Source organism: Aquarana catesbeiana, linkage group LG05, assembly GCF_042186555.1.
Source record: "Aquarana catesbeiana isolate 2022-GZ linkage group LG05, ASM4218655v1, whole genome shotgun sequence".
NCBI lineage: Eukaryota > Metazoa > Chordata > Amphibia > Anura > Ranidae > Aquarana > Aquarana catesbeiana.
The window spans coordinates 490,130,203-490,202,291 of record NC_133328.1 but is presented as its reverse complement, the minus strand read 5'-3'; the positions used below and the strand labels follow the sequence as shown (position 1 = coordinate 490,202,291).

The window sequence follows — 72,089 nt, the reverse complement described above, 5'->3', positions numbered from 1 at the left end:
ACTTTTACATTGAAGGTTAATTTGGCCAGGGGGACAGAAACAAAAGTACCGAACGGTTCTGATTTGGTCCAAAACATTTGGCGCCCAACGTGGGGCTCGAGATTGGCCCAAAAGGAAGCCGAACTAAGAGGACACTGAAAGAGGACCAAAATACGGTCGGACCAGAGCCTGATCAACTCTGGAGAAAACGGTAAGACATTTTCCTTAATAGGTTGTCTGCTGTTTGATCCGCATCCGTATTTGGTTAATTTCTGTCTCCGTATCGGCTTCCCGCGGTCCACAAAGATGGGTATATATCTTGTCTCGAGCCTATTTATATAGTACGAACCTGCAATTCTTTCTGACCCGCCTGTATTTGGAGTGTTTTGTTTTGTTGATCGATCTTGTGTTTTGTGACGGCCATTTTGAATGAGGCATTGATTATATAGTCACGGATGGAATAATTGACGTGGTTAAACTTTCCTGAGGATTTAAGTCAGGAGAGGGCGTCGGGATGCGGTAAACTCGTCCTGGGGGAAATAATTGTCGGTGCAGTGAAGCACGGGTTACCAGGAGGGGGCGTCAGTAATACGCCCAGCGGTGGCGTGGGAATCCCATGAGGATCTGATTAATCCCATATTTCATTTCAATTGTCACATTAATTGTTGTTGGTAATGTCATGTCCTAAGTGTGTTTGTGGTCTGTTATTTGGGATACATGAAGAGGGTTGGGGGTTGATTGAAGTGGTAGAGCCAGGATATAGGGCTGAGTCTCTTGGTTACAAACCCCTACTGCCACATACTGCGCATTTATTGGTGTTTAGATTGAATGTGTGTAGTGTAAATATCAGCTGCTGGTGTTTCATGTCTGCTCATAAAGTGTTTTATTACAGATCTTCTCAGTTCCTCATCTCCACATCATTGTGTATTTCTATTCAGTTCTCTATTTTTCTCTCGCTCTCTCTCCAGTGTCTTATTAGAGATCTTCTCAGTTCCTCATCTCCAAATTACTACTGCGTATTCCTACTCAGCTGTGTCTCTGTTTCTCTCTCTCTCTCTCTCTCTCTCTCTCTCTCTCTCCTGTGTCTCATTCTTGTTCAAACCTAAGAATTGTGACATGGGACACAATTTAGCGAAGCCAAAAAAGGGCAGTTTGGCCTGTGATTTGGTATTAGAACGGGAGGGAGAGGATGCTGTAAAAAAGGGAAAGAAATTAGCAAAAGTGTGTGGGATTGATATGCATTTGGGTGAGAGTTTACAAGTTGATGAATGGCGTACTGTTTTTTGAAACGTAAATAAGGTCTGTTGTCAGATTATGGGTTGCTATGAGCAGCAGATGCTTGGTTTAAAGTTGCAAACGCTATTCATGAAGAAGAGGGTGGATGGAACAGGAAACAAACCAAAATGGTTGCATTGTGTACGTGTACAAGAAAACTAGAAAAGATCAACAAAGATTTGTTAACTACACCGGAGATGCACTCCAAGGTTTATCCGAACAGTTAGAAGCAACTTCGCACATGACTTTCCAAAACCGTATGGTCTTAGACATGCTCCTAGCTGAAAAGGGGGGTGTATGTAAGATGATCCCTGAGACAAGTACATGCTGCACTTACATCCCAGACAACACTGGCCCAAATGGTAAAGTGACTTTAGCCATCCAGAAACTAGAGGACCTGTCCAAAGAATTAAAACAGAATTCAGGGCTCACCAACCCCTGGGATCAGTACTTTATCTGGATAAAGGGAGGATGGCAGGAATTGTTGACCCAGATAGGAATAGCTATCTTGGTAATGGCTGCCATAATCTGCTGTGTTCTCCCCTGTATTAGGAAGTGTGTAGAAAAAGCTGTTGATCAAACTACCCCTACGTTCATGAACCAAGAGATACCAGATGATGATGACGATGTCTATGTAAGGCTTGATGAAAATTATGATGATAATGATGTGTTACACTCCGTTACAGTCATAGCATTTGGCGGCACTCCCCCAGCTGTATCGAGGGGGGTAGTGAACTAGTCGCTGCCCCTTCTCTACATACAGCTTAAAAGAGTTGCAGAGGGGGATGGGCTGGGTGGTGTAGGCCTTTCAGTGTGAGGGACATTTTTGTGAAATAAGCATTTCAAAGGGGGAACTGTAATGGATGTGATTATGAGTGTTATGGTGAAATGCCTATTTCAAATATAACCATATAGATATAAGTGCTTATCTCTCTCTCTCAGCTATCAGCCATAACCATATTCAATTAGATGTCTGTCAGCTTACCCCCCCCCCCCTTCATGTGGAACAGAATTGCAAGAGTTAAGAACAAGTTAAAAGAAGATTGCACCTGTTTTCAAGAACTGGAAACAAGACACTCTATTTAGCTATGATAGTCTGCGAGTCCCTTATATAGATATAACCCAGCTAAAAGCTTATACTTTGTCACAATAATGAATATGTATATCTTGTGGTCTGCATACGCTTGTCTTATTTGATATTTGATTTGATAACAAAATATCTGGTTCACAGTATATTAGCCGGGGTCCAGGAAGTAATAAAAGCAGAAGTATCAATCTACTGAACTCGTGTATGTGTCAGTAATTTGCTTCAAGTGTGCACACTTTTACATTGAAGGTTAATTTGGCCAGGGGGACAGAAACAAAAGTACCGAACGGTTCTGGTTTGGTCCAAAACACCTCATCCCCCTGTACTTGTCTATGGAACTTGACATGAATTCTGGGTCCTTAAAGTGATTCATCTTTGCTGTAAGACAATACACAAGACAAAAACATTAATGTCAGCCTAAACTCTCATAATCTTATCCCAATATAGGCCTCAATCTTAAAGCAGTATAGGCCACTGATGGGCCAAGTTCAAATTTTACCTTAGTTTAGGATGCTCACAACTTGCGTTCCTCCTTCCTCCGCACACAGAACGTACGTATGACACATGCGTGTTAGCTTGATATACACTGCGCATGCGTGAAACTTCGTCTGCGTCACCCGCCCCTGATGTTCTTTCTAGTCTATTCCCCGCCCCTTCTCTTTAGGTGCGCAGTAGGAGCGACATGGCGCAGAAAGAGCAGGTGTGTGGTAATTATAATAATGAGGAGGAGGAAAGCCCGGAGCCCGAAATGACCCAAACCCGGAGGAGAAGATTTAAGACCTCAAATATGGCCGTTATAGAGATGGTGGACATATTGAGGAGGCACGACTATGATGGGAAGCATGGACCGTACACCAACCCTAATGAGAGAAAGGCCAAGATCGTGACTAAAGTTGTGAAGAGTCTGCACAGAAATTTTGGGGTACGACAATCCAAGGAGCAATTGAGGAAACACTGCTCAGACGTGAAACTGAGGGAGCAGGATCAGTAGAGAAGAATCAAGAGAGTGCTTCTAAAAAGTAAGTACTTGTCCTGTGTTCCTATTATTATTATTATTACTTGCATGCTGCGCCATGTGAATTTCTTAGCTGTTGTAAAGTTTAAAATGGCGACTTTCATGTGCATGGGCGCAGTAATCAGTCGTCGGAAACATTGTTCGCTCATTAAATACGATTTTTTGGGCAGATACAGGTTAAATACATTTGGTCATGCCTATTTGTATAAAAATAAGTTTTGTACATTGCTGTCTAGATGTGTTTGTAACTAGAATGAAATGCAAGCTTGATTCAGTGTAATGTAAGGAGAAGACACTCAGCAGCTGTTTACACATCTGAACTCAGGAGCACTAGTGTGTGACACAAGAACAAACTTTTTAAGGTGTCTCACACAGGTGCTCCAGTGGATATTTGGGGTGTCTCCATGTGTGAAAATTGTCACAAAAAGGTAAGTATTCCAGCTCTGGTAATGTAAAAAATCATGTCTTCAGCTTGGAACTCTGCCCAAAACAGACAATTGTACCCCACTTCCCAGCAATGTTTCATATTCCTATTTCTGGACTCAAATATCTGTGTGCTAAGTATACCTTTTGTTTCATTCTTATAGGGGAGAAAAGACTCGGAGGACAACACTCAGAGGACACCAGGAACCCCCCACCTCAGAAACAAGGGGAACTCAGAACAAGAACACACCCCAAGGATCTGGAGGAAGGAGAGGTGGAGGAAGTCGGTGATATTGTCACCACAACAGGTGAGTGTCTGACACCCCAGCTTCAGGTAATATATGTACGCCTTCATATTTATAATACATGTTTTTACTCTAATTTTTTGATGTGCTGGTTGTTGAAGAGCAAGCTGAACATTTCACAAGCGACAGTGCACAAAGGCTAATACAAGACATTATGGTGTGGAATGGTGAACTTGACATCATAAGGAAGAAACTCAATGTTATGGAACAACAAATGAAGAACATGATTGATGCGTTGGGGAGAATCTGAATTTTTTCAAAATGCCACCATTTTACCATTTTTGGTAATAAACAAAAACTTTTTTTTTACATTTTAAAAGCCAAATTTTGAAGATGCACACAGTGTGTCAACATGTGCTATCTGCCATTAGGGGATAATAATGTACGCGTTTTGTGGGTGCAACCCCTTCCTCGTAACTCTAGTAGGTGAGAGGAAAGGGTTGCACCCCCAAAACACGTCCATTGATCCCCCATGATGGGAGCTAACACATGTTGACATTAGGCATGGGATCAAGAAGGAAATACCCATTTTGACTCCCAAATTGTGTGAATCTTCAAAATTTTGCTTTTGCAGGGGTGACATCACCCCATCTGATCCAGACATTTTTGACACTATAATGTCTGATATTGCCTTCAGTTTTTCTATGTTGAACTTTGTAAGTTCCAGAGTTGGGTATGTTATGTTTAGAAACATGTGTGTTAAGACAAAAAAAATTGGAAAAAACTTGAGAAAAAACAAAAAATTTTTTACAGCAAAATTTTATAACGCACACGTGAATGTGCAGAGAGTAAAAAGTTTGATAATCAACAATGTGTGGCTTCTTCTTTCAACGCTCAGTAATTTTGTGTTTACAGTGACAATGGGGCTTATTTACTAAAGGAAAATCCACTTGGCACTACAAGTGCACTAGTGTTTTGGACCGAACCAGAACTGTCCGGTACTTTGTTTCTGTCCCCCTGGCCAAATTAACCTTCAATGTAATAGTGTGCACACTTGAAGTAAATTACTGAGACATACACGAGTTCAGTAGATTAATACTTCTGCTTTATTACTTCCTGGACTCCGGCTAATATACCGTGAGCCGGATATTTTGTTATCAAATCAAATATCAAATAAGACAAGCGTATGCGGACCTCAAGATATACATATTCATTATTGTGACAAAGTATAAGCTTTTAGCTGGGTTATATCTATATAAGGGAATAGCAAACTATCATAGCTAAATAGGGTGTCTTGTTTCCAGTTCTTGAAAACAGGCGCAATCTTCTTTAACTTGTTCTTAACTCTTGCAGTTCTGTTCCACATGAAGGGGGAAGGTAAGCTGGCAGACATTTAATTGAATATGGTTAAGGCTGATACCTGAGGCTGAAGTAAGCACTTACATCTATATGGTTATATTGGAAATAGGCATTCACCATAACACTCATAGTCACATCCATTACAGTTCCCCCCTTGAAATGCTTATTTCACAAAATTGTCTCTCACACTGAGAGACCTACACCCAGCCCATTCCCCTCTGCAACTCTTTTAAGCCGTATGTAGAGAAAGAGCAGTGACTAGTTCACTACCCCCCTCGATACAGCTGGAGTAGTGCGGCCAGGTGCTATCTGTCCCTATAGCCCTACAGTGTTGCATCTCGGGGGAGGGTGACTGTAATGGAGTGTAACACATAATTTTCATCATAATTTTCATCAAGGCCTTACATAGACATCGTCATCATCATCTGATATCTCTTGGTTCATGAACATGGGGGTAGTTTGGTCAACAGCCTTTTCCACACACTTCCTGATGCAGGGGAGAACACAGAAGATTATAGCCGCAATTACCAGGATAGCTATTCCTATTTGGGTCAAAAATCCCTGCCATCCTCCCTTTATCCAGGTAAAATACTGATCCCAGGGGTTAGTGAGCCCTGAATTCTGTTTTAGTTATTTGGACAAGTCCTCAAGTTTCTGGGTGGCTAAAGTCACTTTACCATTTGGGCCTGTGTTATCTGGGATATAAGTACAGCATGTACTCGTTTCAGGTAACATCTTACACACACCCCCCTTTTCAGCTGGGACCATGTCATATGTCAGTCTTCACGAGTGAATCGGGGGGCTTCAGTAACCAAAACTGCAGTGTTTATCCTCATGACACAACACAGGAAGCACCTTCATGGTTAACAGAGGACGGAATTAAAATTAGACTTGAGAAACTTAACATTAATAAATCACCGGGACCAGATGGCTTGCATCCGAGGGTACTTAGGGAACTCAGTCAGGTGATTGCCAGACCGTTGTTCCTAATTTTTACAGACAGTCTATTGACTGGAATGGTACCAGCTGATTGGAGAAAAGCCAATGTAGCACCAATATTTAAAAAGGGCCCAAAAAACATCCCTGGGAATTACAGACCAGTTAGCCTAACATCGATAGTATGTAAACTCTTGGAGGGAATGATAAGGGACTATATACAAGATTTTAGTAATAAGAACGATATCATTAGCAGTAATCAGCATGAATTCATGAAGAATCGTTCTTGCCAAACCAATCTATTAACCTTCTATGAGGAGGTGAGTTGCCATCTAGATAAAGGAAGGCCCGTAGATGTGGTGTATCTTAATTTTGCAAAAGCATTTGACACAGTTCCCCATAAACGTTTACTGTACAAAATAAGGTCCGTTGGCATGGACCATAGGGTGAGTACATGGATTGAAAACTGGCTACAAGGGCGTGTTCAGAGGGTGGTGATAAATGGGGAGTACTCAGAATGGTCAGGGGTGGGTAGTGGGGTTCCCCAGGGTTCTGTGCTGGGACCAATCCTATTTAATTTGTTTATAAATGACCTGGAGGATGGGATAAACAGTTCAATCTCTGTATTTTCAGACGATACAAAGCTAAGCAGGGCAATAACTTCTCCGCAGGATGTGGAAACCTTGCAAAAAACCTGAACAAATTAATGGGGTGGGCGACTACATGGCAAATGAGGTTCAATGTAGAAAAATGTAAAATAATGCATTTGGGTGGTAAAAATATGAATGCAATCTATACACTGGGGGGAGAACCTCTGGAGAAATCTAGGATGGAAAAGGACCTGGGGGTCCTAGTAGATGATAGGCTCAGCAATGGCATGCAATGCCAAGCTGCTGCTAATAAAGCAAACAGAATATTGGCATGCATGAAAAGGGGGATCAACTCCAGAGATAAAACGATAATTCTCCCGCTCTACAAGACTCTGGTCCGGCCGCACCTGGAGTATGGTGTCCAGTTCTGGGCACCAGTCCTCAGGAAGGATGTACTGGAAATGGAGAGAGTACAAAGAAGGGCAACAAAGCTAATAAAGGGTCTGGAGGAGCTTAGTTATGAGGAAAGGTTGCGAGCGCTGAACTTATTCTCTCTGGAGAAGAGACGCTTGAGAGGGGATATGATTTCAATTTACAAATACTGTACTGGTGACCCCACAATAGGGATAAAACTTTTTCGCAGAAGAGAGTTTAATAAGACTCGTGGCCACTCATTACAAATAGAAGAAAAGAGGTTTAACCTTAAACTATGTAGAGGGTTCTTTACTGTAAGAGCGGCAAGGATGTGGAATTCCCTTCCACAGGCGGTGGTCTCAGCGGGGAGCATTGATAGCTTCAAGAAACTATTAGATAATCACCTGAATGACCGCAACATACAGGGATATGTAATGTAATACTGACACATAATCACACACATAGGTTGGACTTGATGGACGTGTGTCTTTTTTCAACCTCACCTACTATGTAACTATATGGTTTTGGAAGGTCATATGTGAAGTGGCTTCTAGTTGTTCAGCTAAACCTCTGAGTGCATCTCTGGTGTAATTAACAAACCTTTGTTGGCTGTAGTAGATGTAATTTATCCAGTCTACATTCTTGTTTACAGTGATGATGGGGATCAGGGACTCAAATCCTGCTGCTACTTGGTCTCTTGCTTTGAACTCATCTGGGACCCCTCTAGGGATCCCTACGGCATCTATGTATACATGAGGGCCAAAGCTTCCTGCTGGGGCACTCTTACGCCTCCTGTTAGGTCAGGGTGTGTTGTTTGTTGATTGTCATTCTATCTAATGCCCCGTACACACGGTCGGACTTTGTTCGGACATTCCGACAACAAAATCCTAGGATTTTTTCCGACGGATGTTGGCTCAAACTTGTCTTGCATACACACGGTCACACAAAGTTGTCGGAAAATCTGATCGTTCTAAACGCGGTGACGTAAAACATGTAAGTCGGGACTATAAACGGGGCAGTGGCCAATAGCTTTCATCTCTTTATTTATTCTGAGCATGCGTGGCACTTTGTCTGTCGAATTTGTGTACACACGATCGGAATTTCCGACAACGGATTTTGTTGTCGGAAAATTTTATATCCTGCTCTCAAACTTTGTGTGTCGGAAAATCCGATGGAAAATGTGCGATGGAGCCTACACACGGTCGGAATTTCCGACAACAAGGTCCTATCACACATTTTCTGTCGGAAAATCCGACCGTGTGTACGGGGCATAAGAGTGACTTTTCATTTTTGTCTTTTCTATTTTGGGCGTTTCAGGCTTGTACCCACATTTTTCATCCCAGTGTTCCAACCCACTGCTTCCCAATAATCACAGTTGTTGCCCCAGTAGGTGTCAGTGACACATACATGCACAGTCATGGGACCTATTGCTCTCTCATTGGACCGGACACTGTAATCAGTACCTGGAAGTATCTTATTATAAGGGGATATGAAAGTGGCAACGTGTATTGGATGAGTTATACCAGAATTGAGTTATACCATCTTTCTGTTTGATGGCCACCTCCTGGGCCTGAGCAAAAAATCACAACAAAAAGGATAAACAGGATCATGGCTTGGTCTCCTCAGCCTCTTATTCAGGCACAGGAACTTTCTTGCAGTGAGAGGCATGTATCCACGAATTCCTTCCGGCCACTTTTACTGATGTGGTAGTTGTCAGAAGGACTTGGAAAGGACCATCATGTCTGGGTTCAAGGGTGTGTTTCCTCACAAACTTCTTTACCAGGACCCAGTCACCAGGAACCAGCTTGTGCGTTCCTGTATCTAGCTCAGGATCTGGAATAGAAGAAAACACTTCCGAATGGATACAGGTTAATTCTCGAGATAAAACAGTCACATAATCAGTTAGTACATCAGATTGGAGCTGCAACTGTTGTGGGAAATAACAACCTAGACTGAGGGCTGAACCAAACGATATCCCATAAGATGACAGACCATGGTTTCCCCTTGGAGTGTACCTAACACTGAATAAGGCAATGGGTAGGCTGTCTGGCCAACTCATTCCCGTTTCCTGAGACATTTTTAGCATTCTAGATTTTATTGTGCCATTCAATCTTTCCAACTTCCCACTGCTCTGAGGACAGCATGGGGTGTGGAAAGCTAGTGTGACCCCTACCTAAAGCTGTCTATATCTCCTTGGTTACTGAGGCCGTGAAAGCCGGCCCCTGATCGCCCTCTATGACCTCTGGGACACCATATCTGCACACTATTTCTGTTAAAAGTCTTTTAGCTGTCGTCTTTGCCGTCATGTTGGTAACGGAATAGGCTTCCAGCCTACGTGGCAGACAGTCTCTTGTTTAATTCCATGATTCCTTCAACTTCTGTGGCTCCTTTTTTGATCCACACTTCTTTTTCTTCTTTGTCAGCTGTCTCTTGTTGCTCCTTGAGGTGGGTCCTGTTTACAGGAGGGTTTTGTAGAATCATAGTGGTTTCTACGGTATCATCCAGGATAGATGCATTCACTCTACTGACCACTTCTCGCGTTCAATCTGCAGCTTTTTTCGCAGTGGTATCTGCCAGGTGATTGCCTCATGCTTCTTGGGAAACCAGCTTGCCGTGCGTCTTTACCTTAAGCCTCTGGTTTTCCAGATGATCCCAAAATGCCCTTCTGCCAATTTGCATGCCATAGTTAGGGCCTGGAGTTCTGCTTCCTGGGCAGACATGGAGGGGGGTAATGCTGAAGCTTGAAGAACTGTATCTTTGGTGGTGACTGCGTACCTGTGTGGTACCGTCCAGTACTGTCTGCATACCTGGAACCATCCACAAAAATTGTCAAGTCAGGATTCTCAAGGGCTGTCATCACTTCAAAGCAGTTAAAAACAGTGAGATGAGGATTATTCTCCAAAGAGGTTCCCCCTTGAGAAGCAGAAGCAGAGTGGATGGGTTAAGGGTATCACATGGGAGGACGGTGATGTTATCGGGGAGAAGCAAGGCACACTGGAGTCTGAGGAGGTGTCTTGCTGGGGACAGGGCTGTACTTGATACTCTCTGAGACAAACAGTTTGAAAGTCTTTTAGTCTAGGAGGCCTAAAGGGCTGTTGAGAGGATCTCCTTCAGAGTTTCAAAATTGTCCACAGCTTCTTGTGAAAGCAGGAAAGGGTCAGATTTCAGGGCATCATAAAGGGATTGCATTGAAAGGGAGGCTTCTGGAACTGGGATCCAAGAACGGCAGTAGGAGATTAATCCTAGAAAGGCGTGAAGGGGCTTTTGACCTTGAGGCAAGGGGATGCCCTTGATTGCAGCAACTCTTTCTTCAGTGAGATGTCAGGTGCCTTGGGAGATGCAGTTCTGGACATCTTGTGGCATAACAGTCCAGGGGTAGCTGGCAGGTGATACAGGCTTGCCTGAATCCTTGTGGAGAAGGTCCATGTGATCCGGAGAGGTGGGCGAGGTGGGGTGTCATGTCCCTGCTACTGGGTGCTTTCATGTGGACCACGGTTGGGGCTTGGTTGACTGTGGGTGAATTTCCATGGGCTTCGGTATTCCCTTCTGGAGTGGCCGGGTCTTCAGCAGTTGTAGCAGGCACGTGGAGTTGGTACTGGTGGGTGCAGATAGGGTGTGTCAGAGGCCATCATGAGAGGAGCTACTCTCTACTGCTCTGTGAGGATTCTGGACCTAATAACTACTAATAACAACATCTCAAGCTCTATTACTCTATACTCAGACCCTTTCGGATTGACTCTTTAAGACCTGAAATAAATGTGGCAGCTAACATGTGTCTATGCACTCTGTTCAACGTGCTAAAACCCAAATCAGTAAACTTCTTGTGCTATTTCTCAACAGATTCGCCTTTTCTTGTGTGAACTCTTGTACACATATTGACTTCAGGCATTTTAGAGTGGAGATGTGAACCATCTCCATACAGAATAATTGTTTTTTTTTTTTTTTTTCAGAACACAAAACGCTCAGATGTGAATGTGGCCTAAATCTAGCACATAGATTTAAGCAAGGAAAGCACTTCCTCTTTCGCTCTTCTGGCCCAGAATACATAAACTTCCTCTTTATTTATAATACTGTTAAATATTGAAATTGAACATTTTAAACTCCCAAATTGTTGCTAATACAGCTTATACACAATTAAAACTATTTGCATAAATATAGCACAATTGCTACATTTACTGTTATTAGAAAAGAAACACCTTTTAGCTTCAATAATGCAAGGGTAAGACTCTGACTGAAATATTCAGAAATATTCAAGACATCCTATACATAAATTATTTATTTAATTAAAATGCTACATTGATTGCTACTATGTTCCATCACTGGAAACATGTGGGTGGGTTTCGGTGCAGGCGGTTTAGGGGCAGTGGCATAGGGCATGTTGCCACAGGGGGAGGTGTCACTTAGAACAGAGGTGTGGTAGACGAAGGGCATTGTCTACCTCCTGGGGACCAGACGCCATTATAGGGCGGTGGCCGACTACTTAGCTTCCTCTTTTCTAGTTTTCTATACACATATACAATACGACCATTTCGATTATTTTGATTAATTTCATGTTCTGTCCACCCCCTTCTTCATGAATAGCGTTTGCAACCTTAAACCAGGAGTCTGCTCTATGCAGTAGGCCATGGTCTGATGGCAAACCCCTTTTTCTCTTCAAGAGAGTGCGCAATTTCTCTACTTGTAATCTCCCACCCAAATGCATATCAATCGGACACACTATGGCCAATTTCTTTCCCCTTTTCACAGAGAGAGAGAGAGAGAGAGAGAGAGAGAGAGAGAGAGAGAAAGAGAGAGAGAGAAAGAAAACTGAATAGAAATACACAGTAGTGATGTGGAGATGAGGAACTGAGAAGATCTCCAATAAAACACTTAACGAGCAGACATGGAACACCAGCAGTTGATATTCAATAATGCACCACTTCAAATGTTATTTACATGTTCCAACTCAAAGCCCAAACTTCTCACTCTGTCTTTTTCCCTTTCTTCTAACCCTTCCAGGTTGTTCAGGTTGCAAGAGGCACCTTTCAGCTGCCTGTCCTGTTATTTTAGCCTGAGCCTCGATGACCCCCAATGACTTGCCAACAACAATTTTCACTGGATAATGCACATTCAATCTGAATACCATTACCTGTGGGGCCTCCAGTATCAGAGGTTTGTAACCAAGAATGGATCTCCTATAACCTGGTTCTACTGATTTGACCAGACCCCAACCTTCTTCATTAATGGCAAACAACAGTCCACAAATACACCTAGGACATGACATTACCGACAACAATGAATATGACGGCTGGAATGAAATACGGGACTGTTCGGATTCTCACAGGATCCCCACGCCACTGCTGGGCGTATATGACGCCCCCTCCTGGTCTTCCCGTACTTCACAGTACAATTATTTATTTTCCCCCAGGAGGAGTTTGACCACGTCACTAATCTCCGTCCGTGATTATATAATCAATCCCTTTTTCCCAACAGCCGTCACAAGACAGACTCCAACATAACAAAACACTTCAAATACAGGCGGGTCAGAAACAAATGCAGGTTCGTACTATATAAATTGGCTTAAGACAAGATATATACCTGCCTTTGTGGACCGTGGGAAGCCGATGCAGAGACAGAAATTAACCAAATACGGATGCGGATCAAACAGCAGACAAATTATTAAGGAGAATGTCTTATGCCCTGTACACACGGTCGGATTTTCCGATGGAAAATGTCCGATCGGAGCGTGTTGTCGACATTCCGACCGTGTGTGGGCTCCATCGGACATTTTCCATTGGATTTTCCGACACACAAAGTTTGAGAGCAGGCTATAAAATTTTCCGACAACAAAATCCGATCTCGTCAATTCCAACCGTGTGTGGCCTGTTCCGACACACAAAGTGCCACGCACGCTCAGAAGAAATTCCGAGACGGAACAGCTCAGTCAGGTAAAATTAGTGTTCGCAATGGATACAACACTTTCGTCACGGTGCAATGTTAAAAATGGTTTAATACAGCGCACTCTCTTCTTCTTTATAATGTGAGAAGAATGAAGTAGTTTTGCTGCTCATATTAACACAGACTTCTCACAAACTTATTTCTTTATTAGTTATCGGGATTCCCTTAATATATTTTGATTTGTCACATCTGACAAAAATATTTTTATTATTTTTTATTTTTTTTAAGGCAGTTTTTTTTTATATTTTAGGTTTGTATTTTTTCAAAGGCTGATCTTTGTTTTATTTTATTTTTAGTTTTACTCCAGACTATTTTTGTGTGTGTTTTGTGTGTCAAGTTACCACAACACCATTATTATCTTGTATTATTTAATCTCAAGGAGATTGCTTGGTGTTGGTGTCCCTTGTTAATTTCACATAGTATTTTTGAAATGTACCTGAATCCTCACAAACAAACTGTCCTTTTTGAAGGAAAAAACACATAGGCAAGTATAATTGAAACCAAAAATCCTTTATTAAGGGCTCAGAACCAAACAAAGAGGGAGGCAACGCTGGATAAACAGCAGAAATTACCGAAGCCTTGGACCCCCAGGGCAGACATCAATTCTTGAACATCAAAATTGGTGGCCTGAGGAGTCCTTATCTAAGGGAGTGCAGTCTGGTCCAGAAGTCCCAGAGATCCGGAAAGCACCAGATGACGTCTGTGTCCCCAGGCTGTGGTACCACAAGAGGATGCATCTTTTGCCAGACCAGACTGGATCCAGGGTCATCACTTTCTGGTCTTCCTTCCACGCTTCATTCCTGACTGTGGCTCTGCTGTTGGAGATGTGGCAGGAGGAGGAGTAGGACCTGGAGGAGGAGGAGGACTAGTAGGACCTGGAGGAGGAGGAGGAGGAGGAGGAGAAGTAGAAGGACCTGGAGGAGGAGGAGGAGGACCATGTGTGAGGTCACAAATGTGGGTATCAGATGTTATTTGGCCCCTCAACCCCTTATTGAGAGCTTCCAAAATTAATGACTCACACATGAGTTGTTGGTCCTCCTCCATCCGCTGCATTTTACACGCAATTATGCCAGCAAAGTCCTCCTCCACAGTGTGTGGTGCTCCCAGGGCCTCTGTAGCCTTCCAAAAGAGGCCTATGGCAGCCTCCTCTAGGGTACTCCTCTTCCTGCCACTTTGTCTTTGCAGGTGTAGGGGACGGACCTGCATATCAGGCAGCCTGCTCGGCCCGGCCACCTCCTGGCTGCGACTTCCCTGTGTATGAAAAAGGGACATGGTTATAGTTTTTGCATCATCAATCACAATCATAAATTAGTACTCCAAACTAACATCTAGTTAACATAATTGATTGGACAGCCTGAACTATTTAGAGGAATGCTATACCTGGCTCAAGCTGGGCTCCTCCACATGTTGCTGCCTGGAAGGCCCAGGTTGGACGTCAGAAGCCTCAGCTGGGGGGAAGGAAGCGTGGAAGGAAGACTGGAGAGTGATGACCTGGGTTCAGTCTGGCCTGCCAGAAAATGCAGCCTGTCATAGTACCACATTCTGGGGACATAGATGTCATCTGCTGCTCCAGATCTCTGCGAATCCTGGACTTTCTTGCGCTCCCTTAGATATGTACTCCTCAGGCCACCAATTAGGATCTTCAAATAGGTCATGTCTGCCGTGGGGATCACCTGCTTCACAATTTCAAACAATTGATCCAGTGCTGCCTTCCTCTTTGTTTGGTTCTTATAATGTGGGTGGTTGATCTCCCACAGACAAGGCAGCTCCCTGAACATGTCAATGAAGATTGCCATAAAGTCGGTATCGTTCAAGATATCCATTTTCACTGCAAGACACAACACAAGACAAACCCTAATGTCAGGCAAAACTCTCCTAATCTAGTTACAATCTAGAAGCAGTATAGGCCCAAGTTTGGCTCTTACCTTCGTTATTATGATTGGCGTCTCCGATACTCCTTCGTCCGCTCACAGATCATTACGTACTACGCACGCGTGTTGCGCTTTATACACACTGCGCATGCGTGTAACTCCGCCCACCCCTGACGTTCTTTCTAGTCTATTCCCCGCAGTGGGTGAAGAGCACATGGCGGAGTCAGAGCAGGTGCGTGCTAATTATAGCAACGAGGAGGAGGAAAGCCCGGATCCGGAAACGTCCCGATCCAGAAGGAGACGATTTAAGGCCTCAAATATGTCCTTTGGGGAGATGTTGGAGATGGTCGACATCCTGAAGAAGGCCAACTATGACGGGAAGTATGGACCTTACCCCAACCCCAATATCAGAAAGGCCAAGATCATGGCGAAAGTAGTCAAGAGTCTGCACCGGAATTTCGGGGTACGACGATCGAAAGATCAGCTCAGGAAGCGGTGGTCGGACCTGAAATTAAGAGAGCCCAAGCAGTACAGAAAGATCCAGAGAGTGCTGCAAAAAAGTAAGCAGTTGTGCTGTGTTCCTATTCTTTTTGTCTTTATTACGCTCGTGCTGCTCCATATACTTTTCTTAAGTGTTGTACAGTTTAAAATGGCAACTTTAATGTTCATGGGCCCATTATTCGTTCGTATCAAACATTTTTCTTTCGGCCTATAAAACACCATTGTTTAGGCCATATGCATTTGCCAACATTTTTTAGGGCCTACTTGTATGAAAAATATTTGGTTGTGTAGATGGGTTTGTTTTACTAGAATGAAATGCAAACTCAATTCTGTGTAAGGAGAGGACACTCAGCAGCTTTTTTCACATCTGGATGCTGGAGCACTAGTGTGGGACCCAAGAACACCCTTTTTATTAGGGGGCCCACACAGGTGCTCCAGTGTATACTATAGGGGGGTCACCATCTGTGAAGCTTGTACAAAACAGGTAAAGTCTTGAAGCTTGACAACGGACAATAAAAATGCTACATCTTGGAACTCTGCCAAAATAGACAATTGTACCCCACTTCCAAACAATGTTTCATCTTTATATTTTGGCCATCAAATATCTGTGTGCTAATTATACCATTTTTGTTTTACATAGGGGAGAAAAGACTCGGAGGACACCCCTCATCTGAGGAGACCACAGACCCCCCACCTCTGGAAGAAGGGGAAATACACCCAACCCATGCTGAGCAGGAGGAAGAAGATGTGGTGGAAATTGACACCACAACAGGTGAGTGTCTGCGACCACAGGCTCAGGTAAGAGATGGATGCCGGCAGATTTTTGATACCTGTTTTTGCTTGGTTTCTCTCTTTTTAGGTGATCGTGATGTTGTGGATCCAGATCCTTTCACATCAGAAAATGCCCAGATCCTGATTGGGGAGATCATGGGGTGTAATTTAGAATTGGAAAAGCTCAAGAAAAAAATCAATGATGTTATTCAAAAAAATAATAACATCATTGATGTTTTGGGGTGAGTTTAAAACCCCTCCAAATCATTTTGTTTTTTTGTGTGCTACAATCTTAAAAATGTTTTAGCGATGTTTTGGAAAAGCCAAATTTTGAGGATGCACACAGTGTGCCAACATGTGCTATCTGCCATCACGGGAGATCAATGGACACATTTTGGGGGTGCAAGCCCTTCCTCAATAATAAAGTACTTGTGAGGAAGGGGTTGCTCCCCCAAAACACGTCCCTTGATCCCCGTGATGGCAGCACATGTTGATATTCGTAAATTGGTGTGCATCTTCAAAATTTGGCTTTTCCTGGGGTGACTTCACCCCATCTGAACGCAATATCAAACACAGTTCCTAAATACTCATGTCTGATATTGCCTTCAAGTTTTACCATATGTGAACTTTGTAAGTTCAAGATTTGTGTCTTTCTTGTTGGTTTTACACATGCCTGTTTTATCCTAAATGAACATTTCTATTTTTGATAATGCCACCCCAAAAATTGTTATACAACAAACATGTTGGTTTGTTTTAAAAACCTAAATGCACATGTGATTGTGCAGGTATTAAAAAGATTGTTATCAAGAATGTGTGGATTATTGTCTCAACGCTATAACACTTTTGTGGTGATGTAATTGCTGCTTTCTGTGAAAATGGGGGTTATTTCCTAAGGGCAAATCCTCTTTGCACTACAAGTGCAGTTTCAGTGCAGTTTCAAGTGCACTTGTAGTGCAAAGTGTCTACGCCTTTAGTAAATAACACCCAACAGTGCTTTGTATAAGGTTACACAATCACGCCATTTACAGGACTCCCCACATTGCTGTCAGGGTCAGCTAAAACAAACACAAGCAGTAAATGTCACCAAAGATTAGCTTTTTTTTTAATTTGATAAAGGCTTCACAAATTGTCTGGCATATTGATGGCCCCCCTACCCGCAAAGAACTCAAGGTATCTTAACTGGACATCACGGGCACTCAGGGAGGGCAAGCCAGGACAGCCACTTTCAAGCGCCGTCAGGGTTGTTTCGTGTAGAATTCCGGCCTCAGGCCCAACTGAGCCAGCATAGCTGGCAGAATGTTGGCGTAAAAAGTTCACATTGTCTTCTGGAGGTGGCAAGTCCAAGCTGCCATTCTGGAGATGCCTGTAAAACTCCATCTGGGTGATGACTCCACCATCGGACATCCGCCCATTCTTCCCCACGTCCACATACAGGAAGTCGTAATTAGTCGACACCATCGCCAACATCACAATACTATTGAACCCCTTGTAATTATAATAGTACGACCCCGAGTTGGGTGGTGGGACGATGTGGACGTGTTTCCCATCAATTGCCCCTCCACAGTTAGGAAAGTCCCACCGCTGGGCAAAGTGGGAGGCCACAGTCTGCCATTCCTGTGGCGTGGAAGGAAACTGTTGAGGAAAAAAAAAAAACTTAGTATTTTTGCACATAAACATGGAAAGCAGATTAGACACAAACATTCTTGGCCAACATCCAGATAACATTTATTAAGGGGAATTTTACAACACCAAAGTATAAGGTACACCTATCATATTCCCCCTCCCCCCCTCTCATGGGCCATTTCTAACATTATGGGGGGGAGGGGAATGTTGGACAGGTAACCCTCTCCACTTCATTGAGAGATGAATGCCTAAATAATGGGTATTACTTTGAACAGCCCCTCCTTAGTTACGCTATTGGCAGCCCACTGGACAGGTAAGAAGTGTCATAATACAAAGATATAAATACACACTGTACACATTTAAGCACATTTGGACATTCTGCTATTACCTATCAAGATAATAATAGGATACAAAAACTTTAAACATTACCATTTGAAAGTATACAGGCAGGCCCTTGCACTACATGCTTTGGGGAATTCATCCATAAATCTGACCACAAAAGAGGTGGTTATAGTGTGTATGGGTTTGGCAAAGTCAGCAGATAGATGATTGAGGATAGATAGAGAATTGGGATCAGCTGACTTAGCAGTTGGGGGAGGGAGGGTTAATAAAAATGATTTGGGGACACCACAAAAAAAGTCTCTGGCACTCTGCCTGGATTTAAAGCACAAATCACATTTCTAAACATTTTAGGGGGTGTTTGGGGTAAAGCACTACTATGGAGCTGATAAAATACATTGTTAATTGACTACATGAGGTGAATATAGGGCCAGGAGAGCATGCTGGGGAGGTAAGTGAAGGCAAATATGTATGAAGGACAAAAAAATAATTACATAAAAATCCAGCATGCAAGAGAACAAAGGGGACATTCACAGCATATTACAATCATGGTAATTAGGGAATGAGGAAAGAAATACAATATATTAGCAAACATTCAATACAAGAAAATGTGATATTAAAGGATAAAAAAACTTACCTTCATATACTCCTTCTGCAGGACCTGGATGATGGCAGAACAGGTCTCTGGGATAATGATCCCCAGAGCCTGGGGGGAGATGCCTGTCGAGAACTTCAAGTCCTGCAGGCTTCTCCCTGTCGCCAAGTACCGCAGGGTAGCGTCGAGCCTCTGCTCCACAGTGATGGCTTGCCTCATGCAGGTATCCTGCCTGCTGATATAGGGGGTCAGCAAAGCCAGCAGATGGTGAAATACGGGGTCCGTCATCCGGAGAAAGTTCCTGAAATCATCAGGATTATTCTCACGGATCTCACGGAGCAAAGGCATATGAGAGAACTGGTCACGCTGAAGCAACCAATTCTTGGTCCATGAACTCCTCCCCACCCTGTTCATGGACTGGACTTGTGTCAAGGTCAGGACCCCAACACCAAGCCCCCACACAGCACGAACTCTACGAGGAGTACGTATACGAAACATGGCTAGAAAACGGTCGGCTGCTCAGAACGAAGTAACAGAACGCACTGAAGAACAGCAAGGCCTGTGAAGAGCGACCTGAAAAACAGTAACGAACGAACAAGAACACAATGACAAAGTCACGCGTAGCTTGCTTGCACGCACTGAAGAACAGATACAAACCCACAAGCACAAACTGAATGGCAGAAAACGATCTGAAAGCCATGAGTCTGAAAAAGCGCAAATCGTCTCTCACCAAACTTTTACTAACACGAGATTAGCAAAAGGAGCCCAAAGAGTGCTGCACTTGGTTCCGAACTGGCCTTTTCTAGTCTCGTTGGATGTGGTTGACGTCACCGCGTTGTTGGCGATCAGAAATTCCGACAACTTTGTGCAACCGTGTGTATGCAAAACAAGTTTGAGCCAACATCCGTCGGAAAAAATCCTAGGATTTTGTTGCCGGAATGTCCGATCAATGTCTGACCGTGTGTACGGGGCATTACCGTTTTCTCCAAAGTTGATCAGGCTTCAGTCCACCCATATTGGTCCTCTTTCAGTGTCCTCTAGTTCGGCTGTCCTTTTGGGCCAATCTCGAGCCCCACGTTGGGTGCCAAATATTTTGGACCGCACCAAAACTGTCCGGTACTTTGTTTCTGTCCCCCTGGCCAAATTAACCTTCAATATAAAAGTGTGCACACTTGAAGTAAATTACTGAGACATACAAGAGTTCAGTAGATTAATACTTCTGCTTTATTACTTCCTGGACTCCGGCTAATATACCGTGAGCCAGATATTTTGTTATCAAATCAAATATCAAATAAGACAAGCGTATGCGGACCGCAAGATATACATATTATTGTGACAAAGTATAAGCTTTTAGCTGGATTATATCTATATAAGGAAATAGCAAACTATCCTAGCTAAATAGGGTGTCTTGTTTCCAGTTCTTGAAAACAGGCACAATCTTCTTTAACTTGTTCTTAACTCTTGCAGTTCTGTTCCACATGAAGGGGGAGGGTAAGCTGGCAGACATCTAATTGAATATGGTTAAGGCTGATAGCAGAGGCTGAAGTAAGCACTTCTCTATCTCTATATCTATATGGTTATATTGGAAATAGGCATTTCACCATAACACTCATAGTCACATCCATTACACTAGGAGAACCTAGGAGACAGCCAAAAAGAAACAAAAGAAATAAAGAAAATTCAAGATTTTATCAGATATTTTTTTTTTTATAAAAAAATATTTAGACATTGTCTGGCATAGTAATGGCCCCCCTACCTGTAAAATAATTAACATATTTCTCTCGAACTTCACGGGCGCTTTGGGGTGCCAAGCCAGGACGGCCAGTATCCAGGCCTGTCAGAGGATTTGAAGGAGGTCCGGCCTCAGGCCCAACTGAGGCTATATAATTGTGGGCATTTTTTTCTTAAAAAGTTGTGCAATATGCAGCAGCATAAGACTATGTTGTTGAGTTTGTAGTCCACCATGTGTATGGCTGTCAGAAGCAGGCAGAACTGACTGGCCATTATCCTGAAGGCAATCTCAACGACTCTTCTGGCTCTGGCCAACCGGTAGTTAAAAACCCTCCTCTTCGGGGTGAGGGTCTTCTGGAGGAATGGCCTCATCAGGTGCTTGCCCAGACCGAACGCTTCATCAGCAAGAAAGACAAATGGGAGTCCATAAATGTCCGCATCAGGTGGCAATCCCAGGCCACCACTCTGGAGACATTGGAAAAAATCCGTCTGGGCAAAGACTCCTCCATCCGACATCCGGCCATTCTTCCCCACGTCCACGTAGAGGAACTCATATTGTGCCGACACCACCGCCATTAACACTATACTATTAAAACCCTTATAATTGTAACCCCTCCACAGTTGGGAAAGTCCCAACGGTCGGCAAAATGGGAGGCCACAGTCTGCCATTCCTGTGGTGTTGAAGGAAACTGTGAAGTCAAAACAGAAAAATAAATATTAGTACTTTTGCACATAACATTGCAAGCAGATTAGACACAAACATTCTTGACCAACATCAGTATAACATTTATTTTAAGGAGTATTTAAAGACAAAAATATAAGGCCCACTTATCAGATTAATCCCCCCCTCTGATGGCCCATTGTAAACATTTTAGGGGGGTTCAAGATGAGTTTGGGCCCCCCCAAAAAAGCCTATGGCACTCTGCCTGAATTTAAGGACAACAATAACATTTGTACACATTTTAGGGGGTGTTTAGGGTAAAGCACTACAAGGGAGCTGACAAAATACATTGTTAAGTGACTAGGCTATAGGTGTATATGGGCCCAGAATAGCATGCTGGGAGGATAGTGAAGGGAAATATGCATGAAGGACAAAAAAGGAGCATTCTAAAAGATTACAGCATGCATGAGAACAAAGGGGACATTCATAGCATATTACAATCATGGTAATTAGGGAATGATGAAAGAAATACCATACATTAGCAAACATTAAATACATAGAATGTGATGTTAAAGGAGGAAACTTACTCTAATATAGTCCTTCTGCAGGGCCTGAATGATAGCAGAACAGGTCTCTGGGAAAATGATCCCCAGAGCTTTGAGGGAGATGCCTGTCGAGAACTTGAGGTCCTACAGGCTTCTCCCAGTCACCACGTACCACAACGTGGTGACTAGCCTCTGCTCCGGAGTGATGGCTTGCCTCATGCAGGTATCCGGCCTGCTAATATAAGGGGTCAGCAAAGCCAACAGATGGTGAAAAACAGATTCCATCATCCTGAGAAAGTTCCTGAAATCATCAGGATTATTCTCCTGGATCTCACGAAGCAAAGGCATATGACAGAATTGATCACGCTGGAGTAACCAATTCTTGGTCCATGAACTCCTCCCCACCCTGTTCGTGGAATGGGCTTGGGTCAAATAATAAACCCCAACACCAAGCCCCCACACAGCACGAACTCTACGATGAGTATGTACCCGCAACATGGCTTCAAATCGGTCGACTGGTCAGAACGAACTAACAGAACACACTGAAGAACAGCAAGGCCTGTGAAGAGCGAGCTGAAAATCAGAAACGAGCGGAGAAGAACACACTGAAAAAACAGATGAAAATTGTCTACACACTCTGAAAAGCAGATACAAACCCACAAGCACAAACTGAAAAGCGCGAAAGCTGAAAAGCGCGAATCGTCTCTCACCAAACTTCTACTAATATGAGATAAGCACGAGATTAGCAGAAGGAGCTCAAAGGGTGGCGCGCTGGCTATTGCACTTTCTTTTTCTAGTCCCGTTGTACGTCACCGCATTCTAAACAGACGGACTTTGGTGTGACCGTGTGTAGGCAAGACTGCTTGAGCGGAATTCCGTCGGAATTCCGTTGGAGAAACCTTCAGAGTTTATTCCGATGGCAAAACCACTCGTGTGTATGCAGCATTACTCCCACTGTTCAACTTAAAAAAAAAAAAAAGCAGCCAAAACTGTCAAAAATTATTCAAAATCTTTATACAGATAGAGAAAACCAAGCAACAATTTAAAAATCCATTACACACCTGAAATTTATGCTGTCAGGGTACATTGTTGATGACACTTTAGATAAAAAATCACTGCTTTGTAACAACATATATAGTTTAAAGGGCACTCCAAAGAATGCAATTCAAAGAATAGGTGCTTTTACAATGTCACTCTCAAATTTGCAATCTGGATTGGAGCTGTCCATGTGTGTTAAGGACTTGCAAATACCAAATGGCAGCAGGGTCAGATACAGTATGTGCAATGGCTGTCAGTAGTGGTGCCTTGCACTGGTAGAGGTGAGTTAATAGAATGTTTTGCTGTATGTACATCCTAAGAAAAAACACTGACCTAAGTAATAGTATATCTTTCTTATTTATGAGTACATAAGCTCAGAGCTTGGTTTGCCTTATTGAAAAATGACACAACAATTTACTAGGCACAAGTTGTATAGTTTATTAAAACCTCAGTAAAGCTTGGTGTGGGAGATTTACAATAGTAGGCTTTTATTGATGTTTGAATAAGGCATATTGCATGTTTACTAGTAAATTGACAATGTGCATTACTGTACATTGTCAGGCATTGTACTGTACATCATATTGTATTATATGTGGCCAGATTAGGGTTGAATTCACACCTTTGCCTTTTTATGCTTGATGTATTTCCATGTAGAGATGCATTTGTTAAGATATGCGTCAATGATGTTCGTTATTATGCATGTTAATATTCAATAAGAAGTTAATTGAAGTGGGTTTTGAAAACACATAAACAATGTGCATTCCTTTTTATGTTTTTCCATTGATTTCATTGGCTAATGCACGGGGGACTCCAGTTTCTTCCAGTCTCTATTTCTTCCATTCTTTTTAGAGACTATCTGGAATTGCTCTCTGTGTTAAAGCCTATAAGTGTCGAAGTATTGACTTCAGAATATGAATTTCCGATCCAGGTTATTTACGGGAGGTAGGGGGTTTCAGGAGGTGACTAGGGGTATTTTGTATTTTATTTTTTTTTATTGAAAATAACACACAGGTTTATACATATCTGAACAGAGCAGCCCCAAACCTGCTCTTCTGGGGTTCCTTGCTGGCGATATTGGCTCCTCCTCTTCTGTGTCTGCTCCCATAGCTACCCACTTGTGCTCGCTCCCAAGCCGGGCAGATTGCGTCCATAGAAATATACAGCAGGGCTCACCCCTGCCTCATGCTCTCTGCTTACTGGGTTTGATTGACAGCAGTAGGAGCCAATGGCTCCTGCTGCTATTAGCAAAGGCTGTAAGACCAGGAAGATTGTAGAGAAGAGTTGCAGCCGGGTACAGCACTGGATAAATACAGGAGGGAGGGGGAGGGGGAAACAGGCAGTGCAAGGTTGTTGTTTTTTTACCTTAATGCAGAGAATGCATTAAGATAAAAAAACTTTAGTGGTTATATCCACAATGTGGATGAGCCTGGCAGCAATATTCATGATGGAATGAAAGGGGAATAGCCTATGTAAAGGTAATCCAGTGAGGTGGAAGTTGCAGTAGTCAAGGTGAAAGATATCCAAGGAGTGAATTAGAAGCTTTGTGGTGTCATTGGTTAAGAAGATGCATATTTTGGAGATGGTCTGGAGTTTGAGGCGGCAAAATTTGGACAGTGATAGGATATAGGAGGAAAAGGAGAGTTCAGAGTCCAAGATTACACATAGTACTCTGACATGTGGGGATGGACTGATAGTTGTGCCATCGATCCTGACAGAGGAGTCAGGGGAAGGGGCACATGGGGGAGGAAGTATTATAAGCTCAGTTTTGGATAGACTGAAGATTTACCAAAACTGGAGCATGCAAAATCTGGTGCAACTTTGCATAGAAACCAATCATCTTTCAGGTTTTATTGTCAAAGCTTAAATGAACAAGCTGAAGTTAAAAGCTGATTGGCTACTATTCACAGCAGCACCAGATTCTGTGTGCTCCAGTTTTTGTAAATCTCCCCCATTGAGTTTGAGGAAGTGGTGTGCCATCCAGACTGATATGTCTGTCAATAATTTAGTGATGCATGAAAGACTGATGGAGTGTACTGAGGGGTAGTATAACGTACCTGGTGATGGAGCTCGAAGTGTAGAGGAAGGCCTCTCTGACAGGTCTGGCTCAGAAGCCCTGGTAGTGTAACAAGGAAAGCCATAGCACAGAGTGGAATGAGTGCCTGATAATACTTCTGCTGGAGAGTGCTTATGTGCGTCTGGATGTACAGGAGCAGCTGGCTGGTAGCACATTGGCAGAAGAGCAGGAACTGATGACAGGCACAGCTATGGCTGGATCGGGTGCAGGGAGAAGAGCCAGGGCAAGGTCAGACAGTCCAGGTAAACTAGCAGGAAGAACAGACACAGACAGAAGGCAGAAGAGTAGTCAGAAGTCAGGTTCAGTAATAACAAGGCAGATGGATAAGGCAGAAGCGTAGTCCAGGGGGTCGGTGCAGGCCGAGTTCAGGCAAAGTCAGGAGCAGATCAGGTTGGCAATGGGTGAGCAATACATTAACAGATGCACAGCTGATTCAGAAACATAATAGACCAAATGGCACTGACACAAGGCATTAGTGCAGTTTAAATAGTCCGCCTGGCACCCATGTGCACTCATGCATGCTCACAAACCTTTGTGCACCCACTAAATGGCCATGAATCGGGCTTATGGGAACCATGCGCCTATGCACATATATGTATCTTCCCTGACAGGTAGAAAGATAGATTTAGATGTTGTCAGCATAGAAATGGTATTTGTTTATTCTTAGGTAGCAATTGTATGTTAGCACCTGTGGCTCCTGAGGAAGCTACACACACGAAACATGTCAAGCTTTATATAAAGGGATGGTGGAACCCCCTACTGTTTGAACATTGTACCTTATATTTGATGTTATACCAGTATATATTTCTAACAATTCTGGGCCACCATCACCCTCATTAAGAGGTACTCAATGCTACTATGTTTTTAAATGTAGTTGTTTTTAATGTCATTTTTTTATATTCTGTATCAATAAAAGCGTTGTATTTTACTTATTTTTTAAAGTTGTGCTCATAAAGTCCTTGAACTATGGTTCAAAATGTCTTTATGATTTAAACATTAACTGATTTTGGGAAGTGGCACTGGTGTACCAGTAGGGTTAATGGGTGATCATTGTGCCTCCCAATGATCCCTCATTCGATTTATTCTCTATTTTTTACCTTATCAACCACTTAGTGTCTACTATTCCTCCCCACCAATCCCTACATTGGCTTCTGATTGCCCAGCAAATTAAATTAAAAATACTAACAACAACATACAAAACCATTTCCAACTCTGCCCCAAGCTTGTCTCCAAATATCACCCAAACTGTCCTCTTTGCCCCGCTCAAGACCTCCTGCTCTCAAGATTCCTTGTCTCCTCCTCCCATGCTCATCTGCAGGACTTCTCCAGAGCCTCTCCCATCCTCTGGAACTCTCCATCTCAATCTGTCCAGCTATCTCCTACTCTGGCTGCCTTTAGGCGATCCCTGAAAACTCATCTCTTCAGGGAAGCCTATCACGCCTCCAACTAATTTTTCATTACTTCCATCAGCTCATCCGCCATAGTTATAACCCTTTATACCACTTGCCCCACCCTATTAGATTGTAAGTTCCTATGAGCAGAGCCCTCTTAACCCTCTGGTATTTTATTGTATTGCAACTGTATTAAACTTAAGCTTGTATAATAATAATAGTAAAAGCAATGGGAGGCTGGTGACCAGGGAGGAGGTGTATATCTAAAATAAGAGAGATCCAAAGACAGAACCTTTAGGGACCCAGACAGATAAAGTAAGCAGGAGGTAGATTTATAAGTGATAATGAAGATGCAGTGGGATAGGTAAGATGAGAACCAACAAAGAGAACAGTCATGGAGATCAAAGGAGTAGAGTTTTTTAAGGAGGCAGGTGGGGTCAACTGTATCAAAGGCAGCAGATAGGTCCAACAGTAAGAGTACAGAATAGTGACTATTGGAATTAGCCATTAGTAAATCATTTGTGAGTTTTAGGAGTGGAGTGTTGCTAACGAAATCCAAACTGAAAAGGATCAAGAAGGTTATTCTCTGTGAGGTCAGGAGGTTGTAGACCAGGCATTCAAGGAGTTTGGAGATAAAGGAAATGGGTAATAGGTTTTTTAAGATCTGTGGGATCCAGCGAGGGCTTTTAGGTATAGGGGTGACCAGTGCATGTTTTAGAGAGTTTTTGGAAGATGCCAGAAGAGAGGGATAGATTAAAGATGTGAGATAAAGAGTATAGGATGGAGCCAAAGAATACCTGTAGTATTTGAGGGGGAACAGGGCCCAGGGGGCAGGTGGCTAGGTGAGCATTAGAGAAAAAAGTTTAGCAACCTCCTCTATAGTAGAAGGGTTAAATCAGGAAAGTATTGAGTGTATTGGCAGACATGGAAGTGGGGGAGATATTGTATATGTACAGTAGAGATCTTATCACAAATTATAACAATCTTATTTTTGAAGTGATTAGCTATCTCCTGGGCAGTGAGTGAGTGAGTGCGTTAGTGGGTTGAGGCAGATGAGGACGAAGTAGAGTTAAAAGGTAGAAAAGAGTTGATGGGGACTGCATAAGAGGGTGATAATGAGAGAAATAAAATAGGTCTGTTTGACAGTGTGGATACAGAAATTATATTTTTAGTGGGCAGATTTATATTGGTGAAAGTCTTGCTGGGGCTTAGTCTTATGCCACAGACATTCAAGTTTTGAGACTTCTGGTGTCGTCTGTTTGCCAAAGTTGTAGTGGTTGAGGCCTGTGACAGCGAAATTTGGCTGCACACAGCCAAATCTCCTGTTTCTAATCATAATAACAATTTCGTCTAATGATATTAATGCATCTCACCTCTTGATCATATGTCTTTCCTTCTGCCATAGCTCATCCTCTGGTGTATGCCTCATGCTCACAAATAAACACACACATGATTCTTACATTCTCATCTCAGCAAGACTGCCCCCACAGCTCTGTCTGCCTCCTTTATTCAAAAGACCACAAAAGCAATCACAAACAGGAAGCCCTGGCCCCAACAGCCAATCGCTCCCTTTACAGGATATGACCTCAGCCTCACAGGATATGACCTCACAGGATGTGAGTGACCATATAAGGATTTAACAACAGAACACAAAACAACCACCAATTACTACAGGACATGATACAATATACTAAATGACGATGACTAAAGTTCCTCGTGCATGGGATATTATCTGCAGGTGTACGTCATGGCACCCCAAACATGTTGATCAGGCATACCAGGGGTGACAAGAGCAAACCACCGCTAAATCGATAATGTCTTTGCAGAGTGAACGTATCCCCACCAGACGATCGTTCTGTGCATTGCACAGGGGCCCTTTGCTGGCGGACATGTCTTCTCTCCGCAAACACCTCTCTGCAAACACCAGGAAGTTTTCCACTACCTAACAGGTCTCAACCAGCGTCAGTCTGCCCCAGTCAGCTCTTTAGAGTGGGCTGTGATTGAACATACACTGGGAGACTTATGACAATACATTAATCATAAAATTTTCCACAACAGCCTGATTCTGTGTGCAGTGAGGGGGCAAATGTGTCCAGGGAGGATGACAGTAAACTGTTGGAGACAGAAGTGACTAGGTTGGGGCAGGACAGAAGTGAAATTTTGCCATAGAGGTGGTAGCAGAGTAGAAAAGAGAAGGGTTAAGGATTAAAGGGAAAAGAAGGTGGAAGACAAGGGGAGAGTGAAACAAATAAAGTAGTGATCAGAGAGATGAAATGGATTGTTGAAAAGGTTGCAAGGAGTGCATAGGTAAAAGAATACAAGATCAAGGGTGTTGCCATCAGCATGAGTAGAAGCATGTGTGCATTGCTTCAGGTCAAAAAAGGAGGTTGGACTGAAAAGGTTAAAAGTAGCAGGAATGTTACTATTAACAGGTCAAGTCACCAAGATAGATTGTAGGAATTTCAGAAGACAGAAAGTAGGGTAGCCAGGCAGAGAATTATCAAGGAAGATTGATAGATCATAGCAATTCTCAAAGAAACTGGATAAAATTTACAAAAGCTTTCAACCCCTAATTGTTCACTGTTTGGCGAACAGCCGATGTTCGAGTTGAACACGAGTTTGACTCGAACTCGAAGCTCATCCCTATGTACAGGGCACTCTCTTCTTAGAAATAACAGGTATGAGGAGAGCACCACATCTACAGATGCATATAAACAGAACCATGTGTAGTTGGGTGGGGGTCTAAATTGAAAGCACTTACAGAGAAGTGTACCATATATCAGTGCTGAGGTGTGATTTTATGCGATAGGGAGTCATTTCGAGTCAGTAGAGGTGGAGGCCTCTTCCAGTCATATGCCTCAGATTTTATAGTATTTGTTAGGACAGCCCATATGCATAAATAGTACCCTTTTATAGGGAAGGGTAGTGTTGATAGCCCCGATCCATTGTTGGAGGGTTGGGGGCGACTCCTTGATCCAAGTTTTGGCAACTTTAGCATTATAGCCATGAAAAGTGATTCTTGTAGAAAGGTGTTCAGGTATTTGTCCTCCTCAGAGGTGGGGAGGAGGCCTAGTATGCATTGTCGTGGGCCTAGGGACAGAGGGGAACCCATTTGGTCATGGAAGAATTTGACCACCTGTGTCCAGTATCCTTGCATGGAGGGGCAGGACCATAAAGATAAAATGTGCCCCTAGGGTCTCCGCATTTGAGGCACATCATGTTGTGGTCTGGCCTGTGCCTATAGAGATGAATGGGTGTAGGTTAGGACCAATGTAGGATGTATAGGTGTGTGAGGTGGTCAGATAGCTTGGGGGATACAGATTTGCATGCTCCTAAAACCATATCCCATTCCTCATCGACCACTTCCCCTATGTCCGCTGTCCAATGGGACTTCAATTGGTAGGCTAGAGCGGTGGGCCGCGAGCAACAGGAGGCAGTTATAGAATATTGAGGTGAGTTTCTTTGGGTCTTGGCTAGTGATTATCGCCACGATATGTAGAGATTCTAAACTGGGGGTAGAGTCCTGGAATTGAGAGTTAAGCACGTGCCAGAGTTGGAGGTACTGAAAAAACATGTGATTGGGCACTCCAAATCCCACTCCAAAGCACGGTTAGCTAGCACATGTGAAAGGTAAATGACCTCTTTGTCTATCCAAAGGGGCATATGAGCATGGAATAGGGGAGCCTTAGTTATGTTCATGGCCAGCTGCCAGATTTTACAGTGGTGAAATAACATGTGACCCCTATTGCCCATGTGGGACAGCTCGAAGGTGCCTCGAAAAAGAATTTGGAGTGGGTGGACAACTGGGTGAGGAGCTTGGGAACACACTAGGGTGGAATATCTGTCCTTATCCTCCTGGTTAAAGTAGAAGAAGTGAGAGTTTGGAAGCGATATAGTACAGGGCAAGATCAGCTAAAACAGTGCCACCTAAGTTTGGGACATTTCAGAGTTCGCCATGACAGTTTGTGATGGGAAACACCCCAAACAAATGTATTAAATGATAAATATATCTCCAATAATGTTAAGTAGTAACTTGAGGACACCTATCTTCCTCTAGAGATTCTAAGCACAGTCCTTCCAGCAGCAAATGATGAGCTGAGCTACACTGCAACACCATGAACAATGTCCACTTTAAAGTGATAGTAAAGTAATGTCTGACATTTTTACCTACAGGTAAGCTTATAATAAAGCTCACCCGTTTGTAAATACAACGCAAAGAAATAACTTCTGACGCTATGAGGTCCTCCACAGTTTGATAGGACTATAGCACAACAAATCCAAATGCTTGGCAGGTGCAGCCCTCCTCTGACAGGGGAATCCAAAGTGAAACTACAAAAACAAATTAACTGGCAAGGGCAAGCACCTAGTGCATTACCAAAAATGTATTGAAGCAATAAAAACTGGTAAAAAAGGTTACTCACAAAAGTGCAACTAATAAAAGCCAATAAACCACAAGATTCCATAAAGTGCAGGATGTGCATACTCCAATTACACCCCACTGTGGTGCCAAGCCAACACGTTTTGCGAGCGAACCCCCTTCCTCAGAGCTGTTCTGACCAGGAATACACACATCCTGTACTTTATGGCATCTTCATGGCTTTTTCTAGTTGCACTTTTGTGAGTATCCATTTGTACCAGTTTTTATTGCTTCAACAAATGTTTAGTAATGCACTAGGTGCTTGTGCCTTCCTGTTTGTTTTTGTAGCTTTACCTGTAGGTTAAATGAATATCTCCTAAATGTGACCCTAAGCACACAACTAAAATAACGAAGGAGTGGCTTTACAACAACTCCGTGACTATTTTTTGAATGGTCCAGCCAGAGCCCTGACTTAAACCCAATTGAGCATCTCTGGAGAGACCTAAAAATGGCTGTCCACCAAGGTTTACCATCCAACCTGACAGAACTGGAGAGGATCTGCAAGGAGGAATGGCAGAGGATACCCAAATCCAGGTGTGAAAAACTTGTTGTATCTTTCCCAAAAAGACTTATGGCTGCATTAGATCAAAAGGGTGCTTCTACTAAATACTGAGCAAAGGGTCTGAATACTTAAGACCATGTGATATTTCAGTTTTTCTTTTTTAATAAATGTGCAAAAATGTCAACAATTCTGTGTTTTCTGTCAATATGGGGTGCTGTGTGTACATTAATAAGAAAAAAATGAACTTAAATGATTTTAGCAAATGGCTGCAATATAACAAAGAGTGAAAAATTTAAGGGGGTCTGAATACTTTCCGTCCCCACTGTATGCTAGTATGCGATCAGTCTGGGATCACAAGCAGCTCAACTGATTACAGTCGAACTAACAATTACATTTACCTCAAAGTGAAGTAACACATGCAAGAGTTGACACAGCTGCACACCCCAAAAAGCATTGCAAAATTAGTGGAAAAGTTTCCCCAGGGGGCTTTTAAGCAGCAAAATATGTCTGAAATTATGTAAGTAAAATATTATTTAATTCAGACATAGAATGCATTACATAGATACAATCAATATCGCATAAAATTTCCAGTAGTCGACACAAGCAACAACAAAGGACCATCTTCCATGGCAATCAATTCATTAAAAAAAGTTCTAATTGAACAGTTACATTGTATCAATACTATCCATATGAATCCCCATGAATACCCCAATAGTGAGGCCGCCCACTCACTATTGGGCGACCTGGTGGGTTTACCTTATTTTTATGTATCTTTGGTACTATGTATAGTACCGGAATTCTGGGTGTGGTTAGGTTAAGATAATCTGCTTCTTTCTGAGTTAATATTTGTTTGCTAGTACCTTGGTTAATCCATTCTAATAATTTTTGTTTTAATTGTGGGGTGGGGTTACTTTTGAGTTTTTTGTAAGTTGAGGTGTCATTCAACTGTCTCCTTAGTTCTGTGTTGTAATTTTCTTTGGTTAGTATTACCAAGCCTCCCCCCTTGTCTGCAGGTCTCACCACTATCTGCTTGTTCTCTTCCAGTTTTTTAATTCCCTCCCATATTTTTTGGTTATTTTGGTGTTGTGATATTTCAATCTGTCGTACTTCATCCTGGACCATATTTCTGAATACTTCTATATGATGGTGGGAACCCTTTTGAGGATTAAATACAGAGTTGTTTTTCAAATTACTGTGTACAAAAGGGTCATTTATCTCCTGAGTCCTAGGGTTACTGGTTTGGCCTGCAAAATGTTTCTTAATATTTAATTTCCTTATATATTTCTCAATATCTACAAATAAATTAAACTTATCTATATTTTTATTTGGCGCAAATTTCAATCCCTGAGCTAGAACTTCCAATTCGGCATCTGGGAATTCTAAAGTGGTTAGATTAAATAACCCTGATTTTAATTGTTTCTCTTCCTTTTTCTTTCTCCCTCTGCCTCTTCTTCCTCTCTTTCTGCTCTTTCCATATAGTTTTGTTGTGGGTTGGTTGGGATTCTGTACGGTTCTTTCCAATCCCTCCATTCCCCCCCTCCTTGATGTGAATAAGGGTTATGTGCCGGTCTGCCTCTGAAATTACCTCTAAAATTACCCCTTGGGGGCCTCGGTGGATAGTGGTTACGGTTATTGGCATAATAACCATAATCTGGGGGTCTATAATCTGTGGGGGGGGGGTCTATTGTAATTAGGTCCCCTATAGGGTGAGTGGTAGGTAGTGGGGTATGGATGAGAATTCACCTTAGAGTAATTGTTAGGACCGTGGACTGCCCTATTATTTTTATGGGGTGTAGTAGGGTCCCCTTTGTTTTGGGCTGCCATAGAGGCTACAGTGTTGTGTATTTCAACTTCCCTCTCTGCTGATGGTTCTTGGGATGGGTTCAGTTGTAAATTTTGTTGCCATTTATATACCCTATTTTCTTCATAGTCCTTGATGTCTCTGAAATATTTTTTGAGTTTTTTATCTTTAATTTCCCCATCATATTTAGCTAGATGGGTATTTAATTCCTTGGCTTTATCTCAGTACTCTTTAGAGGATATAAGTGGTTCCATAGTTGTCTTGAGTTCTTTGATCTTAGATTCCAAGACAGCTTTTTTGGCTTCACGCCTTCTTACCATCATTTGCATTAATTTTTGTTCACAGGCATTGAAGAATTGATACCACTCGTCAAGTAGTCTCAAGTCCTCTACTCCATCATTAGGGCTGATATCCCATCTTAAACTTCTGGGGGTTAGATTCTTACCTATATACATCTCCAGGGATACAATATCCCACCACAGCCTAATTTGTTTTTCAGTGTCATATTTAAGTTGTTTAAAAATCTCTTCTACATTAAATTGTCTATTTTTCATGAAATTAAATACATCCATGGCTGCGATAAGTAGCAAGTTTAATGCAATTATTAAACTCAAACGATAAAAAATAATAATGACCGCCGCGCCAATGGTGTCAATAACCAAATACCATAAGTGAATCACATCCACTAGTGAAAAAACATTCCCAGCAGTGAAAAATACAAATAAAAATAGGAATAAATTATTAAGTGTTATACAACCGATATAAGCTGCTCCCCCAATTTTTCAATAATCAAAAAAAATTGGAATATTGGAAAGATAGGGGGGCGCTAGCGGGTATACAATATAAATCAAGTGCATTGGATAAACATATCTTTGCAATACCAGAAAAATTGGGAAATAAACACTATTAATAGCAGTTCACATTAAATTACACATTGAAGTGATAACAATAGTGATGATAGCAATAGTGATTAATTGTCCCCATAAAATGAGTGATTGAGGTGATTGAAGTGATATCTTGCAATATTATCACAGTCTTGCTGTTGTTAGAAAAAGGTTTTCCATCACCAGAAGAGAAAAGAAAGGAATACACCTCGAAGTAATAGATATCTGCTTGCCAAATACCAATGACTCCTTTAGTTAAAAAGAGAGTCACTAGTGCTTACGCAGGATTGTGCCTGCTCACATGGATGGCTGGACTGTGGATGGTGTTATAGGCATGGATCGTTCCCGTCACACTCATTCAAGATATGGATATGGATATATAGGAAACAAAAACAGTCTCCATAGCGTAAAAAGATTTATTAAAAATATAAACAATAAAATAGCCAAATGGCCGCTTACATTGGTGAGTGCCTACCCGGCACTGGGGCTGCTTGCATGTCAGGGTAACTTTGCAGTCAGAAAAAACCCTCCATATCTCCTCCTAGCTGGCGTGCGTTCCAGCCCGCACAGGGAGACAGCCAAAGGATCCGGATGTTGTAAGACAACAGGACATGTGACCAACAATAAATCCACCCTGAAAAAATCACAAATTAAATTCCTGATTGAAGGACTATCTATGGCCATGGGGAATAATTATTTCTGGGCATTAAACGATTACTATAATCAAAATGGCGGTGTAGCCATGGGAGCCCGCTATGCACCTAGTGTGGTGAACATCACATTAAATAAATGGGAATCAGAAACCATTTTTAAGAACAGACCTCAATCTCTTTTGTTATACAAAAGATACATAGACGATGTTATTATTTTGTGGGAGGGAACCAAACAAAGTTTTATTAAGTTTTTGGATTGTATGAATATGAATAGATACAATCTAAAGTTCATAGCAGAGTATAACGTAGATACATTGAATTATTTAGATCTAACACTCTTCAAACAAGGTGATCACATTAGTACAAAAACCTTTTTTAAAGAAACCGACCGAAACGCCTATGTTTCCACACACAGCTGTCACCATCCGCAATGGATAGGAGCTGTACCAAAAGGGCAATATATGCTCATACGGCGGAATTGTGATAATATTTTAGACTATTTCACACAAGCAGAAATCCTCACCACTAGATTCAGAGAAAAGGGATACCCTGCCCATCTATTGGATAAATTGGTTTTACAGGTGTCAAATATGGATAGACAGTCCCTATTGGTCCCTAAACCAAAAAAAGAGTATAAAGGTGACTGTGCGTTCATATCGGGCTTTCACCGCCAATACAGAACAGTAGAAGGTATTTTCCAAAAATTCTGGCCCATTTTACTTAAAGATAAAGATCTCCAGTCTTCCCTGCCAAAAAAAACAAAGTTTATTTATCGTAGGGCCCCCACTCTCAGGAACCGGTTGGCCCCCAACGTACCAGATCCCCCTGGGAAACCCCCCATTTTCCTGGATGGATCTGGTTTTCATTATTGCACTAGATGCAATGCTTGCAAAATAACTAGGAAACCGGGCTCTAAGAAAAAGAAGGCTCAATTCCAATCTGTAGTAACACAACAACAATTTAATATCAAACCTCTCATCACATGCGATTCTGACCACGTAACTTAAGTTTTGGAATGCCCATGTTCCCTTCAATATGTGGGCAGAACCACACGCCAATTGAAAGTAAGAATTAATGAACATTTAACAAATATTAAAAAAGGTTACCCTAATCACAGAGTCTCAAGACATTTTAAACTTTATCATGATAGTGACCCATCACTATGTACATTTTATGGGATTGACAAAATCTCTAGGGATTGGAGGGGTACCCATATGAAAAGGTCAATATCTAGGAATGAAACGTACTGGCTTTATAAATTACAGAGTATGCAACCACATGGGATGAATATAGACCTGGACCTTAATTGTTTTCTCACGAATGATTAGGTCCAGGACTATTTAGTATTAATACTATCTATTTCAGATTATGGGAGTGAGTCGGGTACAACTACTACCCTTGTTGCTAGAGACACAATTGTTATGGTGGAATACAATCCCCCCCCCCCCGTTTATATGGGAATTTAATATTTACTATAGATTGAGATAGGTTAGATTGCAGTTTCTGCCGTCTAGCAATGTCTTATAGGCTTTTATAATATTATTCTTTTGTTATGTAAACCGAGACTGTGGCTGCACAGAATTCAGGGCAACATGAGTTATTTTTTAAATAGATATCCAATTAATAAAATATTAACTACTTATCATCTATTTTTTATATTTTTTCATTTTTTCCATATGGGTTTTATCCACCTACTTGTTATTGACCAGTAGGGGGACTACCACAATTTTTCCCCTGGAGACGTTTGGCAATAAGATACATCCATCCTAAGCAGGGAGTAATTTGATCAGTTTAGTCAACAACCACTAGATGGAGCTACGCTCCAGAACATTGTTGAGCTATCCAACTTTATTGATACGAGCATAGGTCTCATGGTATGCTTGCCAATTACCCGCTCCCTTTTTTCTTTCCAATAAAAACCATCACTATAGTGACCAATGTACGCTTTCCTGAAGACGTTCATAACGAAACGTACGTCGGAGCGGTACGTGGTCACATGTCCTGTTGTCTTACAACATCCGGATCCTTTGGCTGTCCCCCTGTGCGGGCTGGAACGCACGCCAGCTAGGAGGAGATATGGAGGGTTTTTTCTGACTGCAAAGTTACCCTGACATGCAAGCAGCCCCAGTGCCGGGTAGGCACTCAGCAATGTAAGCGGCCATTTGGCTATTTTATTGTTTATATTTTTAATAAATGGTTTTGTGCTATGGAGACTGTTTTTGTTTCCTATATATCCATATCCATATCTTGAATGAGTGTGACGGGAACGATCCATGCCTATAACACCATCCACAGTCCAGCCATCCATGTGAGCAGGCACAATCCTGCGTAAGCGCTAGTGACTCTCTTTTTAACTAAAGGAGTCATTGGTATCTGGTAAGCAGATATCTATTACTTCGAGGTTTATTCCTTTCTTTTCTCTTCTGGTGATGGAAAACCTTTTTCTAACAACAGTAAGACTGTGATAATATTGCAAGATATCACTTCAATCACCTCAATCACTCATTTTATGGGGACAATTAATCACTATTGCTATCATCACTATTGTTATCACTTCAATGTGTAATTTAATGTGAACTGCTATTAATAGTGTTTATTTCCCAATTTTTCTGGTATTGCAAAGATATGTTTATTCAATGCACTTGATTTATATTGTATAGCCACTAGCGCCCCCTATCTTTCCAATATTCCAATATTTAAAGGTATATTTTAAAGGTATACATATGGTGAAGTACTTAACATTTGGGGATGGTAAGGTGGGCCTGTGTCGCATAGTTAGAATTAATGAAAACCGTTGCGTGCGGTGGTCCCACAATGTTTGCTCATTCCCTCTGTCCCCTCTGGGTGTTTCTATAGTCCACGGGGCTTGCAAGGAGCCACGCATTTGGACCCAGTGGGGAAGGTGTAGGGCGAGGCACCTGGCCGGCTTCTGTTGAATAGGCATGCTGGGAAACCAGCATCTGATCACCATTTAATCAGCACTGGCAGCCATTGGCTGACCAGTGTGTTTTGGTGGTGGTGGGGGCAGTCCCCTATCAGAACACAATAGCTTAGTGGGGAGATCGCTGTACTAAACTATACCGAGCTCCGAGTCCTCGGTTTTGAAGTTTGCAGTCATGCAGTCAGCCCTCACCCCATACACTGACAACTTCATTGTGACAAACTGTGCTGCGAGGATGAGTATGATTGGTATTTTTATTACTTTTACAGTGATGCTGTGAGGGTGTAATTCTTGGTGATGACAGGGGAGTTTTCTGCTCTCCTGTTACTGCCTACAAACACACATATACATATACCCACACACACCAGTAGTTCACCCTGTAGACTCCTCTTCCCGGCTTCTGCAACTTCATGATTTCTCAGCCACTGTTATAATGTTACAGAGTCTAACAATGCAGAAAAACTAAATCCCTGAGCAAAGTGAGAAGAAAAATAATCTTTGGGGACACTCCTGAGAGGGAGAGGGAGGTTTGAGTTTAATGTGACATACATTTCAGAAATTAGCTTTAAGAGTTAGTACCTTTGGGAATTAAATGAAGCAGTAAAGTAAGTAGTACAGAATCCAATGGCGTTAAGATGTCGAATGTGTTAATGAGAAAATGCTGTTTGTCACTTGAGCAAATTAAAAAGGGCTAACTTAGACTTTAGCGATCTGAGGAGAGTGTTGTCTGATATGTTGATGTACTATTTTTTTATTATTCACTTTCCTAGGTTGTTATTGGGGTTATGATTACATGTTTTCAACCTAGTTTTAGAAGTTTACTTTATTTTCAATTAAAAAAAATAGAACAAATTATGCATGATTTCAAATAAAAAACACATTTTCAGGTCACAATCCTGACGTAAATTGTGAACCCCCTGCATTAGGATATTTAAAAAAGACGCCTTTCTCTCAGTTTTCTTTTTACAGTTACGTTTTTATAAAACCTGTTGCTAGTTTAACAAGCTCTTTGCAGAACAGATAAGAACAGATACATTCTAATATGTAGCTATCCTTCTTTCAGGTGAATGAGTTAATTGGGCATTCCTGTTGCAGTTTGCCCTTCTGTGAAAGGCCAGTAGTCTCTGTTTTAATCTGGCAGATAAAACTTCCCAAGGGGAGATCTCAACAAAGCACAATAGCTATTAAAACCTCTCTTGCTAAAAATGATATGACACAGTAAGACTTTCATAGGTCTGGAAGATTTTATTGAAGTGTATTGTAAAAAAAAACTGCTTTATTTGGACAATAAAAGTTTTGAGCAAAGAAACTTTGTAACATCTGTCACAGAGACTCTATTTAGGGTGTTGAGTGTTTTAGGTTCCCATATAGAGGGGTTTAAATATGTACTATAAAGTTACCATTGTTAAGTTAGAATGCAGACTCTTGAAGGCCGGTAGACGTTTTAGAACTTGTTGTGTACATGTAGATAGACCTGAGTACTTGCCTTATTCCAGTGCAAGGGCATATCTAGAGCATTTGGCACCTGGGGCGGATCCCATATCTGGCACCTCCCCCGACTTTAAAATGTAAAAACACCACAATGTACCCGCTGCATACCTCTGCATCCCCCAATAACTCTTTGTCACTACTGCGTACCCTCTCTTCACAACTGCACTCCCGCTGTACCCCTCTGCCACCAATCCCCCCACCTCAGTGAGAGATCACCTATGGGAGTCAGAGAGATCACCTATAGGAATCATAGAGAGCACCCATGGGAGTCATAGAGAGCACCTATAGGAATCATAGAGGGCACACGTGGGAGTCATAGAGGGCACTTATGGGGGTAAATTACATCTCGCTCCACTGGGAATCAGAACCAGGTACTCCTGGCACCCATGGGAGTTGGTTCAGTATCGCTGTTTTCTATCACTCGGGGTATCACACTGACCTGTGCCCTGGGAAGAGGGATCACAGCTGGCTGCCCTCGTGCTCTCTCTCTCTCACTCTTGCAGGGATCTTCACACTACTTTCTCTGATCCCGGGATGTTTCTAGGATGTTGTTACCGTGGAAACCACTCCCAGACTGTGACTGGCAGAGAAAGGTATGTAATGGGGCACAGGAGAACTCTATTGGAGAGCGGGGTTGCCAAGGGGTGAAAGGGCGGGGCCACTATAGCCAAAGTTGATGAGAGTGTCCTGGGCAGACTGGGATGGCACAGCCCAATACAGATAGTCTATAGCCAGCCCAGACACCCCCACTGAATAAGCGGAGCTGGCCTGACACCCTTAAGAATCGCTGGCCTAACACCCCCCCAATGTGTTGCACCCGGGTAGGATCCCCCCCCCATGTTCCAGTGAGTCATTCAGCCTGAACCATATAATTAAGGGTCTAAGAGATGGTGGCCTAAAACACCCAGTGTATACTACCAAATGGTCTGGTCCCTCTGGATCTATGGGAGAGGTAGGATGTCTGTTAGATTTCTCTCAATAAAAGCCCCAACTTTTAAGTTAATTTACTGGTCTTAGTGTGTTTAGCTTGCTGCAGAATAAATAACATTTAATGAGCTCAAAGTCTATAACAGAGCAATGCACAACTAATTACAATATATATGTTATATATAGATTATGCATGTATGTTTGCATCTGCAGTATAATAGGTCTAACTAAATATCTGTTCTGTGTCATTTGAGAGGTCTTCAGTAAGTATTGTACCTTATTCTGGAAAAATCTTGAAGCCTGCAGCATGTGTAATGAAACCCAGAGATGCATTTTAATGACTGCCTAGGTAAATGTAAGTGGGCTGGTGACTCCAAAGCATACAATATATCACCATTGTTTTTATGAAAATGTGTTAAATCTTGTCTATGTCTTATGCGTATAATGTAATTGTAAAAAAAAACTGTAAGATCGCCACAGTCCATATACAGTATTCTCTATTAAACAGAGTACATGCTACAGGAAGTGGTGTGGTGTAAAAAAAAAAGTTAGGGTTACATTGATACCCCTTTATGGACAGATGTTGGCCAAATACCCCATAGGGTACACATTTTTACTTTAAACCCCCACGGCATATTTATATTCATTGCATCCTAACATGCATAAACATAATTTGGAGAATCCTTTTAGGTTTCAAAAGACACCTTTCTTAGTATACTTGCCAAAATATGTAATTGTTTACCTAAACAAGTTAAGCATTATTTGAACCTGAAAGATGTACATGGTACCAAGTAATTAGCCCCAAAACTTTGATGATGCATGGACAAAGCAAGCAAAGTCAATGTTTCATTAAACCTTTTAAAATGCCTAATGCCGTGTACACACGAGTGGACTTTCCGGCATACTTGGTCCGGCGGACCAGAGTCCGCCACACAATCCGATCGTGTGTAGGCTCGCGCAGACTTTTTTTTCCCCAAAAGTCCGCCGGACCTAGAAATGAAGCATGCTTCAAATCTTTCCATCGTAAGTCCGCCGGACTCAGTTCCTGATGGAAAGCCCGTTCATCTGTATGCTGGTCCGATGGACCAGATACGACGCAAGGGCAGGGTATTGCATCTCGCGCTCACTGCAATAGGAATAACAAATTTTCCTATTGCGGCAAGCATGGGGCATACCAGGCCCTTAGGTCTGGGTGCCCCCTCCCCCAAAGCACCCACCCCCCATGTTGCGGGTATGCGGCCTGGTACGGTTCAGGAGGGGGGGCGCTCACTCGTCCCCACCCACTTTCCTGACCGGCCGGGCTGCGTGCTCGGATCGGGGTCTGGTATGGACTTTGAAGAGGACACCACACCGTTTTTTCGGGCCTGATATGCCCCGCGACGGGGCTCGTAAGGTGTCAATCTCGCCGATAAAAGCGGCGAGATTGACTTCCTTTTCTAGTCCCGTCGTACCCGAGTCACGTTCAAAATGAACGGACTTGTCCGTGTGTGGGCAAGTCCATTCATTCGGAAAGTCCGCCGTAACTCTGGCGAAACTCTGTCGGGAAGACGGACGGACCTAGGCTGCCGGAAAGTCTGGTCGTGTGTAGGCAAGTCCGTCCGTTCAGATAGTCCGGCAGTAGCCCGCTGGAAAGTCCGGCGGGAAGAACGTCGGATCTAGTTTAAGCCTGGTTTCACACATGTGCGGTGCGAATTGAAGCTCAGGTTTCACTGGGGAGATAACAATCTCCTGTTCAACGGATTCATTGCGTTTTTGCTCAGGATTAGAGAGCAGGGAGAGGGGGAGGGAGGGGGGGGGGGAGAGGGGGAGGTGTAGTGAGGAGAAAGAGAAAATCCTTGTTCAGAACGCAATGCATCTGCGAATCAGATGCGTTCCCATAGGAGATAATAGGCTTGTAGTTCGCACCGCAATGCCCAAAAAATGCACACGTTTTTTGTGCAATGCGCAGTGCGAATGCAACGCACATATGTGAACCAGATACATTCATATGAATGTATTTTAAAATGTCCTGCGAATTAGATGCGGTGTAAGCCGCATCTAATTCGCATAGGTGTGAACCCGGGCTCACAGAAAGTCCGGTCATGTGTACACGGTATTAGATCCACCACACCTATGAGCCTGACAGGGTGATCTCTGCAGTAGAGCGAGTGCTTTAGGACAAACAAGGGCACCTTAACCCACACTGAATTACCCATTAAAGAGATTCTAAGATACAGCTACTTAAGGCCTAACTATTTGGCTTGACCTGAAGCTATATGAGATAGTAAAGCCAACACAGGCTTTGTGCTTGGATTTGGACCCACCTGGAAGAACATGTCAGTCAAAATTTCAGAATGAGATAAGCAGCTCTATGATTCATATTTTAGGATATAAAAAAAAGCTATCATCTTTGTGCTTCATATTATTATACACTTATTTGAAAGCGGAAGTGAAAAATGTTTGTTTTTTTTTAAAAGTGCCAACATTTAGCTTTTTTATCATAGAAGAGACTACATATGGCTCTTTTATCATGTATTCTTTTACCTGCCCATCAGCAGTTTTTCTGTAAATGTACACCAAGCTGCACCTACGCAGCTCAGTGTATCGTCTCAGTATGAATCTGTGCTGGGAAGCCATACCGTTCATGTCCACCTGCTAATGTTGCATTATTTGCCCAGCCAATAAAGATGATCTAAGACTCTGAACCCAACAGAAGACTGAGTGAAAGTGGAAGTGCCACGTATGAAAGGGGGTGCAGACATTGCAAAGCTGAAAGGGATCACTTTGCTGGCTGTACATACTTGCACACTATGGCAAAAAGGTCCTAGGGTTCCACATTTTGCTTTTTGCCATAGTGGCTTGCATTTTCTTTAAAAAGATTGTCATATTTCCAGTACTTAACGAACAGGGTCAAACATTTAATGCTAAAAGAAAACAAAAAACAAAACATTACACACAATTGGTCTTTAACCGGTTCCCGACCAGCCTCCCCAGTTACACTGTGGCAGGATGGCTCCCCTGGGCAAGCCATCGTAGCTGTAATCGTCTCTTGAAGACACTGTAGGAGGCACGGGCATGCGCTGCTGCAGTGTGTCCCCGGAGCTGATGCGAGTGCCCAGTGGGAGCTATGACCGCCGGGCACCCACGATCACTCATGACAGAGCGAGAACTGGGATCTTTGTGTGTAAACACACAAATCCCGGTTCTCTAAGGGGAGAGGAGACAGATCATGTGCTCCTACTAAGTAGGAACAATGATCTCTCTCCTCCCCTAGTCAGTCCCATCCCCACACAGTTAAAACACACCTAGGGAACACAGTTAACCCCTTCCCTGCCAGTGATATTTATACAGTAATCAGTGCATTTTATAGCACTGATCACTGTATAGATGTCACTGGTCCCAAAAATGTGTCAAAAGTGTCCGATTTGTCTGCCGCAATGTCACAGTCCCGATAAAAATTGCTGATTACTAGTAAAAAAATAAAATAAATAATAATAATAAAAATGCCATGAATCTATCCCCTATTTTAAAGACGTTGTAACTTTTGGGCAAACCAATTAATATACACTTATTGCGATTTTTTTTTACCAAAAATATATAGAAGAATACATATCAGCCTAAACTGAGGAAAACATTTTATTTTATTTTTTAAATTGGGGATATTTATTATAGCAAAAAGTAAAAGATATTGTGTTTTTTTCAAAATTGTCGCTCTTCTTTTGTTTATAGCGCAAAAAATAAAAAACGCAGAGGTGATAAAATACCACCAAAAGAAAGCTCTATTTGTGGGGAAAAAAGGACGTACATTTTGTTTGGGTACAGCGTTGCACGACCGTGCAATTGTCAGTTAAAGAGATGCAGTGCCATATGGCAAAAAATAGCCTGGTCAGGAAGGGGGTAAATTCTTCCGGGGCTGAAGTGGTTAATGAATGCTTTTGTAAAATATGATGTACCAGCATGGTTTTAAGGTTTAACTTTAAAATTTTGTTTTAGAAACTTTCTAACTTTCTTTTAAAAAAGCTGAATTATTGAGGTAGATTTACTAAAGGCAAATAGGCTGATCAATTTCGATCAATTTTGTTAGGGAGTGTTCCCCTAATTTAATGAATAAGGTGAGGTTCTGCTGATTTCCATCATCCAATCATGTGCAAACCAAAATACTTTATTTTAATTTTCCTTGCAAGATATGTTTTGCAAGGTGAATTTTCACCACATTCAATAAGCTAAGAGGAAATTGCCTTCCAAAGTGAACAACCTAAATGCGTCGGTTCTGGCTTCATAAGCATGAAATATTATAACAAGGGTTTGGTCTGGTTGATGATGCAGCACCCCTAAGTTGGACACCTCATCCCAATGTAGGTAGAGACAACAAAAAAGGGGTGGGTAAGGGGATTTTTGCGGTGCCAAATACAAAGAGAAAGAATTTACTTCCATCGATTAAAATAGAAAAGAGTTTTATTACATGACGTATTTTTTAAAAAACAAATTTAGAACAATTTAAAATTACAAGTGTTTGGTGGTCATAAGATAAAGAAATGAAACACAATTCACAATGGAGATGTTGCACACTAGCCCGAAATGTTTCGCTGTTAGCTTCCTCAGGAGATGTACAAGGCTTAATTGAAACCACTAGACAGATAAGATAAAGATGTTATACCATACATATGAATCATACAATCAAAATTAACATGCAAGAAATTGGGTAGAGTGTGAGCTTGGTTGCCAAAAAAAGGGGACATGGGTATAAACACTTACCCAAACAAATGCTAGCAACTGCAAACCACAAGGCTGGACCCTAGACAAGCAACCCAAATGACCCGATCAAAGAGAACCAGTCAGGTGTGACCATAGAGGGCAGATAGGGCAGCACTGGGGAACAGTGAAGGTTCGTAAGTTTAGGATTGGGTTTGGTAACTGAATGAATTCAAAAATGGTAAAAAAAAGGGGGACAATCGTCTCTCAGTTTAAATACTTACACAGAAGGATATTTGTCTAGTGATCCATGAAGGAGACACACTTAGCAGGGTCTATAGTAGGGCTGTGGAGATTAGGCTGCAGGAGGCAGACTAGAAAGATAAATGAGGAAAATCTCTATAAGATTAAGCTTGGGGTCAAGGGAGGAAATAAACAAAAATAAAAAATGATGGAGGCAGGCAAAGAAGGATAGCCAGAAAGGAAACAGCAGGAGAAAGATAGAAAATAGATAGAAAATGCATTGAAATACACAGAGGGGAAATCTCCAATGAGTTCCCCTACATTGAGAGAAGCATGAGTGAAAAAGGCAATAAATAATTAGGTAATTCAAGAAGGGATAGAGACAAGAACTGAGGAAAGGACTTTAAATTTTATATAGCCCAGTCGAGCTAAGTAGTGACTTACCAGTCTAGACAATCGCCACTAGGTAGAAGCGTCTCCCTCCGGCTCTGGCTGAACTGACAGCCAGATAAGCCGGTTTACATCTACCCTCCAACGAGCCGGCGTGTGACATCACCGGCTCGAGGCAGACGAGAAGACGCCTGTGCGCATGCGCACGCGCGGCCTACACCCTCAGACTACACTACCCAGGAGGCTGCACGGGGAAGGAGGGCCCAGGCACGTTCAAGGAAAGGACGTTCGTGGAGAGACCCCAGCCTCGCCGCAGCATTCCGGGATGTGCAGAGATGGCAAAGAGGGAATAAGATCCGAGATGGCAGAAGCCGCCTTTGGATCAATTGGGTCCCCCTGCGCTGCCAGGCGTATGGGTGGGCCTGCTAACGGTGGATAAGGCAAGCCCTGGGCGTCCATATGGCCCACCAAAAAACATTCCCCAGGATAAATGGAAAAAGAGAGTCAGTGACCAACATGATGGGCCAGGGAAAGGTTTGGGATAAAGGTGGGACAGGGATAGCAGAGCAGGACCACAAAACCGCTCCAGCTAGCCAAGTGTTTATAAAGGCAACCAAGCTCATTTACAGAAGTGTATAGATAAAAAACTAAAATTAATGGCTCAAATCATCAATCAAAAAGGTAAACACAATTACAAAACAAAGAGTATAATACACAAACTTATGAAAAAACGAAATATATAGCAAAATAAAATTATAAATGCGGATAAGGACACTGCAGTAGCTTAGGGGAAGGGGAATTGAAAGATATTTTTGGAGGGGGCAAAATAGGGGAGGAGAGGGGAGGAGGGGGGAGGAAGGGGAAAGAATAGATCTCCAAGCATGGAGTGCAGCCTAATGGGGGATGGCCCAGTGATTAACATTTGTTGGGACTAAAGAAAGGACTTGAAACTAAGACTCTCGTTAAAGCCAGGGAAAGATGTGGTTTTGAGGTCGTATATCCACCGAGCCTCTAATAGGGTGCGATCGACACTGCCACCGCGGGAGTCTACGAGAATATGTTCGAGTGCCAAAAATGTGATGTAGTGAGGATTAAAGTCATGATATATACCAATATGCCGGCTAATGGCAGTGTCCATTTTATTTTTCTTGATAGGTTCAATGTTATCACATATACGTTTGAAAAATTGTCTTTTTGTTTTTCCAATGTAGAAGCCACCGCACAGACACTGGGCCAAATATATAACACCGGGTGTCTGGGAGGTGACCCTAGATTGGATGAAATGCCATTTGCCATTTGCCGTTAGGAGGCTTGAATTTAGTTTTTGCATCAACATGTCCACATACATCACATGCACCACAGGGGAAGGTATCCCAGTTGGTTTGAATTGAAGGGGGTTGTGTGGTTTCAAAGTGACTTCGAACCAATCGATCCTTCAGGGAAGGGGCTCGTCTGAAGGTGATTTCAGGGACATTTTTTATATATTTACTTGCACAGGATCTGCAGATAAGAGTGGCCAGAATCTAGTTAATATATGTTTGAATTGTTGATGTTGGCTTGAATATTTGGTAATGACTCTTATGCCCCGTACACACGGTCGGACATTGATCGGACATTCCGACAACAAAATCCTAGGATTTTTTCTGACGGATGTTGGCTCAAACTTGTCTTGCATACACAGTCACACAAAGTTGTCGGAAAATCCGATCGTTCTGAACGAGGTGACGTAAAACACGTACGTCGGGATTATAAACGGGGCAGTAGCCAATAGCTTTCATCTCTTTATTTATTCTGAGCATGCGGGGCACTTTGTGTGTCGGATTTGTGTACACATGATCGGAAATTGCGACAACGGATTTTGTTGTCGGAAAATTTTATAGCAAGCTCTCAAACTTTGTGTGTCGGAAAATCAGATGGAAAATGTGTGATGAAGCCTACACATGGTCAGAATTTCCGACAACAAGGTCCTATCACACATTTTCCTTCGGAAAATCTGACCGTGTGTACAGGGCATTACAGTGTCAGATTTTTTGACCCGTTTGCTAGAGAAAATTAATGAATTTCTATTTTCTGTGTTTACCCGATTAAAGGCTTTTTTTAAGGCAGGCATGGCTATAGCCCCTAATTCTCAGTCTACTGTATAGGTCCCTAGCTGCACTTCTAAAGTCGGAATCCTTACTGAAGTTGCGTTTAAGCCTTAGGTACTGACTATAGGGGATACTTCTAATTAGGGAAGTGGGGTGCAAACTTTGGGCATGAAGGATGATATTTCCCGCTGAAGGCTTTCTATAGAGGGAAGAGTCAAGTTTACCTTCTGCATTAATAGAGATGACCAAGTCTAAAAAACTGATACTGTTCTGACTACAGTATATAGTAAATTTTAAATTAAAATTGTTTGGGTAAGTGTTTATACCCATGTCCCCTTTTTTTGGCAACAGAGCTCACACTCTACCCAATTTCTTGCATGTTAATTTTGATTGTATGATTCATATGTATGCTATAGCATCTTTATCTTATCTGTCTAGTGGTTTCAATTAAGCCTTGCACATCCTCTGAGGAAGCTAACAGCGAAACATGTCGGGCTAGTGTGCAACGTCTCCATTGAATTGTGTTTCATTTCTTTATCTTATGACCACCAAACACTTGTAATTTTAAATTGTTCTAAATTTGTTTTTTTTTTAAATATGTCATGTAATAAAACTCTTTTCTATTTTAATCGATGGAAGTAAATCCTTTCTCTTTGTATTTGGCACCACAAAAAATCCCCTTACCCCTTTTTTGTTGTCTGATGAAATATTATATTTTTATTACAAAAGACAGTATCTTCATTTGGTAAAGGTTTTATAGCATGCATACGTTGAATTTACTGTACAGTGGTACCTTGGATTACGAGCATAATTCATTCCAGAACAATGCTTGTAATCCAAAGCACTCGTATATCAAAGCGAGTTTCCCCATAAGAGTCAATGGAAACTCAGATAATTTGTTCCACCGTGACTGCTATTGTATGAAGTACCACACGTGACCAGAGATGGGGGGTGCTGGAGACACTCGAAAATTCTCAGAGACCACTCGGAGCCACTCGGATGTACTTGGAGACTCTCCGAGTGTCACCGGCGCCCCTGCACCTCTGGCCAAATGCAGGACTGCACACCCCATTGGCTTGAATCCTTCTTGTCTTGTGAGACAACGCTTGAAAACTGAGTCAGGATTTTTTTAAAATAATAGCTTGTATTGTGAAACACTCACAAACTGCATTACTTGCAATTCAAGGTATTACTGTATTTATAGCACTGTTTTTATGCAAAAGTCAGTTCATAAAAACTATAGTATTTTTTTTCCTATTTCACAATATTGTTACTTTCTGACTGGTATTAAAGTTGAACTCCAGGCAGATATAAAAACCATATATTATTGCAGCTCTTTAACCATTAATACATATATTGTATACACATATATTTTTTAAATGCAAACAATATAAATAGATGAGTTCTTGCAGTCTACTGAAAGAGCGTCACAAAGAGCCAATCAGGTGTGTGCAGTGCAAGGAGCATGTAGCTAGGAAAATAAAAGCAGAGTGACAGAGAGTAATGCTTATAAGTCATCTGTTTTTTCTTTTAGTAGTTTGCCTGAAGTACAGTTTTAGCTAAGAAGTTCTACGAGGTGTCTATTTAAGGACCAAAAAATTGCGATAAAATAACAAGGTTTTTGTTGGTTAAATGATAACTTCATACTGTACAAAAAATAATAATAATAATTCTATACCTATGCAATGTATGGCAAGTGGATTGAATACTGCAGTAAAAAAGTGATGAAATAATAAATATAACTAATATATTATGGTAAACTGAGATGATAACTTTTCCTTGCATTGTTGATAAAAAAACTGCACATTGGCAAGACATTGCATGTAGCATTTCAGGAGTTGCCCTCTTCCTGTATCCCACCTCTGTATGTTGACAGTTCATAGAAAAGTACACATAACAATAGGTGGGATGTAATTTTAAAACAAGTATTTGTCACAACCCTTATAATTAACCTTGCACTGATTAAGGACCACTTCACACGAGAACGTGGTGCAGTCAACTGAATGGGCTGCAAAATCGCACTGCAGGGGAATGCGCAGGAATTTTAAAGGAATGCAGAGAATGTTCCTGCGCGATTTGGGTGTGAACCGGCCCTAAAAATTGTGACATGCATTTAAAAAAATAAAATTATTGTGCCTTTGTAAAACTAGAAGCAAAATAACCTGTGTGACTTGAGTGTATAATAGGGTACACACAGGGATAAAACTAAAATGGAACAACTACAAAACCACTGGGGCTTACAAGTACAGAAAAAACATATGAAACATAATCTTAACCTGTAATCTATCCCACACAAGGGGGAATGAAAAGATAATGGAGAATGAGAATTCCCTTAAGGTAGCATTGAATACATTTTCTCATATTGAGAGCACATGCAGAAAAGTGTGACAAGATAAAAAGAAACGCTCAGGATAGATTCTCACACATTGGGGAATATAAATGCAATACATAAAAATATAGTGTAGATGGGACTACATCTCCTACAGTGAAGTTAATGCATGGAAATTGATAATATCAAACACACATATACCAGCTACCAAGAATAGTTGACTTAAAAAATATGTTCTTGATATAAAAAGAAATATAAATTTTGAAAAAAAAAAAAAAAACAATGTGAATCTCCTGGGATAGAAATGTGGGGCGGTGTTGACTTAGTATTTGAAAAAGATATGCTATATACTTGTCATTCTGATCTCAGCGACTACCGATCGTGTCAATGATTACTAATATGCATGCCCGGAGAGTTTAAAAATTCCTGTTTCAGGTCAGTAGCTCATTGGGTAAGGAATTATGTATGATAATGACACCAAGTTCCACCAAGTCAGCAATGGCAGCTCATATAGCTCTTTCTATATAGATTCCCTTTAATGTTGTTTAATATTGAAATTTTGATAAAAAGAAAGAACAGACAAATATTCATGTGCACAGCAGAACATGTGTAGAACAAAAGTAAAGCATGCACAACTTTAATTAAAATAAGTGTTTACATTGAAATTCTGAAAAAAATGATGCTGCATTGTTTGAGCTATGGTCACTGCTTTCTCCTTTTTCCCTCTTCACTGGGCATGGATTAGGGAAGATTGACAGCTATCAGCATATCGGTCTATATATACAACTTAAGAAGCTTTATAGTGAGAGGATATTGCTTTTTCCAACAAAGATGTACCAACCACTTATCACATCTGAATCTTAGATAATTAGATGCAATGCTCTATAAAAGTGTGACTCTTGGGGAATATTGCTTATATTTCATGGACTCTTTTATGTACAGTATGTTACCTGGTTATTTGTACTTCCCCCGATATTTTTTATTATTATCTAGAGGTTTTTGCACTCTTTGGGGTTGTTTTGCTTTACATTGCTAGCACATCCCCCATCCTACCCCATATACAATGATACCATCTTCATTTAAATATATTTTTAATCACAGTATTTTAATAAAGACGTTAAAATTTTAATCATGTGCCCTTTATGAAGCTCTCCTCTTCTATGTAAGCCATAGCTGGTAGGAGGAATCGTATGGTGTCACATTTTATTGATGTGTGCCACCAATTGGAAACTTAAAACGTTTGTTACCCCAACACTTCATATTCCTGATATGTGCCTGTTGTACCATGTACTTGTATGAGAAAGTATCCTCTTCTCTTTGTATTGCTTCCTTTATGTGAAATCTCTGGTGTTTCTGCTAGTTCCCTTGCTTTCCAATTAAAACCTGACCACACTAGACAGGAGAGCAGACCGTGATCAGTTCTCTAGCTATACTGGGAACTCAGCCTGTTTTGCTCCAATGATCAGACTTGTCCTCACATGACACTGCTGCACAGCTGTTCACTGGGAAGCTCAGTTTACTGCTTCTTCTCCTCCCCCCAGCTTTTATGCAGATAAGAACAGAGGAAATGTGATCACTTATAAAAAAAGGGAAAAGGGTATTTATAATGTTTTTTTTATATCTCTACAAAAATGTTTTGACTTTAATTTCTATTTTAAACTGAATGGGTTTTTTTACAAGATGATCGTTTACAATCATTTTAATTTCCACTCATTCACAGGTAGTGGGAGCAGTGGCGTCGGAAAGGGGGCTGGAGTCCCGAATGGGTCCCCGAAAAGCCCCAGGTCTCAGGCACGCACAACTGTATTAGTAGCCCCAAGCGCTGCTGAGTGGGGGCTGATCTGATCCCGAGTGCCGCCGAGTCACATAGCAGGTCCCGCCTTCTGGAGCCTGTATCGCCTATGATGGATGTCCCACTGGTCCAATGGCAGGACCGCGGGACGTCCATCATAGGCGCTGCAGGCTCCAGAAGGTGGGAATTACAATGCAGCCCCTGTGCTGTGAGATCACCATCACTGTGAGATCCCCACTCTGCGCTCGGGCGGGCAGCTCTCCTCTCCTCCTCTGGCTGCCTGCTGTGATGATGGGCACACCTGACATCACGGCTGAGCTGCTGCTGCAGGACACATGAAGTCTGACTCCTGGTCAGGTAGGTTAGTGTGTGTCACTACCGTCAGTGTATGATGTCAGGTAGGTCAGTGTAAGTCAGGTAGATCAGTGTGTGTCAGGTAGGTAGGTCAGTGTGTGTCAGGTAGGTAATTGTATGTCAGGTAGGTCAGTGTGTGTCAGGTAGGTCAGTGTATGTCAGGTAGGTCAGTATGTATCAGGTAGTTAGGTCAGTGTATGTCAGGTAGGTCAGTGTGCGTCAGGTAGGTAGCTCAGTGTATGTATGTCAGGTAGGTCAGTGTGTGTCAGGTAGGTAGTTCAGTGTATGTATGTCAGGTAGGTCAGTGTATGTTAGGTAGGTCAGTGTGTGTCGGGTAGGTAGGTCAGTGTATGTATGTCAGGTAGGTCAGTGTATGTCAGGTAGGTAGGTCAGTGTATGTATGTCAGGTAGGTAGGTCAGTGTATGTATGTCAGGTAGGTAGGTCAGTGTGTCAGGCAGGTGAGTTTAGTGGTCAGCATTGATGGGCACTGGTAAGCCAGGCAGCAACCAGCAAGTGAGCTTACCCCCGCCACACAACCACACAACCCCACTGCCCAGCCAAAAAAACCCACGCCACTACCACCACCGCTCCCCCCGTGCTGGCCTTGGACTTCAGGCTGAAGCCCCTGGTCTTTTTGCCACCTAGCAACTCCCCTGAGTGGGAGTCAAAGTGATTGTAAAGGCTTGTATTTTTATAACAAACATGTCATACTTGCCTCCACTGTGCAGCTCATTTTGCACAGAGTGGCCCTGATCCTCAACTTCTGTGGTTCCTCAGCAGTTCTTGCGGCTCCTCCTCACTTTAGATAACCCCCTAGGTGAAGCGCTCTAATGAGGGGTTACCTTGCGGGCGCACTCCTGAGTCCAGCATTCAGCGTCCATAGACACGAATCCTGGACTTGGCCCCGACCCCGCGTCTGCATTGTTGGATTTGATTGACAGCAGCAGGAGCCAATGGCTGCACTGCTATCAATCTATCCAATCAAGAGCCGGGATCCCATGCAGAAAGGGACAGCGTGTCTCCAGCGTGGGAATTACGGGGATCAGGTAAGTAAAACGGGGGGCTGGGGGGTCGGTGACTGCCAGAAGTTTTTTCGCCTTAATGCATAAGATGCATTAAGGTGAAAAAACATGAGGATTTTTAATTAGTAAAATATAAATAATAGTGCAGCACTTATGGTTTAAACAGTGAAGAAATAATACTATGCAATGAACAAGCATTAAATCAATATATGTTATGTGACAATGAAGTCATAGAACTATTAATATGCACACACATAACAAAAATATAAAGTCCAACAGTAAAGTAAAATGGTGAATTCCTTGCTGTGGTCAATGAAGCAAAAATAAAAAAATAATAAATACATGAAATTCAAAGACTTCAAAAATTACAATTCAAATAAAAATAGTCCACCAAGAAATTTAAATTCTTGAGATACCCGTGTGAAAACACAGATCAAGAAAACACTTGTCACTGGTTTGTGCAATCCACCATCAAGGTGTAAAATGGGCATGCTTACCAGAGAGTGTGGACTCATACACTAGTTTTTAATGAGTTAAACAAGCGTATGTGAGGTGATATCTCAACCTTGTCCAGCTGTATTGGAATCGATCGGCTATAGACACCCCATCACCGGTTGGATGGAGAGGTTCCACTTTAAATGAACAAACTCCCAATAGTCAGCAAATGTCAAAAAGGAAGGCCCCTCATTAAAAAGTGACAAGACCTGAGCACACGGATAAGAAGTCATCCAGAGCTGGCCTCTATCTCCCTCAGTGCTCTCAGTGGGAGGTAATTGACAGGCCATGCGGACTGTGGATGATGATACCTACCAATGACTAATGACTCGGGTGCCCCCCCCATGTAGAGCTTAGGACTACAGGGTGTATGTATTTGACAACCAGGCTGCTGACAAGCTATTTAGGTCATGTAAGGCATCATGCACCAAAGAAGATGAAGAGCTGGCAATGGAAAACAGGGCAACTACCCTTTTCCATCAAGCCACATCTCATTGGGTGTTCATTTAATGAAATTGTGAGTGCAGCTTTAATTGCAGCATTTCATTTGATATTGTTTTAATAGAAAACACCACTGAAAGTTAATTAATGTGGGGCGCATGCGCGGCAGCTCCATGAATGGTCGCTCGTTCTGAGATCTCCGCTCCACTCCGGCCTACAACCCCCGCCACAGCCACAAATAGCGGCGGAACCGGACCATCGGACCCTCTCCTCACCCACCGGAGTCCTGAGGGACCCCCTCGCATGACCGGGGGCTCAGCCAGACAGGACCTATCCCGATTCCTATACTCCGGCCCACGGATCGCGGCCTCCACGAAAATGGCGGCTGCCAGCGCCACACGAGGCTCCTCAGGGAATCCAGAGGCATCCTTGGAAGATTTTCCACCCTCACACAAAGACAGGATGAATCCGCAAAATGTGAGTAATTCCCAGGATGGGTTATTACCAGGATCCGCCACAAACTCCTTAGGCTGCAGCCCCATGGAAGTCCCCCCCCTATCCCAGATGGAGGAGAGCTGCCCCACATCCAGCCCTCAGAATGATCCCTCTGCTCCCATCCCCACTGACTTTGCAGCCCTAATGGACACTTTCTCTAATATGCTTACAAGAGGGTTAGCACACAATGCCTCACAAATCACCACAACTATACAGGCTGACCTGCAGCAGCTGGGTGCACGAATTGAAGCAATCGAATCTAAGACTGATCAAATTGCTGTGGTCACCAACCAGAACACTGACAGGATCCAAGAATTACATGACCAGCTGGATATGGCATACCCAAAAATCGATGACCTCGAGAACAGGTCTCATAGTTACAATTTTAGGTTAAGAGGCCTTCCAGAATCATTTAAGGACACAGACAAAATCGTTCGCTCTTTCATCAAACATTTAATTCCGGATATACCAGACTACAGGCTGGAATTAGACCGGGCACATAGGGCCTTGCAACCTCCATGCCAAGACGGCCTACCCAGAGATATTGTGGTTAAACCCCACTTCTTCAGAGTTAAAGAAGAAGTTATGCACAGAGCAAGAGAATCAGAAAATCTCTCCATCCAAGGACACTCAATTCAAATTTTTGCGGACCTTTCCCCCTTCACGATTCAAAGACGGAGATCCTTAAAGCCTCTTTTGATCATCTTATCGCAAAAATCGATCGCCTACAGATGGTGGTTCCCCTTTCGCCTCAACTTTGCCTACTTAAATAAGTCCTACAGCTTCACAAATTTTGGAGATGGGGAACGGTTGCTGCTACAACTGGGCCTTATATCACACTCGCCAGCATCATCTGCTGCTATGGATCCCAGAACACCTCAATCCGCGAAGAGACCACCACCCTCGAGCCCCATCCAACCGTTATGGCACAAACAACAAGCCAAGAGATCCAAAGATGGACGCCCTCCTTAATGGAAAGTCTACTATCAACAGTGCCTTCTCCTCCCCAGGATTTCCTGAGGCAACCTTCCGGCAATGGGACGCTGACTTCCCAAGCCCCCGTTTTCCTCTGGCTGGATTTTAGCCAGACCCTTTTTTTTTTAATTCTGAGACGTTTTCTTTCTTGCTGCCTCATTTTTCTCAGGACTCCTACAAGTTTGCTTTTATGGTTCTACTTTGGGGGTTTTTTTTAAGGCGGTTTGGCCGGAGTGGCTGCACTTCGCCTCCACGAGTTTCGGAGTGGTATTTTCCCCCACTCGGAAACACCTTCATAACCCTCTTTTAGGGGTTTTTGTTCTTGGGAAAACCTTACAGGGGGTGGCTAACTGCCCTCCCTCCTGTGAGGGTTCTTAGATTGTTATCTAGCTACACTAAGTATGTTTGATTGCTTATGGCTCTTGTTTTACATTGCTTTTGACATGTCCTGTCTCTCTTTCTCAGGGTCGATCTTCCCCCATTTTCTCCCCTCCTCCTTTCACCTATTCCCAGAGTCACTCAGAAGCCCAACTATGCACCTTCAACCCAGAATCCAAAACTCTCAGGCTGCGGAGGTTTGGACACGAGCACAAATCTTGATGTCTCAGGTAAGCACTTGTTGTGTGATGCGCACATCCCCCCCTCTGGTCCATGCATCCTGACACACACATCCCTCCTTCCCAACTCTGTATAGCCACACATAATGTTCAGGGCATGAACTCTCCTTTCAAAAGACGTAAATTATTTAATCACTACAAGTCACTAAAAATCGCAATTCTCCTATTGCAAGAAACTCACTTTCCATCCTCGTACAACCCCTCCTTCTTACGTATTCACTACACTCAGTTTTTTCTTTCTAACGCTGAAAACAAGTCTAAAGGGGTAGCCATCTGTTTTGCAAAACACCTTAAATTTTTCCCCTCCGAAGTTATTAAAGACCAAGCGGGCAGGTTTCTACTGGTAAAAGGGACGATTGAGGGATCATTGTACTCCTTTATTTCTTACTACGCCCCAAACAAAGGTCAGGCTTCCTTTTTCTCCACAATGTTGTCCACACTAGGCCCGCAACTTGAGGGGAAAATAATAATGGGAGGAGACACAAACCTCCCTTTTGATACTTCCCTAGACAAATCGGGGCCTGGACCTCCCCGCTCCAGAAAACCTCCAAAACAAAGTACTAAAATAGCTTCTACACTGTATCCTCTAGGCCTGGTGGACATATGGAGAGAAATGAATCCTAGGTCCAAAGACTTTACACATTACTCCGCCCCACACCACCTCTACACCAGAATCGATCACATTTTTATCCAATCACATAACATCCCCAGGGCTATCAAAGCAGTTATTAGAGACTCCTCCATTTCAGACCACTCCTTGGTTCTCTTATATATGCAACAATCTCCTAACCCGGGTAACAAATTCATATGGCTCCTTAATGAAGGGCTCCTCAGTGACCCAATACAATGCTCTATTCTAGCAAAAGAAATACAGGAATATTTTCGTTTAAATGACACGGAAGAAGTTTCTCCGGAAACGTTGTGGGCAGCCCATAAGGCAGTTCTCAGAGGGAAAATTATTCAAATCTCCACCAACCTTAAAAAAGAACGCACAGCTGAAACTAATAATCTTCGGTTAAAATTTCAATCCCTGTCTAGAGCCCATAAAAGGAATTCATAGTTACATAGTTACATAGTAGGTGAGGTTGAAAAAAGACACAAGTCCATCAAGTCCAACCTATGTGTGTGATTATGTGTCAGTATTACATTACATATCCCTGTATATTGCGGTCATTCAGGTGATTATCTAATAGTTTCTTGAAGCTATCAATGCTCCCCGCTGAGACCACCGCCTGTGGAAGGGAATTCCACATCCTTGCCGCTCTTACAGTAAAGAACCCTCTACATAGTTTAAGGTTAAACCTCTTTTCTTCTAATTGTAATGAGTGGCCACGAGTCTTATTAAACTCTCTTCTGCGAAAAAATTTTATCCCTATTGTGGGGTCACCAGTACAGTATTTGTAAATTGAAATCATATCCCCTCTCAAGCGTCTCTTCTCCAGAGAGAATAAGTTCAGTGCTCGCAACCTTTCCTCATAACTAAGATCCTCCAGACCCTTTATTAGCTTTGTTGCCCTTCTTTGTACTCGCTCCATTTCCAGTACGTCCCTCCTGAGGACTGGTGCCCAGAACTGGACAGCATACTCCAGGTGCGGCCGGACCAGAGTCTTGTAGAGCGGGAGAATTATTGTTTTATCTCTGCAGTTGATCCCCCTTTTAATGCATGCCAATATTCTGTTTGCTTTATTAACAGCAGCTTGGCATTGCATGCCATTGCTGAGCCTATCATCCACTAGGACCCCCAAGTCCTTTTCCATCCTAGATTCCCCCAGAGGTTCTCCCCCCAGTGTATAGATTGCATTCATATTTTTGCCACCCAAATGCATTATTTTACATTTTTCTACATTGAACCTCATTTGCCATGTAGTCGCCCACCCCATTAATTTGTTCAGGTCTTTTTGCAAGATTTCCACATCCTGCGGAGAAGTTATTGCCCTGCTTAGCTTAGTATCGTCTGCAAATACAGAGATGGAACTGTTTATCCCATCCTCCAGGTCGTTTATGAACAAATTAAATAGGATTGGTCCCAGCACAGAACCCTGGGGGACCCCACTACTCACCCCTGACCATTCTGAGTACTCCCCATTTATCACCACCCTCTGAACACGCCCTTGTAGCCAGTTTTCAATCCATGTACTCACCCTATGGTCCATGCCAACGCACCTTATTTTGTACAGTAAACGTTTATGGGGAACTGTGTCAAATGCTTTTGCAAAATCCAGATACACCACGTCTACGGGCCTTCCTTTATCTAGATGGCAACTCACCTCCTCATAGAAGGTTAATAGATTGGTTTGGCAAGAACGATTCTTCATGAATCCATGCTGATTACTGCTAATGATATCATTCTTATTACTAAAATCTTGTATATAGTCCCTTATCATCCCCTCCAAGAGTTTACATACTATTGATGTTAGGCTAACTGGTCTGTAATTCCCAGGGATGTTTTTTGGGCCCTTTTTAAATATTGGTGCTACATTGGCTTTTCTCCAATCAGCTGGTACCATTCCAGTCAATAGACTGTCTGTAAAAATTAGGAACAACGGTCTGGCAATCACCTGACTGAGTTCCCTAAGTACCCTCGGATGCAAGCCATCTGGTCCCGGTGATTTATTAATGTTAAGTTTCTCAAGTCTAATTTTAATTCCGTCCTCTGTTAACCATGTAGGTGCTTCCTGTGTTGTGTCATGAGGATAAACACTGCAGTTTTGGTTACTGAAGCCCCCTGATTCACTCGTGAAGACTGAGGAGAAGAATAAATTCAATACCTCTGCCATCTCCCCATCCTTTGTAACCAGATGTCCTTCCTCATTCTTTATGGGGCCAATATGGTCTGTCCTCCCTTTTTTACTGTTAACATACTAATTCCACCAAGGATTCTCTAGAGGCGCTGGAAAATGCGCGGACATCTTTAAACCTGGCCCTCACCTCCGAGGCTGAGAAGCAGCTCCGGTGGTCAGGCGCTCGCTTTTACCACCAGACTGACAAAATAGGAACTAAATTAGCAGCCAAATTGTCACCAAGACCTCGATCAGCTGCCTTCCCCAAAATTCGCATTCTTTCGGGCGTACTTTCTCAAAACCCAAAAAGCATAATGGAAACATTCCACGATTTTTATACTTCACTATATAAAAAGGAACAAACAACACCTGATCATTCTATATCGGACTTCCTAAACAACCTATCCCTCCCCAAATTATCGTCTGAACATTCGGAACTACTAGATGATCCTATCTCAGAAGCAGAAGTACTCAAGGTGATTAAGCACCTGAAACAAAACTCCGCCCCGGGTCCCGACGGCTTTTCCGTCGGATATTACAAAAAATTTGGACCTATCTTAACACCGTATTTAGTCAAATTCTTTAACTCTCTCAGGTCTGGCTCTCCCCTGGATAAAGCCCTCAATCTTGCCTTCATATCGGTCATTCCAAAGCCTGGCAAAGACACAACCATGGTTTCCAATTATCGTCCTATCTCCTTAATTAACAATGATTTGAAAATATTAACTAAAGTTCTTTCCAACCGGCTAGCATCCTGCATAGCCTCTTATATCAATAAGGACCAGGTGGGCTTTATCCCGGGGAGACAAGGACCTGATCAGATCAGGAGAGCAATTGACATTATTTCACTTCTCAAATCTCAATGGGATGGAGGCTCCCCACAACACGGCTATTTGTTATCCATCGAATTGCAAAAAGCTTTTGACACAGTCACCTGGCCCTACCTATTCCATATACTAGAACGCTGGGGTTTTGGTCAACATTTCATGAGCATCCTTAAAGCCCTGTACTCCGACCCAAGTGCACAGGTCAGATTGCAGGGCTACTATTCCGAGCCTCTTACTATAGAGAGGGGAACTAGACAGGGGTGCCCTCTCTCCCCCCTTCTGCTTGCCATAGCTATGGAGTCCTTGGCTATTGCAATTAGAACTCATCCTGACATCAAAGGGGTGTTGTGTGGTAAACACGAGCACAAATGCGCCCTTTTTGCTGACGACTTGTTGCTCTTCGTGACTTCCCCTCTAGTCTCTACTCCTAATATCTTCTCTTTGCTTGATAGGTTCGGGGAGGTATCTGGTCTGCGAGTCAACGTAGCCAAATCTTCTGCCCTAAACATCACGGTCCCTCCTAATGTTCTATGTAGCCTTAAAAACCACTTCCCGTTTTCCTGGAACGAGGTCTCACTTCCATACCTAGGGGTCAATCTCACAGCAAATATAGCCTCACTCTATTCATCCAACTACCCGGCCATCTTTCGTAAATTGATTTCGGACCTATCCCTTTGGGATAATCATAACTTATCTTGGCTAGGCCGTATTAACGCAGTCAAAATGACCCTCCTACCCCGTATACTTTATTTATTCAGATCCTTGCCCATCCCTATCCATAAATCACAAGTTCACCTACTCCAATCCAAAATCATAAAATTCATTTGGGGCTCGAGGGGAAGTCGTTGCGCACAACATATCTTATTCAGGCCTAAATCTCAAGGTGGTTTAGCGCTACCCAACATTTGGTGGTATTATCAGGCAGCCCAGTTGGCCCAGATCTCCATTGTATATTCAAAGGGTCCGAAACCTGATTGGGTATCCATGGAACGTCATGCAGTCCCTCACCACATGATTGACTTTTTGCTTTGGTCTCCCACTAAATCGAGACCACCCATTCTAGCCCCCACGTTATCACACTCTCTGGCATTATGTGACCGACTCTATAAAAAACCCTCCCTGATTTCCCCCCTTAAACCCCTGACACATATTTTTCATAATCCCGACTTTCCGCCTGGAATGAACATCTTAGCGTTTAGTTGGTGGCTGAATAAAGGATTACTTAGAATAGGGAACTATTTCTCCTCCGCAGGCCCACTATCCCTGGCATTCTGTATAAGTAAGCTTGAAATGCCCCCTGCTGAACGTTTTCGTTTTATGCAAATCCAACACTTCCTTCATTCCATTTGGCCAAATAAACCAGAGCCCCCTTCAGTAACTAACTATGAATCATGGTGTGCGGGTGCAATGGATCAGAGAGGGGGGCTCTCCATCATATATGCTTCACTTGCCTCAGCGGTGTCCAAGCCTCCATACGCCTTATCCTGGGAAAAAGACCTTGATATCTCCTGGGATAGTGATCAATGGTTCTCCTGCTTTCATCGCTCGTTTAAGGGAATCCTTAATGTTTCCCTCAGAGGGCAGCATTAAGGTGCTCATGAGATGGTACAGGGTACCCTCTCTTCTTGCTAGGATATATCCTGATGCTTCCCCGCTGTGCTTCCGTGGTTGCAACCATATAGGGACTCTGTACCACGTATGGTGGACCTGCCCACGAATAAGGAGCTTATGGAACAAAGTATTCTCAGTGATCCGCAAAGTAACCACCGCTCAGATTTCTCAAAACCCAGAGATAGCCCTATTGAATCTGAAAGTAGATAAGGTAGATAAATATACCCAACAACTGATCTTTTTCATCCTACTGGGCACCAAAATAACAATAGCCTCTTGCTGGAAAAAACACAGAGTCCCATTCACAGCGGTGAAGCATAAAATCTCCTGGATTATGGCTCAAGAAAAGATAGTTAGCATTATACAAGACAAAGTTCGTAAGTTTGAGTTAACATGGGAACCTTGGGCCAATTTTTGTCATATTTCCTTATGCCCTGGCATTAGCCCACCAGGGCAACAGGCACACTGAGTGACTCCATTGATAATCCTTATCAAGTGCGATTGTCTTCTTCCCCTCCTTTCTTCCCCTCCCCCTGGTCTTCCTTCCTCCCCTTTCCTTTTATTACCTCAGACTCTCTGATTGTTGTCTCTGTAAACTGCTCAACCCTGATATTTATTTATTTATTTATGTATTTTTCTTTTGATTTTCTTTGGAGGGACATGATATTACCTTAACAATCCCTCGGCTCCCCGGACCTAGGGCTTTTCTGATTGAATACCTCCTCTTAAGCTAGAGTCTATGTATCTAAGCTGGTTAGATCACTTGATTATAGTCATTAGCGGGGTAGGGCTTTTCTCACTGCTAGATTAGAATAATGATATAGGGCTCTCCTGCTTGGGAAGGACTTGACCGAGGCTGGGGATCTGGGAGGGGGGAGTGGCCCCACGCCCGCAGTGTGTTCCCATATGGGGCGGGCGGTGGTTGTCTCTCCTGCTCCCTGGGCCCTTGCAAACAATCGAGTAAAGTCTTCCTTATTTATACAACCACATCATTCTCACCCCGGAAAATGTGTTAGATCTGTCTCCTCTAGTCTTTTGACCCGGTAGAATACACATCATTTATTAGTCTAGCTTCTGAGACATGTCTATTTTAGCTTATAATCTTGATATACTTTAAATTGTAACACAGATTTTTGCTTTATTGGACTTTCCTTTTTACACCTTGCATTGAGGGATTTTACCTCGATTTCATTTGCTCCTTATGTTTCTTCATATTTTACTGCTTTGTAATGTCTACTATAAAGCTTCTGTAAAATTTTTGTTACTACTAATAAAAATCTATTGAAAAAAAAAAAAAAAAAGAAAGTTAATTAATGGCGCACCTTAACAATGACTGGTGGTTAGACTGGAAAACCAGTAAATAAAACAGTAATTTAAAGCTAGTGGCATATTACATATACATTTTGACTGCTATCCAACATTGTTTGTTTAATTTACATCTTATGCCCCGTACACATGGTCAGATTTTCTGAAGGAAAATGTTCGATGGGAGCTTTTCGTCAGAAATTCCGACCATGTGTAGGCTCCACCGGACATTTTCCACTGGAATTTCCGACACACAAAATTTGAGATCTGGATCTCAAATTTTCCGACAACAAAATCCGTTGTCGAAAATTCCGATCATGTGTGCACAATTCCAACGCACAAAATTCCACGCATGCTCAGAATCAAGCAGAAGAGCCGCACTGGCTATTGAACTTCATTTTACTCGGTTCGCCGTACGTGTTGTACATCACTGCGTTCTTGAAGGTCAGAATTTCCGACAAGATTTGTGTGACCATGTGTATGCAAGACAAGTTTGAGCCAACATCCGTCGGAAAAAAAACATGGATTTTGTTGTCAGAAAATCCTATCGTGTGTACAGGGCATTAGTGTTTTGCCCTTGCCTCCATCTATGGTTCAGTTTTCCTCTATGTTGTTAGTTCCACCTTTCCTGTTTTACAACATTGTATTGTCTAGACTCCAGTACATCTACATTATTGCTGAAGTGGTTCAAATTATGAACTTTTGACCTATCTTGATCAGGGCCGTCTTTAATATTGATTGGACCCTGGGCAAACTTTTTCTTGGGCCCCCCTCCATGCAATTTTGCTCTCCACCTGCTCTGAGACATACAATAAATAGCAGTTAGACTCAAAATCAGTTTACTCAATCAGATCAGTAAGCCATTGCGATTGGTTGCCAGAGGATACAGTGTATCATTACCGCTCACTGACTGGCTGCTAGAGGTTACAGCTCACATTATGGCTCACTGATTATTTGCTATAGGTTACAGCACATGACTTCAGCTTGTTGATTGGTTGCTAGAGATTACTGTACATGAATACTGCCCACTGATTGGTTTATAGAGGTTACTGCATATCCTTACCACTCAATGATTGGTTGCAAGAGGTTAGTGCACATCATTACTGCTCACTTGTTACTAAAGTTTATAGCACATCATGTCCTCACTGCCTGCACACTATGGACTGGGAAGGTGACCCTCACCTTAAAGGGGGCTTCTACGTGGACCACCAATGTAAGGGAGGATTCAAAACTGACCACAAATGCAAGTTTGGATTTTTTTTTACCGATTACCAATATAAAGAGGAGTTTCTCCAGTGGCCACCAATGTAATGGGGATTTACACTGACCACTATTGTAATAGGAGCATTCACATTAACCACCAATGTAAGGTGGGATTTACACTGACCACCAATGTAAGGGGGGCCTTCACATTGGCCACTAGTGTGATCGAAAGGATTGCATACCAAGCCCCAATATAATGAGAAGATTCCCACTGACCACCAATGTCACAGACATTTAGCCTACGTTCACATTTGTGTGTGTTGGGAATGCATGCAAAATCACTTTCCTGACATCACAGAAATGTGCTGCCCTTTAGCAGATACACAGCAGTTCCATTAATTGTTAATGATGCCCTCACGCATCGGCTGATATGTCTGTATTCACATGTACCAAAATTCATAGTGCTGTGGCACCATGTTATTTTGAAAAAGGGCTCCATCTCCAATTTGCTTAACTTTGCAGAACAGGCTGATGTTAGACTGAATGACCACAGTTGTAGGCAGGACTTTCAAGCATTACCACCCTAGTGGGCAGCATTCAGCAGAAGTGATGGTGGATATGACTTCAGAGGCATGATATACATATAAATGCCACCTCTATTAACATATCAATGCCACCGATCCGTAGCTATTTACATATTCATGCTGCAAGGATTTACATATCAATGCAGGTTATTTACATGTAAATACAGGGTCTGCAGGTGAGTCATCTCTGTACATGGCAATAGGGCAGAGCATAGTAACAGAACTTCATACTGAGATATCGGGACAAAGCATGGGACTAAAACTTCAAGGGACATGGGAATTTAAACTGGGATAGTTGGCAAGTATGAGGCATCTGCTTTGGGCCCCACAACAATTATGGGGCCCAGGGCAGCTTCCCCTTTTGCCCTGCCTTAAAGACGGCCCTGATCTTGATGTTCACTGGTGTCAAGATCTGCATAGTTTTTGATCAAACTTCTCAAAGATCTTCAAAGCTGCATTCTGATAGAGTCAACTGTTTCCCAACGCTTCTGAGATGGTAAGTGTAGTGCTATTCCCGGTAAGAAGGTAGGATGGGTCTTCTGTTCTTCGCCTCGACCTTCTCAAGAACCTCAGCCCCTCTGAGACACCAAGTTGAGTGTACAAACATACAATATCACAGGAACTCACTAAAAGTACTACTTAGTGCCCAATAGTAATGATTGAAGTGCTGCTCTAAGCAAAGAATGGTATGCTGGCTGAAAATATCACCATCCTGTAGTGTGTAGAATACTTAGAAAAATCACTGCTCAACCTCATCCAGTCTAAGATGTCCTCAGCCTTGCACCACTCCACAAGCCCTTTGACATGTTGCCCCCCCCCCACCTGGGCTTATGAATAAGCCCAGGTGGGTGGGGTGATATATGTCAGAGGGCGTGGCTTGTGGAGTGGTACAAGGCTTAGGCTATCTTACACATGTTAACCACATCGACTGGATAGGTTTGAGAAGCGATTTTCCTAAGTAAAGTACCCACTAGTAGTGCTCTATCAAAGAAAACAGGCACCAAACCAGGCAGTAAAGGTAAACCCAATATACAGTATTGTCTCTTGATATAGTTGGTAACTAGGCAAGCAAAAAATGGATTACCAATGGTAACATCACAATTTAGTATACTGTATAAAGTGACTAACAGTGGTGTGCTGTCTATTATAGAATTGTCTATAGGATTGTCATTTTGAGGACACCTGGTGGTTGCCTGTTGCAATTGCAGTTCAGTTCTTAACATGAAAGTCTTGCATTTGTTAATAAAGTTTCTTATTGAACAAAATAAAGTATTTACCTCAGTTATAGAACCCACTTTAGTTCTGATTCAGATAACGGAAGATCTTCAAATTTGCCTCTAGATACACAAATGCCTGTAAGTTATTTATTATTTCCTAAAGTTCATTTTACACTGGAACTGCACTGTTATGTGTTTGATATATGATTTAAATATCAGCTTTCTGTATAGTAATATTGAACCGCTTCCTGACCAACCGCCGCAGTTATACTGCGGCAGGTTGGCTCCCCTGCGCGAGCCATCGTAGCTATGCGTCGGCTCGCGGGGCTGGGATAGCAGGCACGTGCACGCACTGCTGCACAGTGGGGGGTGCCGATACTCGTGGCTAGGGATGAGCTTTGAGTTCGAGTTGAACTAATGTTCGACTCGAACATCGGCTGTTCGCAAGTTCGCCTAACAGCGAACAATTTGGGGTGTTCGCGGCAAATTTGAATGCCGCGGAACACCCTTTAAAAGTCTATGGGAGAAATCAAAAGTGCTAATTTTAAAGGCTTATATGCATGGTATTGTCATAAAAAGTGTTTGGGGACCTGGGTCCTGCCCCAGGGGACATGTATCAATGCAAAAAAAAGTTTTAAAAACGGCCATTTTTTCGGGAGCAGTGATTTTAATAATGCTTAAAGTGAAACAATAAAAGTGTAATATTCCTTTAAATTTTGTAGCTGGGGGGTGTCTATAGTATGCCTGTAAAGGGGCACATGTTTCCCGTGTTTAGAACAGTCTGACAGCAAAATGACATTTCAAAGGAAAAAAAGTCATTTAAAACTACTCGCGCCTATTAATGCATTGTCAGTCCGACAATACACATAGAAGTTCATTGATAAAAACAGCATGGGAATTCCCCACAGGGGAACCCCGAACCAAAATTAAAAAACAAAAATGACGTGGAGGGTTCCCCTAAATTGCATACCAGGCCCTTCAGGTCTGGTATGGATATTAAGGGGAACCCCGCGCCAAAATTAAAAAAAAAAACGGCGTGGGGTCCCCCCAAAAATCCATACCAGACCCTTATCCGAGCACGCAGCCTTCCAGGCCGCAGGAAAAGAGGGGGGGACGAGAGAGTGGCCCCCCTCCTGAACCTTACCAGGCCACATGCCCTCAACATTGGGAGGGTGCTTTGGGTTAGCCCCCCAAAACACCTTGTCCCCATGTTGATGAGAACAAGGGCCTCAGGTCTGCGGGTGGGGGGGCTTATCGGAATCTGGAAGCCCCCTTTAACAAGGGGACCCCCAGATCCCGGCCCTCCCCCCGTGTGAAATGGTAAGGGTTTTGTACCCCTACCATTTCACTAAAAAACTGTCAAAAATGTTAAAAATGACAAGAGACAGTTTTTGACAATTCCTTTAGTTAAATGGTTGTGTATGGGGGTATGGCGCTCCCTTTTAAATTGTATAAGTGATGATGGTTGTTAAGCAGTGAGTAATAGAAATTAAAAATATATCATAAACAAAGGGTGAAGACTGCAATAACTCATAATTAACAAACCCTATACCATTATTTGAAAGTGTGAGTCAAAATATCATATAGTGTAAAAACCCTATTGTGTTGCATCAACATGTATACCACATGTAGGTAGTGGCAAAAAGTAACCACTAGGTGCTGCTGCTATGTATAATATGCAGCTAATGTGATGATTCCAACGTGTACGTGTACAAACGTAAATGACAAATGCAATCAAATCCAAAACGTATATTGAAAAACCATATATGAAGCAAAAACTAAAAAACACCAAAATTATAAAAAATTATAAAAAAGTCTGTTCAAAGGTGGTGCGTCCCAAATTGTAAATAGCAAGAAAAAAGTTCCAAGAGCTTGGTGACTGTAGTGCCCACACAGGTGAAAATCTGTGACTTCTGTGCTCCCCTTTTGGCTCCCCACTCACCGACTCCCAGTACCCCTGCAGGGGTGACAGGCACTTCAAGATCCCACTGCCGTCCGCTAGGCCGGTATCCCGTGGCTTCTGTAATATAATGTCCTCTCTCCCAGGAGTTCCAGGTTACCGCTTCATACCACGTCCAAGAAGGGGATCGCCAGAAAAATCCTCACAAGAAAAAGATGCCACCTCATAGTGTAGCATGATTAAAAATCTTTATTAGCATCAAACTCCCCGATAGGGAAAAAAAAATTTTAAAATCCACACACACTACACTATGGGTGAAGCCAAAAGCCAGGAAGTGCTTTCCCGCAGCGTGCGGTCTGGCTGCGTTCCAGGCTCTCTCGCTCCGTACCCGGAAATGACATAAGAGCGTGGCCCCGCCTTACGCGTTTCGTCATCGACGTTTTCAAAGGCGGCGCCATCTTACTACACCTCACAGGTTATAAGGTAGGCGGACATGCTGGATCCTCCCTTATCCCGTCACTATAGGACCTTTGATTGGATATTCAATCCTGAGCTCACCCTCCCGGTACAGCCCCATTGGGAGAAACCCAAATCAGATCCCTATGTCCGTAGGCCAAATTAGTAGTAATTATTACGGACCCATGCATCTCCGCTGACCCTTACATAAATTGGCAGACATAGTTCGCGCAAAGTAACATTAACATCAGACATCTATTGATATATAATACAGGTTAAATCCAGTTAAAAAATCCAAATAAGTGTATCATGTAGGCAAAATCCTCAGTGGTGAATTACAGTACTACATGTTCACCATCTTGCAAACCCAGTGCCTATCTTGTAAAAGTAAATATAAATAGAATGTAAAACTGATTCCCATTCAAGGTCTATTTTAAAATAGAGGTGAAAGAAAGATTTTAAGTGTTCATAGTTGTCTTTATGGATACCATCCTCAAATCTCCAGGCATCGGAAAAGAGAGAAAAAAAAAAAAAAAAATTTTTTTTTTTGTGTTTTACATCTGAGATATGAAACAAATAAAGTTGGTGTTTCTGAGACCATCCAGGCCACTCAAAAGGATTATAGTTAAAACTATGTACATAAAAAAATGGCTTACAACCATCCCTATGTTAGGCCGGTGTATTCCCAAATACCTGTGTTACATAGGTATTTCCAACTACAGAACACTAATTCACATGGTTAATATCCCACATACAGCGGCCTCCCAGTGGTGTATTCTAGTAGTGCACTCTCCCACGCAAACCCAGATACTACTTAGTAAACATTCTCCAATGTAGTATCAGCACCCCAAGGGGCCCTTCATTACATTCTGGGGTGTTAGAAAAACCAGGGAGTTGAAGTACATAATATCATCCCGGGGATGTATGTTGCATTAAGGCCATGGAAGATATAAAAAATATAAAAAATATATAAAAAATATATAAAAAATATATATAAATAAAAGGAAGCAACATGGAGGGCATTAATAAACTAGTAAGCAGCATAAAGGACATGATTAAAAAATATATATACATATGTATGGACGCAATGTCTGTGTGCATGTGATTTGCACATAGTCCCACATGACTGGGTATGGGTATCCCCGCCTACGTCTATATATGCACATATGCCCAACTAATTCTGTAAGTTGATGGTGCTAAGGGAATTAGCTCTATTCAAACCTATGCATCAACCCCATGTTATTCATGTCTCTGATTTTCCTACTGCTATCCCCTATTAACCAATTATCTACCAGCATATGTATATAGGGGCAGTAGATAAGTTAACTAATATCCTAGTGTTTAATTACACTCTACCCCCTATACTAGGCAACTACCAAGTAAGAAACAAAGAACTTAAACCAGAGAATACCTGGGGAAGTTTAATTTAGATAGTACTAATATAAAATAGTTTAAGGGTTAGCTATAAAACAGTTGAGGTCTATGTCCAAATTCAAGCCTCTAGGGGCAATAGACCCCAACCGATATATCCACCCTGTCTCATTCCTAGAGACCAATATTTCTTTATTACCCCCTCTCCAGTGGTTTTTCACCTGGTCAATGCCGTAAAAAATGAGGCCACTTGGATCTTTTTGATGGAATTCAGCAAAATGCCGTGATAGATGGTGCTTCGGGAACCCTTTTTTGATATTTTTAATATGTTCCCGTATTCTGACATAGAGGGGGCGGGTAGTTCTTCCCACGTATTGTAGATGACAGGGGCATTCAATAATATAAGTAACATGGGTGCTATGACATGTTATTAGCTCCTTAATCTGATATTCTTTATGGTCTACAGTTGACCTAAACTTTTCTTTCTTTCTAGGTTGGGGTTTGCTAACTCTACAAGGTAGACATCTGCGGCATCTGAAGAACCCGTTCATATTGGGTATAATGTGGGTCTGTTTAGGGGGATCTATGACATTATGTACAAGATGGTTACGAAGAGTAGGTGCTTTCCTATACACAAACTTCGGTTTGGTGGGGAGGATTTTCAGCTAGTACACGGTCCTCTTTCAAGATGGGCCAGTATTTCTTAATAATCCGTTCCACATCCTTATATTGATTGTTAAACCCTGTGATAAAGGTTATCTCCGTCTGATCATTTCTGGCCCTACTCTTCTTCTTAAGTAGTTGGTTTCTATCCATGTTCTTGATCTCCTGTTTCAGCTTGTCCAGGTTTTCCCATGGATATCCTTTCTCCTGGAACCGCTGGATAAGGACATCTGCCTGGACATCAAAGTCTTCCAGTGTGTTGCAATTTCTCCGTATCCTTAGTAGTTGGCCTTTTGGAATGTTGGATTTCCACTTCGGATGATGGCAGCTTGAGGTGGGTATGTACCCGTTCCGGTCCGTACTTTTAAAAAAAGTGCGGGTATTGAGGGAATCCCCTGCTTTGAAGATTTCCAGGTCTAGATAATCGATCGCCTGCAGGTTCCACTTGCCCGTGAACGTGATCCCATACCTATTCATGTTCAACTCTTCAAGAAATTTCTCAAAACTATCCGCTGTGCCATCCCATAAGATGATTAAATCATCAATATATCTATGGTACATTTTAATTTGGGGGATATTTTTGTTATAGATGTATTCCTCCTCCCACATGTTCATGAACAAGTTTGCAACACTTGGTGCATATCGTGCCCCCATTGCAACACCTTTAGTTTGTACAAAATATTCCTTGTTGTACCAAAAGTAGTTACATTCCATTGCCATTTTAAGGCCTTCCCGGATGTAATTGATCTGCCCCTGTCTCATTGCTGTGTTCTCATATAGAGCCTTTTCTACTGCAAGCAGTCCGTCTTGTTGTTCAATGCTTGTGTACAATGAGTTGACGTCTATTGTTGCCAGTACCCAGTTTTCTGTACCTTTTATATTTTGGAGTTCTTCGATGAGCTGTAAACTATCACGCAGGTATGATTTCCCTAGCTGTACCATGGGTTTCAAATATTTATCTAGGTATTCCCCTAATCTTGAGAAGATCGAATTTATACCACTGATAATGGGTCTTCCAGGTGGTTTGTGCAATCTTTTATGGATCTTCGGTGTGTAATATATCACAGGGGTCTTTGTAGAGTTAGAAAATAAATATTCAGCTTCTTTATCATTCAATATCCCCATAGCCCTTCCTTTAGTGATGTACTTCTTTAGTTTTTCCTCATATTTTTTCTTTGGATTCGTTCTGAGTTTCTTATACGTATTTTCCACATTTAGTAGGTTGCCCATCTCTTCTTGATAATCTTTTTTGTCCAAGATAACCAATCCTCCTCCTTTATCGGCCGGTCGTATAACTACTTCATGTCGCTTCCCTAAATCTTTGATGGTCCTCCAGATATTTTTTCTCTTTCTTTCCTTCCTTTTCAGGTTTCTCAAATCGTCTTCTACCATTTTTTTAAAAGCAGTCAGGCACTGACTCCCTGGCGTTTTGGGGTTGAAGGTAGAGTTATTCCTCAAGTTGGTTTGGATATATTCTGGATTATCCTTAATACTAATGTCTGTGTTCATAACAAAGTGTTTTTTCAAATTGAGTTTCCTCATGAACTTTTGAAGGTCAATGAAGGCCTCAAATTTATCCAAGGCCTTATCCGGTGCAAATTTTAGGCCCAAATCAAGCACCTGTAGTTCTTCCGCTGTAAATGTTACATTGCTTAAATTATAGATGCCCTTTCCTAGTACACTCTTCTTCTTTTTCTTTCTGCCTCCTCTGCATCCTCTTGTCTGCCTCTTCTTACCGGGTTTCTTCGCATCTCCTCTGTGTTTCTTCTCTGGCCATGCTCCTGCCCGTAATTGGGGTTCCTCCTCTCTCCGTATCCTCGCTGTGTGATTGGGGTTCGTTCTTCTCCAGTTCCCCATTGATCCTCTCTCTGCATATTGCCTCTGATCATATTCATTCCCCTCCATCCATAGGCTCTGTAAGGAGGGCGGGCCTTCCATCTTCCCGGAGGTCTGTTCCTCTGTCCCCCATGAAAATCCCTCTCCTCCCTCAAGCCTCTTCTATAAGAGGGATGTGAGTCATATTGGTGTCTCAGGGGTGAGAATCTGTTATGTGTAGGTACATCATACCTCACATTGCTTGGTGTCCTATATTCATGGGGTCTTGTATGACTTGCCCTTCTATGGTTCGATCTATCTGGGGCTCTATTGAAAGGTCTTGATCTCCCACTGTTCCCACCATTAGGATAATCTGGGGATAGGAATTGGGAGTTGTCGGCCATCAATTCCATCATCCGGCCTCCAATG

The 72,089-nt window shown here is 42.4% G+C and overlaps 1 long non-coding RNA gene across 1 annotated transcript; it reads right to left on the bottom strand.

Annotated features, from left to right (window-relative positions):
- Positions 1-44,519: 44,519 nt before the first annotated feature.
- LOC141145972 (uncharacterized) lies at positions 44,520-45,492 on the bottom strand. The gene is made up of 3 exons (XR_012244709.1): positions 45,375-45,492; positions 44,972-45,061; positions 44,520-44,864 (listed from the first exon to the last, which is right to left on the bottom strand). It is a non-coding gene; the product is annotated as an uncharacterized lncRNA (long non-coding RNA).
- Between the last annotated feature and the right edge of the window lie 26,597 nt (positions 45,493-72,089).